At 34.9% G+C, this 72,089-nt stretch overlaps 1 protein-coding gene across 1 annotated transcript; it reads right to left on the bottom strand.

Annotated features, from left to right (window-relative positions):
- Positions 1-45,213: 45,213 nt before the first annotated feature.
- On the bottom strand, positions 45,214-49,979 carry LOC142543235 (TPR repeat-containing thioredoxin TTL1-like). Its single transcript, XM_075650363.1, has 7 exons — positions 48,723-49,979; positions 47,875-48,070; positions 47,584-47,768; positions 46,826-47,159; positions 46,501-46,705; positions 46,323-46,429; positions 45,214-45,883 (listed from the first exon to the last, which is right to left on the bottom strand). The coding sequence occupies exons 1-7, from the start codon at positions 49,628-49,630 to the stop codon at positions 45,731-45,733; spliced, it is 2,088 nt and encodes a 695-aa protein (XP_075506478.1). The 5' UTR covers positions 49,631-49,979; the 3' UTR covers positions 45,214-45,730.
- Between the last annotated feature and the right edge of the window lie 22,110 nt (positions 49,980-72,089).

Here is a 72,089-nt window from a genome sequence, read left to right as displayed (position 1 = left end):
CAGTCAGCTTTTGTCGGTGGAACGTCCTTTAACTGATGACGTGTATAGCTGAAAGATCAGCTGAGTTGATAAGCTCACAACTGTTTGTAGTAAGTGATCAGTTCCAACTGATCAGTCAGATATCTGCATAGTTCAGTTGCTAGTTCAATTGCCTTTGAAAACTTGCGTATTATTCTTCAGTTACTGGCAACCGATAGTTTCCGTATATTAGATCAATTTTTTATCAGTCTTTTTGATCAGTTAGTTTAATCTATTAAACGCTCAGTTTGTCAAGCATCCGAAATTCCGTTTCCAAAAATTTTCCCCTTTTTGGTATTTGACAAAACTTAGAAAGTATGAACTGAAACTGATCAACTGAACTCATTGTAGATAAAATAACTCTTCAATGTACAGATTTGTACAAAGAATAAAAGAACAAAGAATCTTCTAACTGAATAAAATAATCTTCAAAAATCTGCCCAAAAAAAATCTTCAATTTCTTTTTTATCAACTTTGAAGATTGCTCTGACTGATTTTTTCCTTCTTCTTCCCCCTTTTTGTCAAACCCATCAACCTTCTTGGATAGCATATGGACTTCACATGAGAGGTTTGAAACTGCATTCAACATGATTCTTTTAGCAAATCCATTCGTTTAGATACAATGTTTTCCAAAAAATCAAGACATCTTGTAACCAAGGCCTGAGTTTGGAAATGGGTTTCAGCTGACGCTCTGTCTTTGCGAAGTTCTTACATTTGGAAAAATAAAGAAGATACGTCCTTTTGGATTTGCTGAAGTCTTCCCATAGTATTCTCCTTTATAGAGTCGAACTTCATCGTTTGCAGATACTGGGTTGACTTGATGCCAAAAATGGAAGTCATGACACCAACAAGGTTGGTCTAAATAGCCTGAATTTGTTCAAACATAGATTCAGTTTCTATTGATATACCATGTGATAAGTGCAACTTGTGCACTTAAATTACCCTTATAATTCGTATAGATTATTAGTTTTCTTGAGCGGAATTATGCTTTTTTTGTTGTTTTTGGTGTGATTTCAGGAATCTAGGTAAGGCGTATTACATGGGCGTGAAAAGGAAAGAAAATGGCGCTTGGAAGAAAAAGGTGAGCTTGGAAGGCACAGAGACCCGCGCATATGCGCGAGTCAGGGGCGCGCGCGCGAAACACAGCAAAACACAAAGGCAAAACAGAAGGGCTCGCGCACATGCATGATGTATGACGTGCATATGCGCGAGAATCGACAACCAGAAACAAAACAGCAGAGAGACCCGTGCACATGCGCGAGTCTTGGCGCGCATATGCGCGCAGTGCAGATGCTAGATTATTAGGTTTCATCATGGGCCTTATAAAAAAAGGAAGAAAATAAAAGAAGGGGAATCAATTGGAGGAGCCGACATCAGCGAGAGAGGAACAGAAAGTAAGAGCAAGCAGAGGACGGAATGCAATGAACGGAGAAAGAAGACGCTTAATCTGGACATGGAGACGCACTTTCATCTCTCTTCAACACGTTTTTAATTTGGTTCTTTACTTTTACGTTTTTAATGATTACAAACAGGTTTTGTTGTGATCCAGATTCGAGCATGAACTTAATTTATTTCTTAGAGATCGATGTAGTCTTGGTCGAACCTATGTACTCACTTTTATTTCAGTTTAAGGAAGTTACAGCTCTGATACCACCTGTTGTGGAGACCCGGACGCTAACTCATTTTCTTCAATCATCATTAGGATTAAATGGATCAATTAAATAGGCTAGGTCAAATTTTTTATTTTTTTAATCGAGCACCTCATAAACAAGTATCTCAAATACTACAACAAGTTATGCTCCATAAGATGGGCTAGCAAGCATATCTGAGGTCAAATCTTCTGATGTTGAGGAGATGCAAACTCTGTTGTCGGCTGATGGTCAGAAAATCAAAGTTTCCGATCCAAAGAAGGAACTAAATTCGAAAATCCAACTGCTGGCTGTTATATTGGCCAAAGGGCTTCTAGAAAAGTTAGGATCCTTTGCTGCACTTACTTTGGATAAATTCCAAGTCATGACTGCCATCATGACTTGCAAAAAGGATGAACTGGAAGGGGATCTTCACCCTACTGAAAAATATATTTCAGTCATCTAAACAGTCCAAGAGGTTTGTCGTTCAACTCAGCTATCTGCTAAAGGTCAAGGGCTTAGTGGGTGACTCATCTGAGAGATCATCAAAATTCAAGGTTTTCAATGCCAAGAATATTTACACACCAAATCTCAAGCTGTACATCTCACCTGAAAAATTGGTCCAAGTGAAAAAGGAGATTGGGATGCAAGGGGCTCAAAAATCATTTAAGAAAGCCAGAATGTAAATTCAAAAAAAGGCGATCAAACGCAAACTGATCTTAAGTGAAACTGACTCTGAGAAGACCCCGTCTCCCAAGATATCCAAGAAGCCCAGGACTCAAAAAACAAAACTAGTGATGGTTGTGGGCACCATCCCATTTGAGAGACTTATTCAATCTGGAGCGGAACAGCCGATCAAGGCTACTCCACTAAGAGCGATATCAGTTAAAACGAAAACTGATGATCAGTTGCCTCTAGCTGTTGCTCTCAAGAAAACTATCCCCGAATCTGGTGTTAAGAATAAATCTGTTTGAATAAAGGCTCCACTCAACACTATCTCCGGGTCAACCTCTCTGCTAGCTGCAAGACCTAAGGGGGGTAGTGATCCGAGAACAAGTTGATGCAACCAAGTCAGGACTGAGCATTTCTCATGTTCTGACTGATTGAAAGGGCAAAGAAAAGATGACTGAAGATCCCAGACCAACCAACACCATTCAAACTCACATTGACCTCATATGGAAGGAGGTCAATGAATTCTCTGAGGGTAAACTTAAAACTTATGATGAATGGGTGAAATTTAGAACTGTTGTGTTTGCCAGGCAGTTGCAGAAGAAATCAGTTTTAAAGAAGTTTATTGCCTTGGAAACAATTGTTCTAAAAATGTCAAAGCTGCTACAGTAGTTCAAGCACTGGAAAGAAAGAAATATTTCTTTGATCTGGTACGGGCGAAGAAGCTAAATCAAATGATTGGTCAGCTACGCCAGAATTATGATCTCACCTGCCCAACTGCTCTTAATGAAAAAGTAGTTCATGACCAACTAGACATGGATTTTTTATGTATGCAGATGACGATCAAGAATTGGGAAATGGATCATAAACTAATCATTCCAGAAAATTCCCAAGAACTTTCATCAGATGAGCTGACTGATCAATCAGCTCAACCAGAAAAGCCATCCAAAGACCCAATTACTTACTCTGCTGAACATATAACTGATCATTCTTCAAAGGATGCACACCAGTCAACTTATGTTCCTCAGTCCTCAACTGCTGGATCTAAACTCTACACGGATGCTGTAATGCCCGAGATTTTTCATTCTATTAATCTGAGATTATTGATTATGAATTGATGTGATTATAGCCGGGCCATTCCGAGGCCAGATTGGGCAAAGCATATGAATTGTACAAGTTTTGGACAGAACTATTGGCGCCCGAGCGGCAGAAAGTGACCGCCCGAGCGCCAATGTTCAACCAAATATGCTTCGGACAGAAGATGTGGCGCCCGGGCGGTAGTTTTTGACCGCCCGAGCGCCAATGATTAATCGTGAGGCGGAATCTCCCGCGCTCGGGTTGTAAGTTTTAACCGCCCGAGCGCCGAGCAAGCGCCTGGGCGGAAATTTATGACCGCCCGAGCGCCAACCAGAATTGAAGAAAAATGTGACACATTGCTTTAACTATGCAAGAGGATATATATATACTTCCTTCCTGCAGAATTAAAGGGAAATAAAGAGGAAACGAAGAAAGGGGAAAAGAGAAGTTCACAGAAAATACTTACGCCTTTATATTTCGATCCGTCCGCTAGATTTTCAATCCGACTTCAGTACTGGACGTAAGTTTCATTGATTTCTGTTATGTTCTGAAATTATGATATTGAAGGAATCATATATGATTCATATATGATGGTTCTTGATATGTTAGACATAGTATAATCGAAATCGGATTGAAGAACAGATTCCGTATGAAATTGTTATGATTTTCAGAGTTGAATTGATTGAGATTGATATCAGATTTGTATTGTATCAATTATGAGTTGTGGGAATTGATGTCTGTTGAATTGTATTGCTGGGTATATTGAGATTGTACAGTTATGCTGTTGAAACAGAATTTGATTCAGTTCTGATTATATCTAGTATTGATCTGAGTTGAATATTGATATGATACTTTCGATATTGTCATGGCCAGATTAAGTATTGACAGATTTGAGTCCGAGACTTCGACAGAGTCAGATTGAAAGAAAGAAAGGTATAAATCAATGTTTATTCGGGATTGCACAACTCGAGTTAGATTTGACTTGAGTTTCCCAAAATCACATACTGAATGATTATTGCATTAATATTTGCAATTCTTGATATTGATATGCTTAGTCTATTGATCTATAGGAAAGCATTAGTTACATTTGGGCAGATCCGCCTAGTCTTTGGCAGAATCGCCATGGCAGAACCGCCAACTCACTGGACTTTTGGATATATATCGATATACTGAGGAGAAGACCGACTCCTATTGCAGATCTTCGATATAGACAGCCAAAGTCTGGGACTAAGAATGTACCACCATCTAGCTGGTGTAAATTAGATGGGAGAACGTTGTGTTCTTATTCAGATCTGGATCCCTAGATTAGAAATGAGTCGAGTCTGAGATGATGAGTCTAGAGTTTGAGTTACAGTTTTATATCGATTCATGTCTTTCAGATTTGATACATGTTATTGATATCTGTTTCATGCTTTTATATATGTTTTATATGATTGCCTGTTTACATTATTTATACTGGGATTTATTTCTCACCGGAGTTATCCGGCTGTTGTCTTGTTTGTATGCGTGCATGACAACAGGTAGGACAGGATCAGGGTCACGAAGAGAATGAGAGATTCAAGATTAGCGTGGAGATCCGGACTTAGAGTAGAGTGATTTTCAGTACCTGATGTAGTGGCTGAACTCTAGTTGCGATAAACATATGTTGTACATGATCTGTACTTTATGTTGATATTTATATCAGAGTGATTACTTTACGTTTCCGCATTTGTATTAAAAAAATAATTGACCCAGATTAATTAAATGATCCTAATAATGATTAAGAAGATGGATTAGGTTCGGGTCCCCACAGATGCTGAATTGTCATTGGCAAATATTGATGAAGTCATCAAATCAGTTGCCTCTGATATTCAACAAAATTCTACCGAAACAGTTGAAGAGTTGTTCACAACTGAAGAACCAGTTTTTGAAGCCCAATCTCAACCAACTGAAGAGCCAGTTCAGTTGACTTCCACAACTGAACAGGCAATTTTTATGTGAATTGATGAAGCAGCTCAGTCATCCGCCATGACTGAACATATTTTATTTGAAGAAGTGCCAGCTGAACAGCCTTCCCTTATTTCAATTTTTCAGACAACTAAAGCATCAGCTGAGCAACCAGTCCAAGAAACAACTGCTATCACAACTGATATTCCACCTGCAGCACCTTCGGACTCTGTTGCTGATCCAACTTCTTCTCCACAGCCTCAACAAGCAGCTTCACCAGAAGATATTTTAGAAATGGTCAATCCTACAACTGAAACAACTGACGAGGCACTGGTAATCTTCGATGAAGAGAATAGAGAGCAGGAACTAGAAACCTCTGGAGCCATGTCTCCTGGCATCTCAATAGCAAATGAATCCTTGTTCGAAGAAATTCAGGCGATTCAGACCAACCTCGTCGGTATAGTATCTTCCATTTCAGATATCAAATCAACCCAATTCTTGCACACTATGAGTTTTGATTCTATAAAAGACAATACCATGGGAAAATTGCAGCAAATTCAAAAGGATGTCACTTCTTTATTCCTTCAAATGGACAACTTCGGAAAGACAATGTGTCAGCTGAAGCTCATTTCCAGACTCAAGCTTTGGTCACAAGACGCCTTGACTTTCTAGAAAGCTCTATGTCCAAAAGAATGGATTTACTGCAAGAAATACTATTGAATACGGTGTCCAATCTCAACTCAGATGTGCGGATCTTATCGAAAAAGGTTGATGAGTTTGACAAAAAAGGGGAAGAATAGGGAGGAAAGGATCAACCAGAGAAATCTTCGAAGACTGTCAAGAAGAAATAGAATATTATATTATTCATATTAGTTGAAGATTATTTTATTCCTTTATTCTTTGTACGAATCAGTACAATGAGTTCAGTTGATCAGCATCAGTTCTCAATTTCCAAGTTTTGTCAAACACCAAAAAGAGGGAAATTTTTGGAAACTGAATTTCGATGTTTGACAAACTGAGCATCTAACTGATCTAAAAAGAATGATAACTGATCTAAAACATGTTGCCCAAACTGAAGAAAAACAAACAGACTTTCAAAGGCAACTGAACCGGCAACTGAACTACGCAGACAACTGATTGATCAGTTGGAACGGATCAGTTACTACAAACAGTTGTGAGCTTCTCAACTACATACTATCAGCTGATCCCTTAACTTTACACGTCATCATTTAAGACATTCAACCGACAAAAGCTGACTGCAACAAGTAGTGGGATCGCCGTATTACAGAAAAGCTGCAGTGTACGAATGTCAGAAGAATGTTAAGGTGGCATGCAATGGATAGAAAAGTTCAAATTTTATTTAATATTACCATTGCAGGGAAGCCTATAAATAGCAGAGAAGAGAAACTGAAGAATAACACCGAACTACTGAATCGTTGAACCTCTGAATTTTTGAACACTCGAAATCTATTCAGTTACTCTGCTGAAATTTTTGTAAACATAAAAGCTCACGCTTATTGCATACATCCATAGCTACTAGGCTATAATTCGAGCTTTCAACACAAACTGTATTACTCAATCTAGAAGAGATCAGTTGTGTTAGATTTATTCAGTTCTATTGAGTTCTGAAAAAGAGTTTGTAACTAAGAGTTTCAGTTTGGCATTTTTAAATTCAAAACTGAAGTGGGTCTGTACAAGTGTTTATATCGATCAAAGTCTTTTAGTGTATATCCTATCCTTGAGATAGAAAGGGTGACGTAGGAGTTTTTGAAATCTACGAACATCCATAAAATCCTGTGTTTATCATTTCAGTTTTTATTCTATCTATCGGTCAGTTTATTTCCGCAAAGCTATTTTGTTAACTGATTGATATCGACTTACAAGATTCTCGAGTATCAAGTTTATCACTAAACTGACTCATCAGTCGAAAAGATTTTGAAAATTGTGAGTGTTTATTCAACCTCCCTTTCTAAACACTCTTTCACCCTTAATCGATCCTATCATTTACTATCCAGTACGAGGAAATAGCCAACTTGGATAACATCAACAAATTGAGGTTGCGGTTATTCCCAAATTCTCTCAAAGGGACCGCATTTTCTTGGTATGCCTCACTCCCCAGAAATTCAGTTATGAATTAAACAGAGATTAAAAGACAATTTAACATTCAATTCTATAGAACAGAACCAGAATTATGTATTGCTGATTTATACAGTATCACTCAAAGGAAAGAGGAATCTGTAGAGTCATTTATCGGCTGGTTCAAAAAAATCAAGAATAGGTGCAAGGTGTTCCTACCTGAGACCAAGTTCGTGAAAATGGCACAAAAAAGACTGTATTTTGAATTAAAGAAGAAATTCCAAGGGATGGAGTTCAGGGATTTCTTTGAGTTGGCTGCCAAAGTTGCTTAATACCAAGAACTATTGCGGCAGGAGTCGTACAAAAAGAGAACTGCTATGGGTCTTATTATCAAGAGGTGGAGTATGTTGTATTGGCAGAAATTCGATCGGATGGTTCATGTAGGGTTCATCTGCTAAAAAAGAAGCTGACAAGACCAAAAAAGAAGAGTCGCTCCAAACCCCAAGGATATGCAGTACACATTTGATGTATCAAATACCGATGAAGTTTTTGATTTTCTGGTAAAAGAAAAATTCATCACTTTTCCACCGGATCACATAATGCCACCCAAAGAAGATCTAAAGGGTTGAGAATATTGTAAGTACCACAATTCATATAATCATGCCACTAAGTTTTGTTGGGCTTTCAAAAATATTTTGCTGGACAAAATTAACAAGGGAGTCTTAAAGTTTCTTCGCAAACAATAGTCCATGGTAGTGGATGATAATCCATTTCCTTCAGCAGCTTCTATCAATGTGAACGTGACATATTTGAGAGATCTTCTCGTTGAGAAAAAAATCTAAACCATTGCAGTGATAGATAGAGTGATTTAGAAATGATGGATCCCAATGGGCCAAATGTTTGAAGCTACTAGAAAATATAGTGTTGATCGATTAAGATCAGTTTGGCAGCGATTCCCCCAGAAACGTTGGTGGATCCGCGGCCTCCAGGCTGAGGAACCAACATTTCCTCCAGAACCAGTGCCCGAGAATCAATGGTTGAGATCTGAGTCATCTCACCATCAATGCCAAAGATACTCGGACAGGAGAAACACATATGGAGTTGAATCGCGAAGGATGAAAATTAGGAAAAAATCAGTTGATCATGATAGAGAGTGGCGTGTGAGTGAAGCTTCAAAAAGAAAAATGGTTGAGGGCAGGAGAGCAAAGACCAGGTACGTCCTTCCTGTCAAAAACAAGTTTATTGGGTCCTGGAGAGTGGCCCAACACAAAAAATTCCCCAGACCACTCACTAGGACTCAAAAAAGAAATTTATTAAGAGAAAGAGTTACTGCAAAAAAAGAGGAGTCCAATAAGTAGAAAAATGAACTCACACTTGATATTCCAGTCGTTGAGGATCATGTAGGGAGTAGCTCCAAGTTTGGAAAGTTGCTACGGAGGATAAAGTGAGTGATGTTGATGTTAATTTATTAAGTGAAGATGAAGTAAAAGAAATTAAAACTCTTGATTTTTGTGTAGGTAAGTTTCTTATATCAGTGGATTACGCATCAAGAGTTTAAATATTGCCAGAAAATTTCGAACTTGGGAAGGAGGAGTTTGGGGAATCAATACATAGAGAAACAATGAAAGACGACTGTGATCACAGTAAACTCCCTGATGATGGTTCAAGTGTATTAATCAAAGAAAAACACCTAATTATGCCCAAAAAGTAAGAACCTATGGGGTGGACCTCGAGGCTACCTGAAAAGCGTAGTAGAAGATGATGGTACTGGAGAGTTAAGCATGTGTGGCTAGGGGTGTCAAAATACGACACGACCCGTCAACCCGACATGACCCAACATGAAAAAAATCAGGTTCGAATTGGGGTTTTTTGGGTTCGGGTTGGGTTGATTCGGGTTAGTGCCATGTTATGCGGGTTTCGGGTCAGGTCGGGTCGCGGGTTGACCCGCGAACTTTTTTTTTTGAAAATATTACCTATATTTTTATATATTGTATACTTGAACAAAATTTATTGTATATTTATATGATAAATTTTCATCATTTAATATTTATTTTGTATATATTTTTTTTTAACAATTTTTTATTTGATTTAGTAAATATACTTTTAATTTTCTACGATTAAATTTTCAAATTTATATCGAAAATTTTGTTATTATGAGTTTAAATTAAAATATTATTATTATTTTTTATTTTTTTGAATTTTTTTCATTAATTTTTTTAAAAAAATAAAAAATAAATAATAAAATTCGGGTTAGGCGGGTTAGACGGGTTGAGTCGGGTTATACGGGTTCGTGTTCGGGTTGGGGGTTTTCGGGTTACTTCGGGTTCGGGTTGGGTTCGGGTTGAAAAAAATAAAAAATATTTCGTGGGTTGAACCGAAACTCGACCCAACCCACCCGATTGACATCCCTATGTGTGGCCAATCCAAAAAGAATATATGAGAAGGACAAGTAAAAAGAAATAAAGATGTTATTTGAAATTATCTACGTTGAGTAGGTTTGCAGCCACTTTTTTTCCATGATTTTCTCGTTTTTGCACAGGGAATTATGCAAAAATTTGTGTAAAGTAGGTCAGATGGCTACTTTTACTAATAAAGTTTGTTCATAATGTACAGCCCAAAATCAGTACATGTAAACCTTGCATTTATTTAAAAGTTAAAATTATATATTTAATTTTTAAAATGATTTTTAACCATGCATGATTTACGATTCACATTATTTTAAATTGTTACATGTTTATTGTGATGCACGTTAAAATATTTTCTTGAGTTTTATGTTTTAGGCGAATATTCGATGCGGGATCGAAAAAAGAGACCGGTGACGATTTAGGCGATTCTTGAAATGTGGTATTTTATTTCAAGTCAAAAAAAATTGTTATTTTAAGTGATTTTTTGGAATTTTAAGCATTTTAAAGTCTAATTTAATTTATTAGATGATTTTGAGATTTTAAGATTTTCAAATATCAATTTGAAAATTTGAAGATTTTAATCTTGAAACTTGGTACTCAATTATTTTATTTAATCTTTGAGTAGTATTGAATAATTAGAGTAGTATTATTTTTATTATTAATTATTTAATTAAGCACTTTTAGCCCCTAATTAGTTAATTAATTAAGCAAATTTTCACCTAACCTACACCACACACTCACGCACACACAACACACACATACAAGTTCAGAAATGTTTTTGAGATAGCTAGGGTTCTAAATTCTCAGCAGCAGCCACCCCTCTCCCTTGAAAATTTCTGGAGAATTGTGTTCTTTTTTTCGAGCAAGAAATCGTGCAGCATCATCCCCCGGTCATCTCCCATATTCTATCGCGTCAGTATTCGTCATCTTCGAGCGTTTAGACGCAAAGACATGTATATCCTTTTATTTCTGCGTCAATCTTGTCGTAGTAAGTATTTTGATGCGCATGGTGCATAAAATTTCGTTTGTGTTATGTAAAGTTTGAGTGAAATGGTTACAACGATTTTGGATCAAAATTTTAGATCTCAAAACAAAATCTGCTGTCATTTCAAGTACTGTGAAATTTCGGTCGACTTTCTGGGAAAATGTCCAACATGTAAAACGTAGTACGCATTGATACCTTCGATTTCACAGTAAATTCGTAATTTTTAGACAAAAAACGAGTGAGTTATAATAATTTTCATGTGACTGTTCAAATTGTGGCGTTTTGGGAAATATTCTTCATGTTCTTGAGTTTATTGGGTTGCAGGCTTCTTTGGGAATCGCCGAGTGGTCATTTCTGCATTAAGACATGTCACGTGTTGTGATCTGACATCGTTCGGTATTTTGTTTCGAGTCGGTATGGGTTTGGTTACATTAGAAGTCATAGGGAAGCCAATGGGTAGAAGATGACATTTTAGGGGTTTGGTTCGCGCATGGTTAGCGCCGCAGCGCTACATTTGGAGCACTGCAGCGCTACTCCTCAGCGCCTAGGCACTGGTTCAGAGGCTTTTGATCTTCAAGTTTAGGTGCTATTGTGTTGGAAACTGAATTTCGGAAGTTTGACAAACTGAGCGTTTAATAGATTAAACTAACTGATCAAGAAGACTGCTAGAAATTGATCTAAAATACGCAAACTATCGGTTGCCAGTAACTGAAGATTAGTACGCATACGTTCAAAGGAAACTTAACTAGAAAACTGAACTACGCAGACAACAGACTGATCAGTTGGAACTGATCAATTACTACAATCAGTTGTGAGCTTATCAGCTACACTCTATCAGCTGATCCTTCAACTGTACACGTAATCAGTTAAGGAAAATGACGTTCAATTAACAACAATACAAAAGATGACTGCAACAAGTAATGGATCGCCGCGTTTCAGAAAAGTTGTAGTGTACGCTTGTCAGAAGAATGTTGACGTGGCAAACAACGGATAGAAAGTTTCAAATCATATTTAATATTACCGTTGGAGGCAAATCCTATAAATAGCAAAGAAGAGCAGCTGAGAAAGTCTCTCAACATCTCCACGAATTAACCCGATTGATATACTTTCAACTGAGCTATTACTCTGCTGAACTCTTTGCAAACTTCAAAGCTCACACTTATTGTATACATTCATAGCAATCAAGGCTATATTTTGAGCTTACAAGCACAAACTGTTGTTATTATAATACTTGATCTTGAAGAGATAAGTTGTGCTAAGTTATTTCAGTCCAGTTGAGTACTGTAAACTATTTCGTAACTAAGAATTTCAGTTTGGCATTGTTAAGTTCAAAACTGAAGTGTGTTTGTACAACTCTTGTATCGATCAAAGTCTTTTAGTGAATATCCCTATCCTTGTGATAAAAGGGGTGACGTAGGAGTGTTTGAAATCTCTGAACATCCATAAAATCTTGTGTCTTCTTATTTCAATTTTATTCTATCTATCAGTCAGTTTATTTCCGCACTTTTATTGTTAACTGATTTATATCGATTTACAAGATTCTCGAGTATCAGTTTATCACTAAATTGACTCATAAATGGAGAAAAGGTTGATAAAAATTGTCGGTGTTTACTCAACCCCCCTCTTCTAAACACTCTTCCACCTTTACTCGATCATATCAAGTGGTATCAGAGCGGTTGAATCTTGTTCCTGAATATTCCAATATACAAACTGATAACCATGTCTTCATTCAACAAAATTCTAATGTTCTCTAGAGAAGATTTTGATGATTGGAAAATCAGAATGCAGGCTCATCTAGCTGCAAAAGACAATGACATGTGATACGTTATTACAGACGAACCCATGAAAATATTTAAGGCAAACAATGCTGTTGCCATAACTGATGGAGCACCACATCGCATTGAAAAACCCCGAGATGAATGGACAGCTGAAGACAAGAGAAAAGCCAACTTGGACAACGTGGCTAAAGACATTTTATACAAGTCGCTGGATAAAGTCACTTTCAACAAAATAAAAATGTGTAAAACTACTAAGGAAATATGGGAGAAACTGATTCAGCTCTGCGAAGGCAATGAGCAAACCCAGGAGAATAAGCTATCTGTTGCTGTTCAAAATGGAACGTCCACTACTCGTTTTGCTTAAAAAATACTAATTTTTTTAAACCACTTACTATTGAATCGACCGAATATACACATGCACATAAAAATATTTTGACATCATTTTAAAATAAAACCAATCAACTAATATTTGAAAAATCAAAGGAATAGTTCAAATCGTAAAATCATCAAACGTTTTACCAAACCTAAAAATAACCTTTTCAAATATTGCCAAAACTATCATCCTCTCAAAAACCACTCAAAAAGACTAAATAAAAGTCGTAGAATCTTTTATCATAAACATAAATGCGGAAAGCTAGAAGCTCTGGTCCTCGGGTTATGTGCACCTTCAGTCCAGTCAAGTCAACCATCAAGATCTCCAATATCATTATTATCATAATCACCTACATCGATTACAGCTAGTAAGTCAAAAGAATCAACACAACATATTCTTGATAAAAAATAATACGTATAAAATCAAATGCAACTGTGAAAATACATTTACGTAAAATAATATTTTCATGATCATGCATAAACTTTAAACATAAACATTTTCATAAACCTTTTCATATTGTCATAAAACATATCCATATCATTCATCATTTTATCATAAACATTTCCATTTTCATCATAAGCATATACGTTTTCCTTTTATTGAATTTGGATCGTTAATTGTGACTTTTGTATCATCATAAGGTCGATGGATCCATCTATCATGTAACCACCGTAGTGGGCGGCGGGGATATCAGCGACACTCACACCCGTCAACTGAGCCTTGGCCTATCATCATAATATGAAAAAACGATCGTCGTGTCCCCTCTGGGGTCTTCTCCCATAGACGGGCTCCTATGGGGCCTTCTCCCATGAATGGGCTCCCTCTAGGGCCTTTCTCGTAAATGGGCTCCCTATAGGGCCTTTTTCCTCACGATATCCCCATTCGTATCATCATAATAGTCACAATTACTTCACCTCTTCCAATGTTTCACATTTTCATCACTTTATAAAAATCATGTTTAAACGTTTTTCTTTTAAACCACGCATTCAACATGTCTTTTAACGTTATCGTTTCATCATAAAAATTACATAAACATTTTAAATAATAAATCATAACATATTAAATCCTAAAATCCATAAACATTTAAAATCAACATTTTAACATATTAAATCATAACATTTTGACATATTAAATCATAAACATTTAAAATAAACGTTTTAACATATTAAAATCCATAAACATTTAAAATAAACATTTTAACATATAAAAATCCTTAAAAATTTAAAATAATCATATTAGCATATAAAACAGCCTTCAAGAGACTGTCATGACGTTTACTAATTTCGAGTGTAAAATTACCGTTTTGCCCCTAGACGTAAAATTTCACTTTTTTAACATTTTCTTAATTCCTATTGACTCTAACATGTCCCAAATAATTATTAATCTTAAATTAAATTTCCCATAATTTTATCCCGCTTAAAACTAAGCGTTTTAATTAAATCTTTAACTAACGTTCCGTATAAATCCCGGATAAATCCAAAGCTCATTATTTTGACCCCAAATTTTAAACTTAACATTTTTATTATTTATTCTACCTTGTGAGCCATGAACCACACCCGTGGACCCATGGTTCCAGTTTTTCTCTTATTAAATACGAAATATGACCCTTCACCGAACAACCCGAGCAATCTCCCAATTTACTCGAGCCATGATCAAGCCACCTCGAGCCAAAATCGAGCCAATCCACCTAGGCAACCTACTGACTAGCCCTGACCCTTGGACCTAGCCCTTAACTCGCTCAAACTCGCCAGAAACCAAACCCAAACCTGCGCATGGCTTGAACTCGTGTCTATAGACTCCAAGCCAACCTAGGACACTTCCAGCCGAGCCCACCTGACCCTAACCATCCCTGGACCACGCCCAGACCCAATCCAAACCAGCCCAGCCCCTGAACCCGAGCAGCGAGCCATCTGTTGGAGCAAACAGTTGCTGCGCCCCTCCATGGTTTCCCCACGTTTTCTCCAGCCAGGAGCCAACCCAGTCGCTCCAGCCCCTGACCCAGCCCTTGTGCAGCCTCTTAGGACCCTAGCCACTTGACCTAGCCCAACCAAAGCCCTCTGGCCGAGCCCCTCAACCCTTTGCGCGCTGCTGCACACAAGCGCATTGCACCGGTTGTGGTGTTCTAGGACTCTTATAAACCGTATAAAACATGTCACTATTAAGACCTAATAATGGCAGCACTGTTAACAACTATATAAATATGTTTTTGAATCAAATATCAAGAGTTACACACATGCATATGCATATTTACCAAAATTGTCAGTTGTGTGATTCATTCAAAACATGATCAAATAAATACTACGGTGTGATAGATGTTTGAAGGAAAGAATATGGCGTACCTTTGTGTTTTTAACGCACGATTATACATTGACGATTTGAAGAACAGCGACGAGGGGACATTGGCTTGAAAAGCTATGAAGATTTCGATGCTTCCCTTGATTGAATTATGTGTGTGCCGTGTACTTTGCTTGTGAAGAAAGAGTTTGAATGGTGTGGGGGAGTGGGGTGTGTAACACAATGGGGTTTTGGGGTATTTTTTGCATTTTAATACAAATTAAAACACTAACAGTAACTTAGGCCCATTAGCAAAGTTAATTAGGCCCAATTAGTCCATTTGTGCTTAATTAAAATATTTTGTTTAATAAATTAGTGAATTTATTAACCGGTTTGCCAAAACGTTCATTTTTTTGTTGAAAATCTAACACCGATAAAATTTACGTCCCGGCGTATAAAATCACATCAAAACTCATTATTTTCAAAAATAACAAAAAGCGTCATCATATTTTAAATAATCAAAAACAATTATTTAATAAAAACGTTTTCCATTTTTCAGCATTAGGTCTCCGTTCCTCGATCGCAACTTGAATAACTTTTGAAAATACATTTTAATAAAACCATGCAGAAAAATATATTTTAAACATGTCATCATGCACAACATAATTAATTTATGTAATTAAAACTATTAATTGAAATACAAAAGTAATTTAATAACTTGTATGCATGTGGTTCTCGTGGATCTTTCAATTTTCAGGGCGTTACACAGAAATTCGACAATATCAAGATGAAGATTGGAGAATCCATGCACGAATCCAATGAAAGAATCAGTGGCATAGTAAACAAACTGAATGCACTCGGAAAGGTTTATTGAAATAAAGAGGTGACACTGAAAGTAGTCAAAGGTCTTCCCATGGAGTAGGATGTTAAGACCATGGTAATGCAAGAATCAAAGGACCTGAACAAGGTCGAACTTCATGATTTATTTGCTGATTTAAAAGCCTACGAGTTTGAGTTGCAAACCAGAAGGGGAATCTTCTACACCAGCTGCTACACTTGTCTTAACTACTGTCAAACTGGAACCAACTGGTTCAGTTGACAAATCTGCTGATCAGCTAAGTAATGAAGCTATGTCATTATTTGTCAAAAAGTTTGGAAGATTTATGAGAAGAAATCAAGGAAACTTTCAAAGACAATATTAGAGAAATAACTTCAAGGAAGAACCTAATGCTTGCTACAACTGTGGCAAAACTGGTCATTTTATTGATAACTGTCCCAAACCAAAGAAGGACAGTCGAGGCTCAAACTAAAAGGGAAAGAAATCTTACTAGCATAAGAGAAGAACTAAGGATGACGAGAAATCATACAGAAAGAAGCATGAGGTGCTTCTAGCAGAGGAAATCAAGTTCAAATGAACAGAAACTGACAGTGATGATTCAGAATCTGAGAGCTTGAGCTGCTCTAGTGATGATGATTAGGAGGTCAAGTGTCTAATGGCTGATGACACAGAACTGGAGTCAACCAGTCAACAATTATTCAACTTTAGTTCCACTGACTTCACACGAGATGAATTTATTAAGAGTAGGTGCCTGACAAGCCAACTTGTGGCTAGGGTTTTTATTGACTCTAATGTAAAACAATCTTTATTTTAATAATATTTTACGATTTTATTCGATTATGACATTATACTTTATCTGTATACCCATGCAAGCTGCATAGATAAAGTCCTTGAATATACAATAGGCACCATGAGGTCTGCGTCGCAACGTAAGATCATGGAACTCATTAGGAAGTGTACCGTATATTCTAAACAGGTTTCTAGTAGATTCAGCCACCTAAAACAAAGATAAAGGTCGCTCGAGCTTGAGACTAACATTTGTGGTGTAAATTCCATGTTTCATTGGCAAGGGCATTGATATGTCCATTCACGCAGATGGGGGATCATAAGATGATGCACTGAACAACCCTCCCTCGGACTGTCCAAGTGGTTCTCACTTATCGAGTGGAATAGTCCGCAGTTATGGTTGTACACCATTAGTCCTTTGACTCGAGACAATGTAGAGGCTATACATACTAGCATGAACTTTGATCCGTTTACCGACTCCATCGAGGGTCATCAGGTGGCGAGGTTGGATGTAGTTTCGAAATACGTTGGAGCAAATGCATTGTAGTCGGGGATTCACCGTTCGCCTACAGGTGAATATATCCTATGAGATCTGATGAGTTAATAGTGCAAGGAGTCTCTGGCCAGAGCAAGAAATGTGCTTTAGGAAAATGTGTTTTCCTAGTTTCGCATGCCATGTCACTATTAGTACTCAAAGATAAATCGCATCGTTATCGAATTCATATGCAACTCTCGATATACCAATGGTTGCAGATTCGATCGGAATATATGTGTTGAAGGGACCGTACTGTACGCTAACCATGACTAAAGGTTCTTGCAGGCACTATCAGTGATACCTAGGGGATCATGGGGCGATTCTACAAGACGCTCTTACCATGGTCCGATGGGTCCAATCAGAAATGATTTCTGACATTCTTGATCAAGGAGTTGATGAAAAGAATGTGGTTAATTAGGGTAAACCAGAAAAAAGAATAATTGTTATTTTGAATCACATGGAAATGTGAACCCACGGCTAGCTGTATCCCTAAACCATTGAGGGTCACACAAGTATCGGATTCTGTGTCCCCGTTGAGATAGTCAAATTTCAAGGAGTTGGAATTTAGCGACTATAGTTTGATAGAGATAAAAAATGAAGCTTATAAAGGAGTTTTTGAGGTGATTCCATAGGATGGAAGAAGTGGAAGTTAGCATGATTGCTAAATAAGGAAGGAGAGTGGAACTGCCTGTTTTGTGAAGGAGTTCACTAAAACTGGCAGCTGCCATATATGATAAGTTCCAAATTTGGTAAATGAAAATTTTGATCTTCGAAATTTTCGATTTTCATTATATGAACAAGACTTGTATCCTTGATACATCGGCGCTATCGGATCGTTGATCGGGGTTATAATGAGTTCGAAATCGTTTATTTATTGAATTTGGAATTTACTAATTAAATGGTGGTGCTAGTAGTGGTGACTACTAACATGTACAAATTTTCATAAATAGCTAGAGGAGTCTAGAATTAAATTAACCAATGAGTTAGTTTATAAATTAAATAATGGTTATTTAATTTAATATACATATACATGTATATATTTGTATATGATATTATTATATCATGTATTATTAAAGGTTAATATATACATTATATATTAATTATTTGGGAGTTTAAATATAATGAAATTATTAGAGTCCTTATGGGAGAAGGACTCCTAATTAGATTAGGAGTCTCACTCTATAAATACACCATTAGGGCTCATTGTTGGATGATGAAATTTTTGCACACAAAAGAAAAATTCCCTTCCTTCCTTGATGAAAGAAACCCACGGCCACCACAAAATTTTCTTCAGAAAAGTTGATTTTCTTAATTATGGATTGAGAATCCATAATAATTGATTAAGAATCAATTAATGAAAAAAGAAAAATCATCCCTTTCTTTTCATAAAAAGCTCTCGGCCATGAAATAAATTGGTTGGAAATTTTTGGCCAAGTGATTTTTCCTTCCATCACCGCACTGCCGACGCTACACCGTCAACGGATTTTGGAAATTCGGAGTGCGCAATCTCAACGCGTAAACCGCTTGAGATTTCTAGTGCAATCCAAGCGAGGAACAAAGTTTTAGATCGTGGACCTAATTAGGCGATCAATATTGAAGAGCCGTTCGTAGGAATATACAAGAAGGGCTATCTCCGCCTAAACATCGGAATAGTTTGGAGTCGAGGTTAAGAACGCAAAGGTATAATTCTAAACACCCTATGAATTTATTAAACACACGACGCCCAAGAACAAAATTTTTAAACTTCCGCTGTGTCTTGAGTGCGAGAATACGATGTCTCAACAGTTGCCATATCTTTTGAGAAAGCCAGAGCAAAGCAAACTGATCCCAAGATGATAAAACTGAAACTGATGAATCAATTGATCTGTTGAGTCTTAAACGGGAGAATGTTGAGATAAATTTTGAAAGAATCAAGAATCAATTAATGAGTCACCAGTTAATGCTTGAAAATTCTAAGCAAACTGAGTCTATTAATGCATGGAATAAATCATCTGTTGCACTAGCTGAAATACAAGATAATCAAAAATCAGTTACTGATAAAACTGGTTTAGGGTTTAGCAACCAAGATGAAACTTTCACCAGTGATACTCAGCCAAAACTGAACATGGACAAAGGAAAATATATTCACTTTGAAAAATCAGTTGTGGTACAAGAACAACCTGAGCCAAGTAAACCAGTTGTATAGCATATTGAAAATAAGAACAAGGCTAGGAAGTATGATATTGGCTATAGCCCAAAAATTTCAACTGACCCACAAAGTCAGTTTCCAAAAAGGTTCAGCAATAAATAACTGAACTATTCAAATGGCTACTCCAATTACTATAACAGTAAGCCAGTCAGAAAAGATATCGGCTGAACAACCAGTTGAACAAGGATAAAGCTCATATTGCTGCATCTGCAAACTACACATCAAGCACACACAAGCCGAGAAAAACTATTTGGAACACAGCAACTGGAAAGTCAGTTAGACTGTTCCAAATCTGGGTTCCTAAAGGACTAATCAGTTTAGGACCAAATAGATGTGGGTACGAAGATTATATATTGTGTGTGATTGCAGGTGATAGGTACAAACAAACAATCAACCTGGTATCTGGATAGTGGATGCTCGCGTCATATGACAAGGGATGCAAGTTCGCTATCCCAAATGATCAAATACACTGGTCCAAACATCAGTTTTGAAGACAACTCCAAAGGTAAAACTGTGAGTAAGGGTAAGCTTATCCATGGTAATTTTACTATGCAAATATGTTTTACTAGTTGAGAATTTGAAGTATAACTTGATTAGCATCAGCCAGTTCTGCGACAATAAATTCTCAATTCAGTTCGACAAACACACTTGCTCAGTTAGAGACTCAATTGATGAGGTCATCCTAATTGGCAATCGTTGTGGAATACCTACGAATTCAGTTGGACTGATCAACCTTATGCACCAGTTTGTTTTATAGCTTCTAAATCTTCTAAAAACTGGTTGTGGCATAAGAGGTTGAACCACCTAAACTTTAAGTCTATTGCTCGTTTGAGTAACCATGATCTTGTAACTAGTTTTCCCAAAATAGGTTTTTCAAAAGATAAAATTTGTTCAGCATGTCAGTTTTGTAAGCAAATAAGATCTTCATTTAAAAACAAGGGTTGTAAATCATCTTCCCGATGCTTAGAACTGCTACATATGGATCTTTTTGGTCTTATACCAGTCATGAGCTTAGAGGGAATCAAATACACCTTAGTAGTCATGGATGATTTTTCAAGATTTACTTGGGTTATATTTCTTAAATCCAAAGAACAAACTGCTGCACAACTGATTAAGCTTTTCAAAAGACTATTAAATGAAAAATCAGTTGAGATTGATCAAATAAGGTCTGATCGAGGGACTGAATTCATCAATCAAAATCTTTCACAATTTTGAAAATACTGGGATTAAGCATGAGCTCTCAGCAGCAAGAACTCCTCGGCAAAATGGTGTATCTGAGAGAAGAAATCGGACCCTTAAAGAAGCTGCTAGAACAATGCTTGCTGATTCTGGTATTTCTCAAAGGTTTTGGGCAGAAGCAGTAAACCCTGCATGTTACACTCAGAACATATCAATGATTAATAAGAATCATTTGAAAACACCGTATGAGATCTGGCATGAACACAAAAGTGTGGTCTCTTATTTCAAAATATTTGGCTGCAGATGTTTTATTCTTGAGAATGACAAAAATCATTTAAAAGATTTTGATGCTAAATCTACAGAGGGAATATTTCTTAGGTATTCATCAGTTAGTAAAGCTTACAAAGTTTTTAACAAATGAACTTTAAATGTAGAAGAGTCTATTCATATTGTAATTGATGAATCTGTGCTAACTGATAAGCCAAGTGATTCAGTTGAGCTAGTTGATCGCTTTTCATATATTATTTTGGAGGATGATAATGAAGAAAAGAATCACATCAATCAAAATATCCTTCAAGCACCACAACCAGAACTGCTGGATCAATCACTTGAACAAGAAATTATTAATGATAATCATTTGGTGGAGCAAAATGACAATACTCAGTTACCAACTGATACAGCAACAACTGAAACTGAAGAAAATATTCAGTTGCCAACCGAAGCAGTTGCTGAGATGGATGCCACAAATACTGAATACAAATGGAAGAAATCACATCCATCAGAATTGGTAATAAGTAATCCATCTGATTCGGTAAGAACTTGGAATCAAATGTTTAATTTATTTGTTCATTCAGCTTTCGTTTTCCAACTGGAACCTAAGAAAACTGATGAAGAACTTGCTGATCCTAACCGGATAAATGCCATGCAAGAAGAGATAAATAAGTTTACCATAACAATTTATGGAACTTAGTTCCAAGACAAGTTTCTAAAACCATTATAGGTACAAAGTGGGTATACAGAAACAAATTGAATGAAGATGGTTCAGTTGTGCGCAACAAAGCGAGGCTTGTAGCACAAGGAGATAGGCAAGAAGAAGGAATAGATTATGATGAAACTTATGCACCAGTTGCAAGACTAGAAGCAATCAGAATGTTCCTTGCCTATGCCTCATTCAAGAACTTTAAAGTCTATCAGATAGACGTGAAGAGTGCATTTCTAAACAGCCAGTTGCAGAAAGAAGTTTATGTTGAACAACCACCAGGTTTTGTTAATCACTCTCTTTCTGATCATTTTTATCATTTGAACAAAGCCTTATATGGTCATAAACAAGCTCCAGGAGCTTGGTATGAAACTCTTTCAAAATTCCTAACTGATCATGATTTTACTGTTGGATCAGTTGATAAGATTATGTTCAAATTTTCAAAGAATGATCAGATTTTACTTGTGCAAATATATATTGATAATATCCTTTTTGGGTCAACTAACCTCAAATTATGTGAGAAATTCGCCAAGTTAATACAAGAAAAATTCGAGATGAGTATGATGGGTGAACTGACATTTTTCCTCGGTCTGCAAGTAAAGCAACTAGAAACTGGTACTTTTATTAGTCAGAACAAATATACGAAGGTGTTGCTTAAGAAATTTGGCATGGAAATATGTTCAGCTGCAAATACTCTCATGAGTTCATCAATCAAACTAGACAATGATAAAGGGAAAATATCAATTGAGATGACACTTTACAGAGGCTTAATAGGTTCATTATTGTACCTAACTGCTAGTCGTCCTGATATTGTATTTGCTGTTTGTATATTTGCTAGATTTCAGGAAGATCCTAAGCAATTGCATTTTTCAGCTGCCAAACGCATTTTAAAATATCTTAAAGGCACACAAATTGTGGGCTTATGGTATGCTAAGGATTCTTCTTTCAATTTAGTTGGATATTCAGATACAGATTATGCAGGATGTAAGCTAGATCGTAAAAGCACCAGTGGATCATGTCAATTTTTAGGAGATAGACTGATTTCATGGTTCAGCAAGAAGCAAACATTCATAGCAACTTCCACAACTGAAGCAGAATATCTTGCTGTTGGAAGCTGCTGTGCACAACTGATCTGGATTCAGCAACAACTGAAGGACTATGGAGTCATTGCAAAAGAATCACCAATATTTTGTGTGAATACAAGCACGATTGAAATTACCTACAATACAGTTCTTCACTCTAGGACCAATCATATCGATGTCAGGCATCACTTCATCAGAGATCATGCTCTGAAAAAAGCAATAAGGCTGGAATACATACCAACTGAACAACAAGCAGCTGACATATTCACCAAACCATTACCAGAGACTAAGTTTTCTCACTTTCGCAATATTCTTGGTTTAATTGATCTGTCTTAATTATATCAATGATAATGTTGTTATGTCAGTTGTTGTTAATTTTATTCAGTTAGTCAAATATCAATTAATAACTTTTCAGTTAGCCATTGTCAGTTAGTTAACTATTTGACAACTGATATCAGCTCATATGTAGATAAGGAAAAAGCAATGAATCGAAACAACAATTTTATTGATAAAATCTTATCCAGATTACACGATTCAGTTCCCTTTCAGTGGCAAGAGGATATCCAACTAGATAATTCATGTCAGTTAACTCTTCTGAAGCTTTCTGAAGAAGAAATCTTTTCCCTTCCACTCCTTCATAAGCATCAGCTGGAGAAGACCTTCATCAATAGCAAGATCTGAAGTATGGATGACTTCAAGACGCCTCTTATACTTTCTTGTTGTTGCTCTCTTCTTATCAGTAGCAACTAATCAATCACGCTGAATGGTCTGGAGCTCGTGTATCTTGGTCCAAGTGGACATGACCTTTAAAAGACGAGTTCTTCGATAGATTCCTTCAAACTCTCCAAAAGACGAAGTGTTAACGCAGAAAGAGGAAAGTTGTAATTGCTTGAATTATCCATCGGTGTTTAATTGTTATTATCTAATGACTTTGCTCTTATTTATAGACAGACTGATATTGAAGAAATAGAAGAAGACGAAGATACACTAGTCAACTGCAAACCCTTCAACTTATTCAGACTAAGCTTCTCTTACACTTTATTTTATTAATATGCATTTATTGAGGGGGAATATCGAATATAAACAGTTAACTGAGAAGACAATAGTTAGTTGGTCTTCAACTGAAATGATTCAGCTTCTAACTAATCACTCAGTTGCTGACCTAACTGATCTTCTTCAATAAGTGAACTAATAAATCGGTAAATATTCCATAATAAGTGATGTGACTGATAATTACACATTTAATTGATGTCTTTCAATTAATAGTATTTTAACACGTGGCCTTGCGTAGCCCATTTAAATTCTACATACGCTTTCATCACACGTACACACGATTTTATTCAATTTATCTTGGACTGACACATGTCCAAAGATTTGAATAGTCACATACATATGTACTTATCCCCGCCTCATTTCAGTTTTCTTTCTTTACACGCATTTCAATCTACAGAGCAAATCAATACACATAACTTTATTTACGCGCATTTTAGATCTCTCAGCAATGGCAAACCAAATTCCGGCATACATGTTGAACACAATGGAAGTTGATTTTTATTCAGTCGTGTCTGTCCAGGATGAGATATCAAGAGTGTGTTTCTAAAACTGGAGGTTGCTGGACTGAAGACATTTTTGGGACTTTCTTCCCAAGAAATTTATCCAAAAGAGATTCAAGATCTCTATGCAAATAGATTTATCTCTGCTGACGGAAACATCACTACAACCGTCAACAATCAGTTGCTGATAATCGACAAAGACTCCTTTAGCAACATCTTTCAGCTACCTATTGATGGACTGAAAAACATTTCTGAGGTCAAAACTTCTGATGTTGAGGAGATGCAAACTCTCCTATCTGCTGATGGGCGGAAAATCAAGGTTTCTGATCCCAAGAAGGAACTGAAGCCAGAAATCCAGTGCTGGCTTACATCGTGGCCAAAGGGTTACTAGCCAAAGTAGGGTCTTTTGCTGCTCTTACATTGGAGAAATTTCAATTCATGACTGCTATCATGGTTGGAAAAAGACTGCATTGGAAAGGAATCATCTTCAACCTTCTCAAAAACATGTTTCATTCATCGAAATAGTTGAAGGGATTTACGGTGCCGCTCAGCTATTTGCTAAAAAGCAAGGGGTTGGTAGATGACTCCTCTGAGAGGTCATCCAAGTTCAAAATTTTCAATTCCAAGAGTGTTAAGCTGCCAAAGCTCAAGATGGACATCTCTCCGGAACAGTTCATTAAGGTGAAAAAGGAGATTGGGATGCATGAGGCTCCCAAACCAGTGACGAAAGCCAAGAAGACAGTTCAGAAGACAATCTAACGCAAACTAATTGTCAGTGAAACTTATTTTGAGAAGACTCCCTCTCCTAAAATCTCCAAGAAGCCCAGAACTCTGAAGACAAAACCAGCAATTGTTGTGAGCACCATCCCAACTGATAGGCTGATACTATCTGGAGCTTAACAGCCGATCAAGGCTACTCCTTTGCGGGCAATATTAGTTAAATCTTTAACTGAAGAGAAGTTACCTCTAACTGCTGCTCTACTCAAGAAAACTATCACCGAATCTGGTGATAAGAAGAAACCTGCTGGAGTTAAAGCCCCACTAATTACTATCTCTGGCCCAACTTCTTTAGCATTTTCCAGACCCAAAGGTGTAGTGATTAGAGAAATGATTGATGCAACTAGATCAGGATTGAATATTCCTCATGTTCTGACTGACTCAAAGGGCAAGGAAAAGATGACAGAAGAGCCCAGACCCACAAACACAATTCAAACCCATATTGACCTGATTTGGAAAGAGGTCAATGAATTTTCTGAGACTAAGCTTAAAGCTTATGATGAATGGGTCAGATTTAGGACTGAAGTGTTTGCCAAACAACTACAGAAGAAATCAATTTTGAAGAAATTTATTGTCCTGAAAACTATAGTCCTAAAAATGGTCAAAGCAGCTTCAGTGGTTCAAGCGATGCAGAGGAAGAAGTACTTCTTTGATCAAGTACGTGCAAAGAAGTTAAGACAAATGGTTGTTCAGCTACGCCAAAATTATGATCATACCAGTCCAATGCCTTCTATGATAAACCAGTTCATGATCAGCTGAACTCGGATCTTATATCACTACAGATGAAGATTAAACATTGGGAAATTGATCAAGAACTGACTATTCCAGTAGATTCCCACAATCTCTCATTAGAAGAGGAAGCTGAACAATCAGTTCAACCGCAAAAGCCATCCAAGGAACAAGTTGCTGAATCTTCTGAACAAGTAATTGCTCCTTCTTCAAAGGATGTGCAACCGTCACCTTCTGCTCCTTGATAAAGATAAAAAATTGTATATTAATTAAATGTTTTATAATATAAATTTATAGTTTTTGTTTTATTAAATGTTTAAATATTATATTTTTTATAATAAATTGTGTAAAATATAAGTTGTTGTGTAATTATAAGTTTTTACTAATTTTTATAGGTTCGATAAAACAAGAATAACCTTGACGTTGCAAATGAGATTAAGATGATTCTTTGACTTATAGAAAGTTGATGTTAATATCTACAATATTGGTGTCAAGCATGAGATAAAAATCTTCTCACAAGTGGGATCAAATTAAGTAACAAATAAAGTTATCAAAGAAGTGGCAGTTTCACCATGCTGTAGCATTTTGACCATATCTCTCAAATTACTTGGTCAAATGGTTAAAAATAAATATCACAATTCAAACAACTCAATTATCTACATGTTTTGTTTTATGTGGATAAGAAAATTCGAATGAGAAGATTTTCAAAAGTGATGTGTATTAAAATATAATTTCTTGGAACACCAATGATGACTTTTGTGTAAAAAAAATATTTTATCTGTGGTTGTCTCCCCAAATTTGGCTATAAATAGGGGTGCATTGTAATGTATTAGGATATCCCTCATTTTATAAACAAACCTTTGAGTTCATAATATTTCTCTATTTGTTTTTGTTTTATTTCTTCTTTTAAATATAATTAGCATATTAATTTTATATTCAAAGTTTTACACTTTGAATAATGAGTAGCTAACTTCCCAAAGTTGAGATGAAAAGGTGAAACTCTTGGCATGATAATAAGGTTATTAAAAGGTAAGAATCTCTATTTTATATTATTTAATCATTATTTATTGTTTATGTTCTATTTATTTCTTTAAGCATTATTATACCCTACTTATAAGTGGAAGTTTTGATTTATTGTTACTTTATGTTACACTAAATTCTTGGAATCATTTAAATGTTAGTTTAGTTTTAGCAACCATTTAAAGTGGATGTCTTGATTTATTATATATGAATATATCATAATATTAATTTCTTGGTACCATTTAAATGTTTGTTTGGTTTTACCAACCATTAAAAGTGGATGCCTTGATTTATTATATATGAATATATCATAATATTAATATATGAATATATCATAATATTAATTTCTTGGTACCATTTAGATGTTAGTTTTGTTTTACCAACCATTTAAAGTGGGAACCTTGATTTAGTATTTACAAATATATATATATATATATATATATATATATATATATATATATATATGGCACAATAAATACTTGACAATATTTATAAGTTTTGGTATATATACTTATAAGATAATAATATATAACATAATATAAATATAATTATTTAATATATTGGAACCATTTTATTAAGTGGATTTCAATAATTTTCATTAATGTTAACTTTATTAAAATACCAAGAGTGAATCCTTTAATCTCAACTACTTAAATTAAATTTTGAACAATTAAAAATTACCAATTAAAGATTCAAACAATTAAACAACAAAAACAAAAACAAAAACAAATAGATATTGTAGTGAACTTGTAATTACCTTAGCTTCCTTGTGGATACGATATTCGGACTCACTGAATTATACTACTTGTGGACAACCTGCTCTTGGGAGTGCAACAATCAAAGTCGCAACAAGTTTTTGGTGCTGTTGCCGGGGAAGTATAATTTAATTTCAAGTCTATTTTATTTTGTTTATAGTTTGTTTTTCTTTGAATTTTTATTGCTTTTGTGTGTTTTTCTTTTGCATTTGCATGAGCATTTGGTCACGTACACTTAGTGATCGACTCATTCGAAATAACCCTTTATTTTTACAAAACATGGCGGAAGAACCCATCCAAGAAAATGAAGATGAAATTCAATATCAACATGATCATTATAGACGAAGAACACTTAGAGATCACATGAATCCTACACGTACTAGTGCACCTTCATGTCTAGTTTTTCCCCCTGATGCATCTCATTTCAATTTTAAGCCTGATATTATCCAACTTTTACCCAAATTTCATGGCTTAGATTCTGAAAATCCATACATACATTTACGAGAATTTGAAGAAGTGTGCAACACATATAATGATCTAAATTGTAGCATGAACACAATTCGACTTAAGCTTTTTCCTTTTTTTAAAAAAAATAAAGCTAAAACTTGGCTACAAAATCTTAGATCGGGATCCATTCGAACTTGGGATGAATTTCAACAACAATTTTTGAAAAAGTTTTTTCCATCTCATAGAAAAAATTCTTTCTAAAGGCAAATAATCACTTTAACTCAAAAACAAGGAGAAACTTTTTATCAGTGTTGTGATAGATACAAAGAATTGCTTAATCTTTGTCCACATCACGGTTCTTAAATTTGGAGAGTTGTTTCTCAATTTTATGAAGGCTTAACACCTAAAGATAGGCAAATGGTTGAATTTATGTATAATGGAACATTTGAAGATAAAGATCCAAACGAGACAATTGAGTATCTCGATTCATTAGCTGAAAATGCTCAAAATTGGGACACTATAGGTACAATCGAACCATCAAACAAGATTCAATCTCCCACATCTGGTGGAGGTATGTACACCTTCAAAGATGAACATGATCTCCAAGCTACATTTACCTCTTTTGCAAGAAAAATTGAGGCACTTGAATTGAAAAAGAATGGTCAATTAAAATCTGTTCAAGAAATTGCGTGTCACATCTGTGATACAAGTGATCATTCTACAAAAGATTGTCCCACTTTGCCCTCTTTTAAAGAATGTCTCCATGAACAAGTCAATGTTTTGAACAATTTCAAAAGTCCAAATTTTGAACCATTTTCTCAAAATTACAATCCAGGTTGGCGAAATCATCCAAATTTTAGTTGAAAGAATGATAATGCTGCACAATTTCCACAAACACATTTTCAAAATCAACAAAATTTTCAAAATTATGCACCTTATGTTCCTCCACCTAAAAGGAACTTGGAAGATATATTGAATTCTTTCATTGCAAAGCAAGAGTCTATAAATACTCAAATTGCTCAAACCATGACAGATTTGAAAGATACTCTTGCTAAATTTGCATATGCACTTAATGTTAATGAAAAAGGTCAATTTTCTTCACAACCACAGCCTAATCCCAATGATCATCATTCACAAATTGGAACTTCTAGAACTCAACCAATGGATTGGGTAAAATTTGTTATTACCCTTCCAAGTGGTAAGGTTGTGGAAAAATCCATTCTTGAACCTTGTGAAGATGATGATAAATCAGCTCCAAAGGGTAAGGAAGTGGAACCCATAACTAGCGAAGAGGAGGATCAACAGACAATGTCACCACCATTCCCTCATGCATTGAAAAATACAAAAAAATCAAATTTGAATTCTGATATATATGATATTTTTAAACAAGTAAAAGTTAATATTCTTTTATTAGATGCTATAAAGCAGGTACCATCATATGCCAAATTTTTGAAAGACTTGTGCACTCTGAAAAGAAAATTGAATGTGAAAAAGAAAGCATTTTTAGGCGAACAAGTAAGTGCAAATCATTCAAAATAATAATACTTTGAAATACAAAGACCCTAGTTGTCCTACTATTTCATGTATTATTGGAGAACGAAAGATTAAAAAAGCCTTGTTTGATCTTGGAGCTAGTGTGAATTTACTTTCATATTCAGTTTATCAAGAACTCAATCTAGGCGAGTTAAAACCTACTTCGGTAACACTTTTGCTTGCCGATAGATCTGTTAAAGTGCCAAGAGGTATGGTAGAAGACGTGTTGGTCCAAGTTGATAACTTTGTATATCCTGTCGATTTCATTGTTTTAGATACACAACCTATCGAAGCTTGTAATGTAATTCCTATAATTTTGGGTCGTCCATTTTTATCAAATTCTAATGCTCTTATAAATTGCAGGAATGGAATAATGAAGTTGTCATTTGGTAACATGACCTTGGAGCTTAATGTTTTTAATCTTTGTAAGCAACCACATGACAAAGAAGATGAAAGTGAAGATGAAAATCTTTTTGAAACTCTTGTGGAAGAAAACATTCAAGAAGGGAGTACTCGTGACAAATTAGATATTTTTTCAATTGAAACTGTTAAAGAAAATATTGAAATTGATCTTGATGATTTTATCAGGTATCACTCGTTACCAGGATCAGAGAAATAATTTGAGGCAAAATATGAGAACAAAGACGAACCACCCATATTGGAGTTAAAACCCTTGCCAGAAGAATTGAAGTATGCATTACTTGGAGAAGATGAAACATATCCGGTGGTAATTTCTTCTAAACTAGCAAGTGATCAAGAAGGTAAATTAGTTCATATGCTTAAAAGACATAAAAATGCAATTGGTTGGACACTAAAAGATCTCAAGGGCATTAATCCACTAATTTGCACTCACAAAATTCACTTAGAAGAAAATGCAAAAACATCTCAACAACCACAAAGGAGATTAAATCCACACATGAAAGATGTTGTGAAAACTGAAGTTCTTAAACTACTTAATGTTGAGATTATCTACCCTATTTCTGATAGTAAGTGGGTAAGCCCAACACAACTAGTTCCAAAAAAACCTGGCATCACAGCGATAAAAAATGAAAGAGGTGAATTGTTAACAAGTCGAGTCCCATATAGTTGGCAGATGTGTATTGATTATAGAAAATTAAATGACGCCACTAGAAAAGATCATTTTTCATTACCATTTTTGGATCAAATTTTAGAAAGAGTAGCAGGTCATCCCTACTACTGTTTTCTTGATGGATATTCAGGTTATTATCGAATTCTCATTGCACTTGAAGATCATGATAAAACTACATTCACATATCCTTTTGGAACATTTGCATTTAGAAGGATGTCATTTGGATTATGCAATGCCCCAACAACATTTCAAAGATGTATGCTAAGCATTTTTAGCAACGTGGTTGAAAATTGTTTGGAGATTATCATAAATGATTTAACTATTTTTGGGAATACATTTGATAATTGTCTTGAAAATTTGGAAAAACTTTTAAAAAGATGCGAGAAAAAATGTCTTATTTTAAATTGGGAAAAATATCATTACATGATTACTTCTGGGATTGTTTTGCACGGCCCCTACTTGCTGTTTTTTTTCTATGCTACGGTTACAGGCTTCTTCTACTCTTGTTTGCAGTGTTTTGGGGTGATTAGGACTCTTTAAACTTGTGTAAAACATGACCCTAACATCTCTTAATCATGGCATCCCCTTAGATACATGAAATTCATGGTTTTTGGATCAAAATTCATGTTTTAAAAATCATATAATATGAAACGTCTGCTATTCGTTTTCTTAAATCGTGCTAGAAATTTTTTTTTTCACCCCTTAATCTCCATAATTAAAAATATACATATATATAAATACTTTAAAATAACTTGTCACCATTTTAAAAATAAATATCCAACTGCCATTTAAAAATCCAAAGGAAAATATTTTAAAGCATAAAATCGTCAAACGTTTTACTAACCTAAAAACATTATTTGAAAAGTATAGCTCATATTATAACCTCTCAAAAATCTCTCATAACATAAATAAAAGACGTAAAAACATCTTTAACATTACTTAAAATCATAAATCATAAACTAGTGCGGAAACTAGCGTCGGTCCTCGGGTCATGTGCACCTTCAGTCCAGCAAAGTCAACCATCAAGATCTCCATTATCATATTCATAATCAATATCACCTGCATCACTCACACCTAGTGAGTCTAAAGACTCAACACGTCATATTCTTGATAACGAGTAATACGTAATACAGTTAACATATAACAGTGAAAAATATTTGTACTTAAAATATCATTTTCTTCATAATACATAAACTTTAAACTTAAACTTTTCAAAAACATAAAAATACCACATAAACATATTCAGAAACATTTTCGTAACCCTTTTCATATTATCCTCAACATATTCATATACCTCAACATTTTCTTTTTCCTCATTTCATAACATAAATCCTTATATCATGATCATAAACATTTTTTCTTTTCCTTTTTCATTTTCCTTTGTTGAATTCCGATCGTTAATTGTGACTTTCCTCAATCCTCAAAAGTCGATGGATCCATCTACATGAAACCACAGTACTGGGCGACGGGGACATCAGCGACATAAGATCGTCAACTAAGCCTTGGCCTATCCTCAATCATATCCTCATACCCTCATTAGTCGATGGATCCATCTACATGAAATCATAGTACTGGGCGGCAGGGACATCAGCGACATAAGATCGTCAACTGAGCATTCCTCAATCCTGTTATCCTCAATAGTCACAATTACTTCACTTCTTTCAACGTTTTTCATTTTCATCACTTTATAAAAATCATTCATTTAATAACATTTTCCTCTTAAAAACAAGCATGCACCATTTCTTTTAATGTTATCGTTCCCTCATAAAAATCCATAAACATTTTAAAAAAAACCTTTCAACGTATAAAAATCCATAAATCTTTTAACTATACATTTCAACATCATAAAAATTTAAAATATGAATTTAAATCATAAACATTTAAAATAAATATTTTAACATACTAAATCATACCCTTATAAAATAACATTTTGACATAATAAATCGTAAACATTTAAAATATCAATTTGACATAATAAATCATAAACACTTAAAATGCATGTCATAAAAATTCATAAACATTTCAAATGATCATATTATCATGTAAAACAACATTCAGGGCACTTCCATGACGTTTACAAATTTCTAGGTGTAAAATGATCGTTTTGTCCCTAGACGTAAATTCCTCGACTTTGACTTTTTCTTAATTTCATTGACTCTAAAATATCCTAAATAATCATTTAAGCTTACATGAATTTTCTCATATTTTTATTTAGCTTAAATCGATGTCTTTTAAATTAATCTTTAAATATGACGTATTACTGCGTTTTAATCCCGAATTAAACCAAACCTTAATATAAAAATTCCCAAATTAAAAACTTAGGCTTTTAATAATTATTTGAGTTTAAATATAATTTTACATAATACTATAAAGCCTAAAACTAGGCGTTTCAATTAACTCGTTAATTAGCGTTTCGTGCGGCGATTAAATCCCGAATAAATCCAAAACTCGTTATTTCGATCCCAAATTTTAAACATAGCATTTTTAAGATTTATTCTACCCTTCCAAGTCATGATCCACACCCGTGGACACATGGTTTCATTTTTAGCCTTTTAATTTTCGAAATAGACACCTTATCGAACCGCCCGAGCCATCTCCTAATTTACTCGAGCCACGCCCGAGCCACCTTGAGCCAAAACCTAGCCAACCCATCTAGGCACCCTCCTGACCAGGCCCAGCCCAAACAACATGATCCTAACCCGCTCTAAAAGCCTGCTGAACTACAGACCAGATTGCATGTGCATGTGCGTGAGTGCTTTCTAGCTTATCTAGGACTCCTAGTTGCATTAGGAATCTACCAGCCCTTAACCAACGACCACCCATGACCCTAACCTCCCTTGGACAACGTCCAGACCATGCCCAGACCATCCCAAAGCCTGGAACCCAGCAGCGAAGCTTCTGAATCAAAGGAACAACCTGCGCGTCTTCCATGCCCACTCACGGCTCCATCTTTTTTTTCCTCACGCCTGCAGTGACCCAGCCGCACAGCCCTTGGCCCAGCCCTTAAGCACCCTCCTAGGACCCTAAAGAGTCGACCTAGCCCAGCCCAGAACCCCCAAGCCAAGCCCCTTCTTCCATGCGCAACAGCACCCCTGCGCTGCCTCATTGATGCTCTCGGGTGGAGTCCTTCTTGGCAAGGACTCCTCCCAGCCCCTGGTCTCGAGTCCTAGCATGGCTTGGACTCTTTCCTTGACCCAACCACGTCCCTAGCCAGGTCCTGGTCCCAACCAACCCCAAGCCTAGCCTTCCATCCCATAAAACCGAGCCCTACAGCACATGATAGTAAATTGATTCCAAAATTGATCCATTCGTTCCAGCTTGATTCTGTTAACGTGTGCAGCCTTTTGGGGTGTTTTAGGACCCCTTAAACTTGTGTAAAACATGACCCTAACACATCCTAATCATGGCAGCCCCTTAGGTAGATGGAATTCATGGTTTTTGGATCAAAATACATGTTTTAAAAATCACTCATTATGCATATCCGAAAATCTTCAAAGTTGCAACTTGTTTTCAAATTCAAACATAAATACATAATATGGTGTGATGATGAGTAACAGGAGAATATGGTGTGCCTTTGCATTTTAAACGCACGAAAAACCTTTGACGATTGCGAAGAACGGAGCAAGAACCGTGGCTTGAAATCTCCTTGAAGCTTCCACCGAATTTTTGGCTCAAAAGTTTGTGTGTGTACTTGAAGTGTTTGGGGGAGTGGAAATTCTGATTGGAGGCGTGAGCTTGTGGCGGTGTGGGGAGGGTTTGAATATTATATAGTTTATTTAAACTAATCAAGTATTGGTCCATTAAGACGTTAATTAGGCCCATTAGTACTTACTTAAAATATTGATAATAATTTAATTTAAATAAATTTGTGAATTTATTAGCCAGATTGTCAAAACGTTCGTATTTTTGTTGAAAATCCAACACCGATAAAAATTACGTCCCGGCGTATAAAATCACCTCAAAAACCCTTATTTTCAAAAATAATAAAAATCATCATCCTTAATTTAAATAATTAAAAACAATTAACCAATAAAAACATTTTTCTATTTTTCAGTCTTCGGTCTCCGTTCCTCGATCGCAACTCGAATAACCTTTAAAAAATACAATTTAATGCAACCATGTAGAAAAATATATTTTAAACACATCAATATGCATAACATAATTAATCCATGCAATTAAAATACAAGGAGAATTTAATAATTGCATGCATGTGGTTCGCGTTGACCTTTAAATTTTCGGAGCGTTACAATCTTCCCCCCTTAAATTGAATTTCGTCCTCGAAATTCGCTTATCCTTGATAACCCAAAGTTTAGGCTTAGTTCTAGTATCCCAAAAATCCACGCTTCCGCTGCGCTACTCTGATAAAATTTAACTAGAATGTCCTTACGTCTCCTTGATCCCAATTAAATTTTCCTTCTGAATCCTTATTTGCAACTCGCAACTTAAAAAGACCCATAATGACTTAGTGATGTTACTAATATAACCTTGAATCACAACCTTTCTTACAATTCCCAATATTAAAAGATGGATAACCAAACTTATCGTATATTACTTTCCTTAATTTATACTCAAAATGTTCGTCAATTTATCATATTTCAATCTTAAAATCTCAAATGCATCCGCTAACGCTTAGGTTTTCAAGCCTAATATCGATTCATCCTTAAAAACTCTTGACTAACATTCCTTATAACATTATAACCCAAGATATCTCAAGGTTCCAAATATTCTTAAAAGTCTAAATCCTCAAAATTCTTATCATTTAAACCATTTAATCATCGCTTATTGCTAAACTAATCCTCAAATTCCTTAATAACTGCAAAATCGCTTCTTAATTTTCTCAAAAATTATCTTAATTGGTCCTTAATTTCGAAAATCTTACGATTAACTCATAAGTTCTTGGCATTCTTAATTTCCTTCTACTAGGCTTCCCATAACATAATTTCGATAAATTTAAACTTATTTACCCAAAAATCAATTCTTATAACCAATCTTACCTTTCATCAAATTTAAGATCCCAATTTATACATTTCTATACTCCCAAATATCATTGTAGTCTTCGAATCATTATTCCTTACGTCTAATTCCCAAAAATTAATTCAACTAATAACCATGAATCATAAATATTTTCTTAGAAAATCTACGTGTCCCAAAAGCATTCATAATATTCACGATTAACTTACGGTCCAAAAAGTAGAAAGTCAATACTAAAACCCAAAATTCAACATAGTCCAATTCCACCATGAAGCCAACATGCGTTGAAATCAAATAATTTCTTATTTCATATCGTATCACGTATAAAAATTCTAAAGTATATAAATCATATATCCTCATAAAGCAATTAAACATGTGACGTTAACATATAATTCATATAATTATGTTGGTAACAACAAATAGATCATATAAAGCATGTAAATTTACAAGTTGAGGCTTGACGACTGATCTTTCTGGTGCTGATGGTGGCACAATCCTTTACAGGACCTTTGCTCTGATACCAACTGAAACGTCTGCTATTCGTTTTCTTAAATCGTGCTAGAAATATTTTTTTTCTCTCCTTAATCTCCATAATTAAAAATATACATATATATAAATACTTTAAAATATCTTGTCACCATTTTAAAAATAAACATTCAGCTGCCATTTAAAAATCCAAAGGAAAATATTTTAAAGCATAAAATCGTCAAACGTTTTACTAACCTAAAAACATTATTTGAAAAGTATAGCTCATACTATAACCTCTCAAAAATCTCTCATAACATAAATAAAAGACGTAAAATATCTTTAACATTACTTAAAATCATAAACTAGTGCGGAAACTAGCGTCGGTCCTCGGGTCATGTGCACCTTCAATCCAGCAAATTCAACCATCAAGGACCTGCATTATCATATTCATAATCAATATCATCTGCATCAATCACACCTAGTGAGTCTAAAGACTCAACACGTCATATTCTTGATAACGAGTAAGGATGGCAACTTTCCCCACGGGTTTGGGGTCCCGCGGGGAAAGCCCGAAACGGAGATGGGGATTCCCAATTTTTTCGGGTTTGGGTTCGGTTTCGGGGATTTAAAAAAATCCTCGATGTAATTTGGAGCGGGTATGAGATTATTATCCCCATCCCCGAAATCCCCGAACCCGTCCCAAAAATAATATCAATAATAAAATAATAGTATTATTAATATTAATAATATAATAATATTGTTATTTTTTAAAATATTAATAATCTTATTATTATTAATATTGATATTGATATTAATATTAATATTATCTATAATAATAATATATAATAATAAATTTTGGTTTGAGAAAATCTTCGAATTTGTAATCGTCTTCCCATATTATTATTTTTGAAACGATGATGGGGACAGGGATGGGAAGTTGATCCCCGAAGTTTCGGATTTGGGGATTCCCCGAACCCGAAAAAGCGGGGATTGGGACGGGTATGGGGGTGGGGATGGAATTCGGGGATGGGAATGAGGATGTCAAACCCGCCCCCGCCCCGGCCCATTGCCAACTCTAATAATGAGTAAAACGTAATACAGTTAACATATAACAGTGAAAAATACTTGTACTTAAAATATCATTTTCTTCATAATGCATAAACTTTAAACTTAAACATTTTCAAAAATATAAACATATCACATAAACATATTCATAAATATTTTCGTAACCCTTTTCATATTATCCTCAACATATTCATAAACATTTTCGTAACCCTTTTCATATTATCCTCAACATATTCATATACCTCAACATTTTCTTTTTCCTCATTTCATAACATAAATCCTTAAATCATGATCATAAATATTTTTTCTTTTTCTTTTTCTTTTTCCTTTGTTGAAGTCCGATCGTTAATTGTGACTTTCCTCAATCCTCAAAAGTCGATGGATCCATCTACATGAAACCACAGTACTGGGCGACGGGGACATCAGCGACATAAGATCGTCAACTAAGCCTTGGCCTATCCTCAATCATATCCTCATACCCTCATTAGTCGATGGATCCATCTACATGAAATCATAGTACTGGGCGGCAGGGACATCAGCGACATAAGATCGTCAACTGAGCATTCCTCAATCCTGTTATCCTCAATAGTCACAATTACTTCACTTCTTTCAACGTTTTTCATTTTCATCACTTTATAAAAATCATTCATTTAATAACATTTTCCTCTTAAAACAAGCATGCAACATTTCTTTTAACGTTATCGTTCCCTCATAAAAATCCATAAACATTTTAAAAGAAACCTTTCAACATATAAAAATCCATAAATCTTTTAACAATACATTTCAACATCATAAACATTTAATATGAATTTAAATCATAAACATTTAAAATAAATATTTTAACATACTAAATCATACCCTTATAAAATAACATTTTGACATAATAAATCGTAAACATTTAAAATATCAATTTGACATAATAAATCATAAACACTTAAAATGCATGTCATAAAAATTCATAAACATTTGAAATGATCATATTATCATGTAAAACAACATTCAGGGCACTTCCATGACGTTTACAAAATTCTAGGTGTAAAATGATCGTTTTGTCCCTAGACGTAAATTCCTCGACTTTGACTTTTTCTTAATTTCATTGACTCTAAAATATCCCAAATAATCATTTAAGCTTACATGAATTTTCTCATATTTTTATTTAGCTTAAATCGATATCTTTTAAATTAATCTTTAAATACGACGTATTACTGAGTTTTAATCCCGAATTAAACCAAACCTTAATATAAAAATTCCCAAATTAAAAACTTAGGCTTTTAATAATTAATTGAGTTTAAATATAATTTTCCATAATTTTATAAAGCTTAAAACTAGGCGTTTCAATTAACACGTTAATTAACGTTTCGTGCGGCGATTAAATCCCGAATAAATCCAAAACTCGTTATTTCGATCCCAAATTTTAAACATAGAATTTTAAAGATTTATTCTACCCTTCCAAGTCATGATCCACACCCGTGGACCCATGGATTCATTTTTAGCCTTTTAATTTTCGAAATAGACACCTTATCGAACCGCCCGAGCCATCTCCTAATTTACTCGAGCCACGCCCGAGCCACCTTGAGCCAAAACCTAGCCAACCCATCTAGGCACCCTCTTGACCAAGCGCAGCCCAAAGACATGATCCTAACCCGCTCTAAAAGCCTGCTGAACTACAGACCAGATTGCATGTGCATGTGCGTGAGTGCTTTCTAGCTTATCTAGGACTCCTAGTTGCATTAGGACTCTACCAGCCCTTAACCACCGACCACCCATGACCCTAACCTCCCTTGGACAACGTCCAGACCATGCCCAGACCATCCCAAAGCCTGGAACCCAGCAGCGAAGCTTCTGAATCCAAGGAACAACCTGCGCGTCTTCCATGCCCACTCACGGCTCCATCTTTTTTTTTTCTCACGCCTGCAGCGACCCAGCCGCACAGCCCTTGGCCCAGCCCTTAAGCACCCTCATAGGACCCTAAAGATTCGACCTAGCCCAGCCCAGAACCACCAGGCCAAGCCCCTTCTTCCCTGCGCAACAGCACCCCTGCGCTGCCTCATTGATGCTCTCGGGTGGAGTCCTTCTTGGCAAGGACTCCTCCCAGCCCCTGGTCTCGAGTCCTAGCATGGCTAGGACTCTTCCCTTGACCCAACCACGTCCCTAGCCAGGCCCTGGTCCCAACCAACCCCAAGCCTAGCCTTCTATCTCATAAAACCGAGCCCTACAGCACATGACAGTAAATTGATTCCAAAATTGATCCATTCGTTCCAGCTTGATTCTGTTAACGTGTGCAGCCTTTTGGGGTGTTTTAGGACCCCTTAAACTTGTGTAAAACATGACCCTAACACATCCTAATCATGGCAGCCCCTTAGGTAGATGAAATTCATGGTTTTTGGATCAAAATACATGTTTTAAAAATCACTCAATATGCATATCCTAAAATCTTCAAAATTGCAACTTGTTTTCATGCAAATTCAAACATAAATACATAATATGGTGTGATGATGAGTAAAAGGAGAATATGGCGTGCCTTTGCATTTTAAACGCGCGAAAAACCTTTGACATTTGCGAAGAACGGAGCAAGAACCGTGGCTTGAAATCTCCTTGAAGCTTCCACCGAATTTTTGGCTCAAAAGTTTGTGTGTGTACTTGAAGTGTTTGGGGGAGTGGAAATTCTGATTGGAGGCGTGAGCTTGTGGCGGTGTGGGGAGGGTTTGAATATTATATAGTTTATTTAAACTAATCAAGTCTTGGCCCATTAAGAGGTTAATTAGGCCCATTAGTACTTACTTAAAATATTGAAAATAATTTAATTTAAATAAATTTGTGAATTTATTAGCCGGGTTGTCAAAACGTTCGTATTTTTGCTGAAAATCCAACACTGATAAAAATTACATCCCGGCGTATAAAATCACCTCAAAAACCTTTATTTTCAAAAATAATAAAAAGCATCATCCTTAATTTAAATAATTAAAAACAATTAACCAATAAAAACATTTTTCTATTTTTCAGCCTTCGGTCTCGGTTCCTCGATCGCAACTCGAATAACCTTTAAAAAATACAATTTAATGCAACCATGTAGAAAAATATATTTTAAACACATCAATATGCATAACATAATTAATCCATGCAATTAAAACATTTAATTAAAATACAAGGGAATTTAATAATTGCATGCATGTGGTTTGCGTGGACCTTTAAATTTTCGGGGCGTTACATAATATGCATATACGAAAATAATAAGGTGTGTGCCTTGTTTTTCATGCAAAACAATTTTAAATAATTACTATGGTGTGAAAGATGAAAAAAGGAAGAAATATGGCGTGCCTTTACGTATTAAACGCACGATTAAACGTTGACGACGGCGAAGAACGGGGCAAGACCTTGGCTGAATTCTCCTTAAGCTTTCTCGATATTTTCTTCTTCAAATTGTGGAGGTGAGTACCGTGTGTTTGAAGGGTATTGGGGTGCCAAATTCCGAAAAGTGGCGAGGGTATTGTGAAGAGTTTAGGGTGTGTTTTACATATTATATTCTAATCAATTCACTAATCAAGGCTTTAGGCCTATTAAGCATAAGTTTAGGCCCATTAGTGCTTAATTAGAATTTTAAAAATAGTTTTGTTTAATAAAGTTTGAATTTATTAGCCGAGTTGCTAAAACGTTCGTATTTTTGTTGAAAATCCAACACCGATAAAAATTACGTCCAGACGTATAAAATCACCTCAAAAACCATTTACTTTCAAAAATAAGAAAAAGTATCACCCTTATTTTAAATAATTAAAAAAATTATTTAATAAAAACATTTTCTATTTTTCAGCCATCGGTCTCCGTTCTTCGATCGCAACTCGAATAACCTTTAAAAATACATTTTAATGCAACCATGTAGAAAAAAATATATTTTAAACATGTAAATATGTACAACATAATTAATTTATGTAATTAAAACAATTAATTAAAATGCAAAGGAATTAATAATTGTATGCATGTGGTTCACGTGGACCTTTAAATTTTCGGGGCGTTACAACTAGGTCAGGACTGAGCATTTCTCATGTTATAACTGACTCAAAGGGCAAGGAAACGATGAATGAAGAGCCCAGACTAACAAAAACCATTCAAACCCACATTGACCTCATCTGGAAGGAGGTCAATGAATTTTCTGAGGCTAAGCTCAAAACTTATGATGAATGGGTAAACTTTAGAACCGTCGTGTTTGCCAGGAAATTGTAAAAGAAATCAGTTTTGAAGAAATTTATTGCCCTGAAAACCATTGTTCTAAAATTGGTCAAAGCAGCTTCAGTGGCTCAGGCGTTGCAGAGGACGAAATATTTCTTTGATCAAGTATCGGCGAAGAAACTAAAACAGATGATTGTTTAACTATGCCAAAACTATGATCCCACCAGCCCAACTGCCTTTAATGACAAATCATTTCATGACCAGCTGGACATGGATCTTTTAACTCTGCAGATGGAGATTAAGAATTGGGAACTAGATCAAGAACTGATCATTTCAGAAGATTCCCAAGATCTTTCATCAGACGAGCAAGCTGAACAATCAGTTCAATCAGAAAATCCATCCTAGGAACCAGTTGCTGAAACTGCTGAGCAAGTAACTGCTCCTTCTTCAAAGGATGCGCAACCGTCAACTGCTGCTCCTCATTCCTCAACTGCAGGATCTGAACTCTACACTGATGCTGAATTGTCATTGGCAAACATTGATGAAGTCATTAAATCAGTTGCCTCTGATATTCAACATACTACAGAAGCAGTTGAAGAATTATTCGCAACTGACGAGCCAGCTTCACAAGCTTCTTTTCAACCAACTGAAGAGCCAGTTCAGTTGACTGCCACCACTGAACATGCAGTTTTTACAAGAACTGAAGAAGCAGTTCAATCATCCTCCATGACTGAACAAACATTATTTGAAGAACTGTCACATGTACAGCCTACAATAATTTCAGTTGTTCAAACAACTGAAGAATCAGCTGAGCAACCAGCTCAAGTATCAGTTACTATTTCAACTGATCAACCACATGAAGAACCTTCAGATTCTACTGTTGTTCCGACTTCTTCTTCTCCACAGCCTCAACAGGAAGCTATACCAGAGGATATCTCAGAAATGATCAATCCTGTAACTGAAACAACTAACGGGGCCTGGTGATCTTCAATCAAGAGAACAGGGAGCAGGAACCAAAAACCTCTGGAGCCATGTCTCCTGGTATTTCAATAGCAACTGAATCTTTGTTTGAAGAAATTCAGGCTATTCAGACCAATCTCGTCGGAGTAATGACTTCCATGAGGTTCGACTCTATAAAGGACAATACCATGGGAAAACTGCAGCAAATACAGAAGGACGTAACTTCATTATTCTTTCAAATGGAAGAACTTCGAAAAGACAGAGTGTCAGCTGAAGCTCATTTCAAAACTCAAGCCTTGGTTACAAGACGTCTTGATTTTCTGGAAAGCACTGTCTCCAAAAGAATGGATTTACTGCAAGATATCCTGATGAATGCAGTTTCGAACCTCTCCTCGGATGTGCGGATCTTATCTGAAAAGGTTGATGAGTTTGACAAAAAGGGGGAAGAACAAGAACAAGGAAAAATTCAGCCAGAGAAATCTTCAAAGATGATCAAGAAGAAATAGAAGACTTTTTGACAGATTTTTGAAGATTATTTTATTTACTTAGAATATTCTTTATTCTTTTATTCTTTGTACGAATCTGTACATAGAAAGAGTTTTTTTTATCTACAATGAGTTCAGATGATCAGTTTCAGTTCTTACTTTCCAAGTTTTGTCAAACACCTAAAAGTGAAAAATTGTTGGAAACTAAATTTCGGATGTTTGACAAACTGAGCATCTAAACTGATATAAAAGAATGATAACTGGTCTAAAATATGCAAACTATCGTTTGTCATTAACTGAAGGATAATACGCAGATTTTCGAAGGCAACTGAATCAGCAATTGAACTACGCAGACAACTGACTGATCAGTTGGAATTGATCAATTACTACAAACAGGTGTGAGCTTATCAACTACATTCAATCAGCTGATCCCTCAGCTGTACACGTCATAATTTAAGACATTCAACCGACAAAAGCTGACTGCAACAAGTAGTGGGATCGTCTCATTTCAGAAAAGTTACAGTGTACTACTGTCAGAAGAATGTTGACGTGGCATACAACGGATAGAAAGGTTCAAATTGTATTTAATATTACCGTTGGAGGGAAGCCTATAAATAGCATAGAAGAGCAACTAAAGAAAGATTCTAGTATTCTTGATCTCTCGTAATTCTTGCATACTTGAACTCTTGAAGTCTTTGAACTATATCGATTCAGTTACTCTGCTGAAATCTTTACAAACATAAAAGATCACGCTTATTGTATACATTCATAGCTTTCAGGCTATACTTCGAGCTTTCAACACAAATTGTATTACTCGATCTTGAAGAGATCAGTTGTGTTAGATTAATTCAGTTCTATTAAGTACTATAAACAAGTTTGTAACTAAGAGTTTCAGTTTGGCATTGTTAAGTCCAAAACTGAAATGGGTCTGTACAACCGTTTGTATCGATCAAAGTCTTTTAGTGTATATCATATCCTTGAGATAGAAGGGGTGACGTAGGAGTGTTTGAAATCTCCGAACATCCATAAAATCTTTTGTCTTCTTATTTCAGTTTATATTCTATCTATCAGTCAGTTTGTTTCCGCACAATATTTTTTAACTGATTGATATTGACTTATGAGATTTTAGAGTATCAGTTTATCACTAAACCGACTCCTCAGTCGAAAAGGTATTGAAAATCGTAAGTGTTATTCAAATGCCTCTTTTTCTACACATTTTCTCACCTTTAACCGATCATATCAACTTATTATTATTAATTGTTGGAATAAAATTTATATAAAAAATTGTAACAATTTTTTAGACTTGCCTATTTTTCATTTAATGAATTATATTTATAATTAATTGTGTATTAAATGGATTGTGTTTTACAATAATTGTTGTATTAAAAAAATTGTTATTAAATTATGTGGAGTTGCAATATTTTCATTTTTTATTTATTTTTTTATTAATTATGTATTAAACGGATGATTAAATTTACATCTGTGCAATTATATTTAATATGAATGTAGTTGGTTAATTTTCAAATAATTTATAATTTATTTATGTTTGGTATTTAATTCACTATCAAAATTATTTAATATAAATTATATAAAACCAAACTATTTTATAAATCACTCAAACTAAATTATTTATTACTTAAATATAATCAAAAAGATAATTTTAATTAAAAAAAAGTAGTTTCACCATAAATTTTTAAGTTAATTCATATTTTATTTAATAAGTCATTTGTTGTATTTACTAATTTAATTAAATTTATTTGAATTAATTATTTTATTAAACTATAAAATTAATTATTGTTTTTACGTTAATTTAAGCTTAAGATTTTTTTATATTTAATAAATACAAATAAATAATTTATGGAATAAGATAATTGTTGTAAATATAATAATATTACATATTTTAATAATATTTCTTTTAAAAGTCTTATATTTAGTACATAAATTGTATTATATTAAAATTAAAGCGACATTAATTTAAACATATGAGTTGAAAAATACTTAACAAAGAAACATAAACTCGAAAGATTATTTTTTTGTAACAAAAACTATCACGATATTAATTAATAATTTTATGAGTGAGAGTCATTTAAATTTCGATAAAAAAAAAAAAAGAAATTTAAATAAATTTTGCATTAACTTTAGATAATGTTGTATATACCGTAACATAATTTTTCAATATTAAACAATATATAGTATTACGAATCATGACAATTTGATGGTGGCATCAAAATTTTTACTCTAAAGCCCTCATGGAATATACCCACTCCCTTTGCAACATAATGGGAGAACAAATAATTATGAACGACCCTAAAAAATTTATGAACAAATATAATTTCTTTGCAGTCAGTCCACTTTACTACAATGACTGAATAAAAACGAGAAAAAATGGAATATCAACGATAAAAAGAAAAGAAAAAGATGAATTATATGAAATTGTTGAGACACAAAACATAAGAATCCATGACAAAATACTCATATCCATCTTTCACTAACCCAATGCATACCACCAGACATCCACCTCCATCAATGAACCTCCAATGTATTGAATGAAGTATATATATATATATACATGCACATATTGTATTCTATATGTCGATTAGCCAGCAAATCTCCGTCTCTACGGACCAAAGAAAAATCTTTACATACCTCTTTCTATTCGTTCCTTGAAAGATGATGCGCTGGGAGAGACAGTCGCCGCGGTCCAGTGGAAACTCATATGAAGCAAGGTTCAAAACGAAGTAAAAGGGTAGATGAGCGCGAGGGAAGAATGAATCATGAATGAATTAATTGGTGAAGAACAACAGCAAAAGAGCTAGCCTATGTTGGTCTGTTTATGGTGTTGGAGCTCGAAAAATTGTTACAAGGAACTTCATATACAAAGGTGGGCGATTTTGCAGTCATTTGGTGTATCCATGATCTAAGTACTGTAATGTCTTATCGATGACTCCAAAACCTCGGTACTAGGACATACCATTTCCTTGACTCGATTGCCGTTTCTGTATATCTTGAATGTTGGTACTGTTCTAACATTTTCGGCATGAGAAATGGTAGGGCTTTCTTCAATATCCACCTTTAAATAAAATATAAATTGATTTTATAGAAACTGATGAGACAATGTAAGAGGTATAAAATTAATAAATTTAACAATCAATTCAAAAGCACGAATCTACCACACTTCCATAATTCTTATCTGGTATTGAAACTGCTAATCAAGATCATTTCAATCTAACCTAATACATAGTTTGTAACGACGTAACTCAAATTTATAAAATTTTAAGACTGTCTCTTTATATTGATCGAAAAAAATAAATGCTGGTAGCGATGCAAATCATTTAAAACTTAAATGACCCAACTGATGTATACAGATCATTGTGTAGCATGCAAAATTACATGAGCATATACACGACAACAAGGACAATTATCGGTTTCCCACAAAAAAATCAGTTGGATGAACTACATATTTCAAAATAAAACCAAAAAAGAGAGAAAAAAAGAGAAAGGTCGCCAACCTTGAGAAAATTGACGGATGGAAACTGGCTGCATAATGTATCCAAGAATGGAGTTATCTGCTTGCATTGCAGATTTGAACGAACTTCGAAATGAACCACAGATGTACCTGAGAATTTTTTGCATACGATGATCATCAACTCATTGCGATTATATGAAAATACGAATCAACACACTTACATGGTGAAGAAATTGCAGCTCGGAACTGCTCTAGACCCGAAACTTGCTCTACTTCCCCACCAAATTTCATGTTATGAACCTCTTCTCCCTGTGATATCTTCAATGCAACTTGTGCATGAAATAGAGATTCAGCAACCTCCTTGTCATCCGGGAGTTCCTTTCTCAACACCTCGTAATCTCTTACAGCTTCCTTCCAATTTCCCAACTATAATAATAATGCCAATTAAACATAAATCGTCTATCTCAAACAATCATGGATCTGTAAGTGGCACGCATTTGGTGCAATGTTAAAAATTAAGAAAGCTTTTTGAGGTGAAATTTTTACCTTTCCATTTGAAGCGGCCTTTCGAAGTAAAGCTTTGACATAATGAGGCTGGAAACGGAGGGCTTTGTTACAATCGTCCACCGACTTTTCCCACTGCCCAAGCTTAAACCAACAGGCTGCTCTGTTGCAGTAAAGAACTGCATTTGACGGATCAAGCCTGAGTCCTTCCCCATAAGCTGAACTGGCTTCAGTAAACCTTTCCGATTTGAATAGATCGTTTCCACGAGCTCGAGCTCTGCCCACCAATCTTATATTTTTAAGTAGAAGCGAAATTTCAATATTACGAGGGTCAATCTCTCCAGCTTTTTCAATGGTTGTAAGTGCGACATCAAACCTGCAAAGATTCATCATTCATCTCATATTCAAGACCCTTAACTTCCTTTTTCTTGCATCTGATGGAACCTGATTTGTTTGGCCTCTCACGCTCAACTCAACTCCTCTTCACTCAAAATTTGTAATTTTTCCCTATTTCTTATTAAAAAACATCCCTCGTCTTTAATAGGTAAAATTTTTCTATCTAATTACTATCTCCTATCTGCAATCAACAATTCAAAAGGCAATAACTACAAAATTACATAATTTTCCACTAGTTTCTGCAGCTAGTTATTATTTTAATTTACTTTTTCACTCAACCATCACATGACATTAATTTATTACATATGCAACCACATTTTAAAAATACTCAAACCCACATTTTCTTAGAACTTTTGAGTTGAGTTGAGAGCCCGACCAAACATCACCGACATTTCTAAACTCACCTTCCCTTGGCCAACTCTATTTGTGCATTAACAAAATAAAGGTATGCCTCAAAAACAATCCCAAAAATCTTCGACTGTAATTGGGGACTGATGGAGGGTTCAAATGAAGGGATATTTGGCATGGCCGTGATTGCGTCTTCTAGTTTGTGGAGCTTCAAGAAAACTTCTGCCCTACAGGCAAAAAGCTGTAAATTCAAATTCAACCAGTTCAGAATCTGAAAATCCACAGTTGCTTAAAAATTACTGGATGAACAGTTATAAGAAACCAAGAAGGGTGGAAAGAAAAAGGACCTGAGGTGACGCATCAACTCCAGAAGCTATGACAGCATCAGCTTCTCTCAATGTGCTTATCCAATCACCAACTTTTCGGGAATCTGCGCACTTGCTTAGATGCTTCTCCACCGACTGCAACATCTGCATTTCGATGGGATCTAGCTGATTTCCTGGAAAAGAAATGTGCTTCTTGGCGTTCTCAACCTGTCCTAAACTGTTAACAACATAGGAATTAGACTCATCATGGAGTAATTGGGTTAAAGTAAAAATGAAAATGAGACAAATCCTATTTACTAACGTGATATTTCCGCCAATACCATTCAATAAGAATGAAAAAAATGCCACCATGTATGTTATACTTGATGTTTCACTAGATAGAATCCTCCTTGACCGAATAACAACAACAAGAAAAAAGAATCCCATATTAGCATGGACTGTCTATTCCCATTATTTGAGTTTCAAAACAACCAAACCAAATAAATCAAAAAGGGCCTCCGTCCTGTAAACGCAATTGAAATCACAAACAAAAAGGAACCCCACAGAAAGCAGTGAAAAATATCATCAAGAACGGATGTTAAACAAAATGTAATGAGAGAGAGCTTATGCCTTATGATCATGACATTAGCAAAAAACTAGACGAAACAGTAAAAAACAGATAACGAAATCCAACATGAACCAGTCCTGGCAGAAATAAACAAAAACCATTTATGACACAGAATGACAAAAAAATTAATTCAGCAATTCGGGTAGGCATCACAGAATTCCAAACACACAACCGTTACAACTAATGGAACAGCAAAAGCTTCCAAATCCCAATACATAGAAAATAATCTCATTAAAGATTCAAACTTTAAACGCATTCTCACCGAAGCAGCAAAGATCCTATGCGTTGGTGCGCCCTTGCGTATCCCGGATCCAACTTAATGGCATGTTCACATTCCGTCACCGCCTCAGGCAACCGGCGCAGCCCTATCAAAGCAGCAGCTCGATTGCAATGATATGCAGCATTGCCTGGTAATATTGAAATGGCCTTTTCATAAAGAGTCAAAGCCTCTTCAAAGTGACCTTTCTTGTAACTATCATTTCCCATTCTTTTTAAATCCTCCGGATCAATACTACTACATGCTCCCATTTTCCTCTCCGTTTCTCCGCCAACCATTACCCCTCTAGAGTAATTAGCAGCACCGGTATCGGCAGGTTTAGTTGCGCCATGGCCCCGCATTATACTTCCATGTCCGTAATTCCCCGAACCAGACCCCAAAGTATCAGACTTGGTAGCTCGGCTCGCCATGCCGGTTCTTACGATCCGGCCGGAGGGGCAAATGTTCCCCGTTGGAAGCACGTTCGGGGATGGCGAGCAGACGGACCCCACCCCGCCGAAAGTCAGCTGGTGAGACCCAAAAGAATCGGAACGGGAATGCCCCGGCTTGAATGAGCGGGCCGCCGTTGGGGAACTCTCCGCCGAAAGCTCCCCCGAGTGGCTGTTGGGATTCGAATCTGACTTCCTGGGGACATTCGGGTTAAACCCAGACGCGCTCCGGCCCGAAACCGATCCAGATGAACTGGAACTGCTACTCGTGGTCGTGGTAATGGCAGCGGCCGAGCCGGTTCGAGGCCGCAGCGGCGAAACCGGAGAACCCAGATCGAGTTCCCTGAAGTCCGGCTTATTAACGCTAACACGTTCACCTCCGTCATCATAAGCCAATGTATTCCTCAACCGATCCGACAGAGAATCCAATCCTTGCTCCGACATAGATTTCCCCGGACGCGACATTTTCACCAGCACCCCCTCAATCCCAGTCTACAGAACAAATGCCAAGTACTAATAGAACAAGATACAGAGCTACAACCCAAAAAACAAAAGAAAGAAAGAAGAAAAAGAGATGGGGGATCTCGTGAATCCAAAAGGAAGAGGCAAAGAATGAATGTGAATGCAGAGAAGAAAGAGAGACGCAGATTAATGGAGGGGAGAGAGAGAGATTTGGAAGTTTGACTTACAGAGAAAGATAAGAGAAGAGAGGAGAAGAGAGGAGAAAATACACACACTCCTCTCTCTCTCTCTCTCTGTTTTGATTTACACTTACTGCTTCACGCGTCAGCTAAGCTTCTTCCATTTCTCTTACCCCAAAAACATGGCGTATTGCCTTCAACCAAAGGGTAAAACAGACATGGTCTAGTTCTTTTCTTCTCTCTCTCTAATTATTTATTCTCCATTTCTTTTCTTTAGTAATAAAATTAATTTTATGATATCATAATTCTTGGTGCCAATGATGGATAATTATGTCATAATTTTTGTCCGACGGGTCATTTTTCGATCACGTTAGTACCTTTATTTTCAAGGGAAAAAAATTTATTTTATGATACTATTTTATGATTCAATTTAAATATATGAAATTTTTTTATCTAATATATGAAAATTATTAATTTTTATGTCTAAATATTTTTTATATTGTAAAAATACCATTTTTATTAATTATGTTTTGTAAAGATATAGTATAATATAAGTTGATTTGCGTTAAACATATTATTTTATGTCAAAAAGTATATTATCTAATATACGTTAATTTTAATAATAAATATTATTATTATATCAAAAGTTATTAATTTTCACTATAAACATGAGTCGAATAAACGCATATAGAAGATCACTCATGTAATAGGTATTCGATATAAATCCAATTAGCACTTCAAAATTACATATATATATATATATATATATATATATATTAATTTTTGGATATTTCAACCCTTTTGAAATTTGTTTAACATGACGTATATATCCCGTAGTAGCTTTTGATAAATACATCCCCTTTGTTAAGCTTTTGACACTTGCAACCTTTTTTAAATTTGTTTAACGCCATGTGGCAATACGGGGAGTGTTTTAACACAAATTTACGTTGGTTTTAATATCACATAGGTGTTCCAATGCATTATTTTAAGGGTAATTTGAAGAAAAATATATTTGTCATTGATTTATTTAAAATTCAGTATCCATCGGTTTTTTTGTGTTTTAATATCTGAAAAAAGTCTAACTTATTTTTTACTCCATGTTTCATACATTTTCATCTTTTTACCCTTTTTAATTAATAAAAATTGTATAAATCCCTATTTTTGTTGTTCATCTTCTCTTTTCACTCCTCCTTCTCGATGCATTTGGATGACATATATATTTAATTTAAATAGTTTTTATTTAAAAAAAAACAAATTTGCAACTAAGCATTAAACTTTTTGAAGTACTTAGTTTTACTTACGAAACAACTAATTCAATTTTAAAATACTTGATTTAGTAAATGAGATACTCGGAATGAGTATTAAAATATAGGATATTCGAATATGCAACGCAAGTTCACCAAATACTTGTATTTCCATCAAAGATCCATTTGGATGACATGTTCATTCATTTAATTATTTTTTTATTGTTAAAAAAAATAAATTCGCAACTAAGCATTTAACTTTTTCAAGTACTTAGTTTTATTTGCGAAATACTTAATTTCAATTTTAAAAATACTTGATTTGATAAATGAGATACTCAGAATGGGTATTAAAATACTGGATACTCGAATATACAACGTAAGTTCAATAAATGTTCGCATTTCCATCTAAGATACATTTGGATGACATGTTCATTTCATTTAATTAGTTTCTTTATTTTTAAAAAACCAAAAGAAAATCGCAACTAAGCATGGAACATTTTGAAGTATTTATTTTTATTTGCGAAATACCTAATTTCAATGTTAAAATACTTGATTTGGTAATTGAGATACTCATAAAAGTTAATAAAATACTGGATATTCTAGTAGGCAATGTAAGTTCACCAAGTGCTCGCATTTCCATCCAATATATATTTGGATGACATTTATATTTCATTTAAATATTTTTTTTATTTTTAAAAGAAAAAAATTAGCAACTAAGCATTGAACTTTTTGAAATACTTAGTTTTACTTGCGAAATATCTAATTTCAATTTTAAAATACTTGATTTGGTAAATGAAATACTCAGAATGAGTATTAAAATACTAGATATTCGAATATGCAACGAAAGTTCACCAAGTGCTCGCATTTCCATCCAAGATACATTTGTATGACATGTTCATTTCATTTAATTATTTTTTTTATCAAAAAAACAAATTCCCAACTAAGAATTGAACTTTTTCAAGTACTTAATTTTACTTGCGAAATAACTAATTTCAGTTTTAAAATACTTGATTTGGTAAATGAGATACTCAGAATGGGTATTAAAATACCGGATATTTGAATATGAAACGTAAGTTCACCAAGTATTGGTCTTTTCTTGGAAGATGCATTTGGATGACATATTCTTTTCATGTGCTATCTTTTTTGTAAAAAAAATATCAGTTTCCCAACTAAGCATGAAACTTTTAAAGTACTTAGTTTATTGATAAGTACCTAATTTCAGTTTTCAAAATACTTGATTTCATAAATGTGATACTCAGAATGGGTAATAAAATACTAGATATTCAAATATGCATTATGATGCAATTTCTATGTAATTCAAATTTTAACAAATACATTGTTCATCACTCCTCATGAAATAAAAATAAAAATTTATTTCGGTATACAAAGAAACAACTTACTTTTATTCCGGGACAAGTATTCTACTATATTTTTTTTAAAAGAAAGTGCTTATTTTGATTTATAAACAACTTACTTTTACTCCATGATCAGTAATGAATTGTGTTCATTTCTTTAAATGACATGAATAAGTATCATAATGAATTTTAGTTAGAAAAACCAACCATGACTGAATTTATGTTTCATATTTGAATATCCAGTATTCTATCACATATTATGAGTATCTCATTTTCTAAATCAAGTATTTTAAAATTAAAATTGGGTATTTCGCAAGTAAAAATAAGTACTTCAAAATGTTACGTGCTTAGTGATCGAGCAAAACTTGCACTGTAAAATCCTTAATAAAAATTAATAATATTCAAGCTCGAAATAATCGCAAGTGCACGATGTCAAGTAATAATATATTGTATAAGAGTACGAATATCATTCCTCTAGGGACTGTATTTCTCAATTATTATTCTCATTTATTCAATCTTTAGCAGCGATAGTTCACATGATTTTTTACTACTACGATCATTAAATAAAAACTCAATGAAATGGTTCAAGGATTAAATGATGAAATAAATAAGCTAGAAGGATTGATTAAAATTCAATGAGAAATGAATTTGTTGGGAATCTCAGTTCACCTACCCTTCGCTAATCTACTTAATTTGTTCGACAATGATCTATACTTTTCGACGGGATTTCTTATCCAATTGAACACGTCATCTCAAGCTATGCCAAACTAATTCAACTCAGTGAAATAAATAAATTAATTTAATTATTTATTAAGGATGAATTGCATGTCGTTTTATGAAATCCTCAAGCTTTCGACCTACTGGACTATGACTATCGGCGTGTATCCTATTTCATATTTCTATGTAAATTGTAAATCCACGGATTATGCTAATCGTTCCTATCACAGGCTATTTTCTCGAAGAACGTTGTCCAGAAATCTTCAAATCTTCACTCCAAGCCTTTTTTCTCTTTCAAAGCTTTGTGGCTGCTGAAAAGTCCTTGAACATGTCATCCAATGCACCTTGGATGGAAATGCGAGCACTTGGTGAATTTACGTTGCATATTCGAATATCCAGTATTTTAATATCCATTCTGTGTATCTCATTTACCAAATCAAATATTTTAAAAATGAAATTAGGTATTTCACAAGTAAAACTAAGTACTTGAAAAATTTCAATACTTAGTTACGAATTTGTTTTTCTAACAATAAAAAATAATTAAATAAAATGAACATGTCATCCAAATGCATCTTGGATGGAAATACGAGCATTTTGAACATACGTTTTCATATTCGAATATTCAGTATTTTAATATTCATTATGAGTATCTCATTTACCAAATCAAGTATTTTAAAACTGAAATTAGATATTTCGCAATTAAAACTAAGCACTTGAAGAAGTTCAATGCTTAGTTGTGAATTTGTTTTTTAAAAATATTTTAATGAAATGAATATATCATCCAAATGCATCTTGGATGGAAATGTGAGCATTTGGTGAACTTACGTTGCATATTCGAATATCCAGTATTTTAATACTCATTCTGAGTATCTCATTTACCAAATTAAGTATTTTAAAACTGAAATTAGATATTTCGCAATTAAAACTAAGAACTTGAAAAAGTTCAATGCTTAGTTCTGAATTTGTTTTTTTTAAATAATTAAATTAAATGAACATGTAATCCAAATGCATCTTGTATGGAAATGCGAGCACTTCATGAACTTACGTTGCATATCCAGTATTTTAATATACATTCTGAGTATCTCATTTACCAAATCAATTACTTTAAAACTGAAATTAGGTATCTCATAATTAAAACTAAGTGCTTGAAAAAGTTCAATGTTTAGTTGCGAATTTGTTTATTTTTAAATAAAAAAATAATTAAATGAAATGAACATATCATCCAAATTCATCTTAGATGGAAATGAGAGCATTTGGTGAACTTACGTTGCATATTCGAATTTTCAGTATTATAATACACAATATGAGTATCTCATTTACCAAATCAAATATTTTAAAATGAAATTAGGTATTTCGCAAGTAAAACTAAGTACTTGAAAAAGTTCATTGCTTAGTTGCGAATTTGTTTTTTCTAACAATAAAAAAATAACTAAATGAAATGAACATGTCATCCAAATGGATCTTGGATAGAAATACGAGCACTTGACGAACTTGCGTTGCATATTCGAATATCTAGTATTTTAATACTCATTTTCAGTATTTCATTTACTAAATCAAGTATTTTAAAATTGAAATTAAGAATTTTTCACAAGTAAAACTAAGTACTTCAAAAAGTTCAATGCTTAGTTGCAATTTTTTTTTTAAAATAGGATTTTTTTAAAATTAAATTTACATGTCATCCAAATACACCGAGAAAGAAGAGTGGAAAGAGAAGATGACCAACAAAAATATGGATTTATACAATTTTTTATTAATTAAAAAGGGTAAACATGTAAAAATGCATGAAACATGCAGTAAAAAATAAGTTGGACTTTTGTCATGTATTAAAACACAAAAAAAAACTGATGTGTGCTGAATCTTAAATAAATCAATGACAGATGTATTTTCTTCAAACTTCCCTTATTTTAAACCAATGTTTTTAAATTAGAACTGACCGATCGATTTAACTGGTTCGATTGAAAATCGATCATTGATTTGATCCCAACCCATTTTATAAATTGTTTTAACAGTCAAATCAATAAAAATTGGTAATCAATCGTGAACCGATTAAAAAATCATTCCGATTGATTCAACATTTTTTTAAAAAAATTTATAATTTATTTTTTAATATATATTTTTTAAAAAATATTTCCTATATTTTAAACTTTATTTTTAGTTATATATAATTACAAAAATAACTAGAGTAATTGATATGGATGAGCAAAATAATAACCATTATCTATATGATTATAAAATAATTATCTCTCTTTACTACAACAATTAATGTAATAATATTAAAAATTGTAATTTTGAACTAAATTATCTAAAAATCATAATTATGCATCGCACGTGATTGTTGCGTGTCATCGTCAAGTCTGGTAACTTAATTGTCATCCAACGGATTTGTGAAATAGAACAAAAATTTTGGGTCCTTACATATAGTGGAGTTTATATTCATACACGTGTATGTATACATCCATGTATCTATATAAATATATATATATATATATATATATTCTTATAAGACAATATCACCTGTTTATTTTCATAATATGAGTTGACTCAGTTTATATTTGGAGTCAAAAGTAATATTTTGATATAAAAAATAATATTTTTATTATTCGAGTCGAATAAAATATTTGTCATATAAAATTGACACGTGAAACAATCTCACGTAAAGTTTTTATCATATATATTTAAAAAATCAAATTATTTTATAAACTTTTTAAAATTAAATAATAGATATAATTATATTACTACGACAAAATTTCGATATTAAAATGAAAAAATATGTCAACAATTTTAACGACGGATTTGATTTAACCTCGACACAAAATTGTTGGTCGCTAAACTATAATCTATCTCTAAAATTTGTGATGAAAAATTAAAGCCACGACTTATATTAAAAATAGACAAGTCTACTGTAAAATATATATATTGATTGACTAGTATTTAATAATTTATTTGAGGGAATATTCAATTCATTTATTGATTTCCAATTGTTCAAATTCAAAAGATACAATTTCATTCGAATATATTTCAGGCATGACTAGATTTGAAGCCATTCATGATTCATCGCATCTTCTGTGGGTTTACTCATATTTATTATTTAACAAAAACTCTAATATTTAAATATCATTTACTTGGGAAAAAAGTGTTTTAAGGATGTGTTTTTATCCATTAATCTATATTATAAAATATATTATTTCTCCATTTATATAATTTATGATATATCATTTACTTGAAAAATAAGAAAATCAGTGCAACAAGTAATCAATACTAATGGCAAAAAGACACCACAATTGGTCAATCCACATTTTCAGAAACCTTTAAAAGAGGTAGAGTACTTTGAAAGTTTTTAAAATTTACTTCTACCTTTTGAAAACCAATCCAATTTTGTCAATAAAGCGTCTTGAAATAACTTGGGTTCAAAGATAGATTAGGTACGAATTTAATTCATATATCTTTATTGTATTTAATTTTGTTATATATATTATACTTTAACTGTGACGAATAATTATTACATGCTATATTGATCAAAATATTGTATTTTTGTTGGTGTAGCGATTTTAAAAATTTGAGAATATATTAGGGTGATAATTTTCTATGCCATGAGAGCAATCAAACACGATAATTATGTTGTCGTATAGCTTAAAAAATTAGAGTTGCACAATTACCACATGTTATAGTTTTTTATAAAACGACGAGTTTTCGGTCCTATAATTGATATCAGAACCTTTCAATAAGTGCAATTACAGGGATATGAATTGTTCGAGACGGGACGCTTGAACTGTAAAATATTAGAGTTGTACTGTTACCATTATCTATAATTTTTGGTAAAACAACAAACATTCAATCCTTAAAAAAACACAATTACCTTCCATTATAAAATTATGTAAAGCTGCAAATATTTGATCTTACAATTGCATTTTGTCAAAATTGTGGAATAGTGTTTAGCTTAATAATTTATTAGTTGGATTTGTCAATATTAGGACCTTCACTCAGTCACATTTAGTTGTTTTAAAAAAATAATAACAACAATGTTTTGAACAGAAACATTGTACATGGTCGATAGGTATGAATATAATTTTTTTGATTTATTGGGGGTAATTATTTCAAAATTCGAATTCGTATATAATTTATAAAAAAAGTGAAAATTTTTAAAAGGGCAAAACTTACATTTTTGGTAAAAGTCAGAAATTTGTATTCGTGAATTGAGGGACAAAGTTTTGAATGATATTTTGGGAAATTTAATTTGAAGTGCTCCCAACACATACATTTAATTGAAAATTGAAAATTTTATTTGAAGAGAATTATTTTCCGAAGTCAACATACATTTAAGTGGGAAATAAATAAATTATTTTACTTTTTTCAATCATAAATGAAAAGGGTACTACTTTCGGTTGATAATTTAATCTCGAGTGTTGCTTTCTCAAATGCTTCAAGTAAATCATCGTCCATATTTTCGTAGTCTGTTAAGTATTTTATTATTAAATGCTAATAAATGTATAAACAAATGTGCAATAAAGTTTGTAAGGTTTGGAAAATTATATCGTGTTATGCAACTTCAATAATTTTTCATGTCACGTCGTATTTTTTGACGTCAAGTGAAAGAAAATAAAATTAAAAAAAAAAATACAAATTAACGAACTAAGTTCGTACATTGACAAAAAAAATGACTAAAAATAGAAAACGAGAAAGTTGCAAGACCAAAAATATATATTTTTTCTCGAATGGTCCTTGTCTAATTTCCACAATATTATTTAAGTTTGATATTTACTTTCAAACGTGGTACCAATGGGTCTATTAAGATATATAATGTAAGAACTACACTTCAAATTGTATGTATCCTATGTATCGTTACGGTGCCAGCAATGATGCAAATAATGATAAGTGATGTGGACCACTCTATAATTTGAGAAAATAAATGAGCCAGGCCTATACCGAACCAGCTGTGAAACCAAGCCCAACTTTAGTAATTGCCAGTTACCATTTTCATGCTTCTTCTAACATAATTAATTAGTACACCTGATATGGTCCGATCATAAGGGTACACAATATTAATTATTACTTTGTTACATTATTTACATTTGCTACACACACACACACACACACACACACACACACACACACATATATATATAGTGTAACATTTGGTATATATATATATATATATATATATTCACATCTAGCGGTTGCCTGAAAACACGAACGAACAAGTCAGAGGTTGCCAAGAATTTTCCGACCAAGTTCTTCCTACCCTTGGAGTTAGGGACTATATTGAAGGGAAAATATGAAAAAAAAAAAAATGAAACTAAGTATGTTAAGCTCAATGTATATTCGTTATCCAAAGGAATATTTAGCTAACCCTTTATCTCAAATAGTTTGGTTTTGAACCAAATGTACAATATCTGATTAAATTCAAATACATAACGTTTTGTTCAATTAAATGCCAACAAATGTAAAGTAAACCAACATTTAGCCCTAAATAAAGTGCAGCCAACACACATACATTCAGACTCCATATATATTTTAAAACTTTGACATTAATTATGCTCAAATTATTGCTCATCGATTGCATTTCAACATTGTGGAGACAAGATGAAGTGCCTGTCATGTGCTTCCATTTCCTCCAATCAAGAAAAATGAAATTTATATCGGATGATCACATGCTTATTGCTACTCCAATTTAATGTTAAATAGTGATATGTTTTCTATAATAATAATAATAATAATAATAATAATAATAATAATATATTATTATTATTATTATTATTATTACCAGTACTATTGTTACTATATAATTATCCAAAATTTATGCATATGAATTTAATAAATTTAAAAACCCAATAATTATATAAATTGATCATCCCTCCATGCGCCATAAACATTAAGTAAATACAAAAACTTTTGCGAGAACGTCTCATCGGCCAACTTTATGATGCATATCTCCGACTCGACTGATTGATGAAAATATTATTTTTATATCCAAAGTATTTTTTCCACGGTAAAAGTATCGGTTTTTGTAAGTTCTATAATTAAGAAATATTGTGTAATATACATTGATTTGAGTGAAAAATATTAATTTTTTATGTCAAAAGTATATTGTATAATAATGTGCTGAATTGAGTGAAAAGTATAGTTTTTTTATGTCAAAAGTATTACTTTTCACTACAGGTACGAATCGGATCGACCCGTCTCACGAACATAGATATGTTAGACCATTGTATAAGACACCTTCTCCTAGGGGTGGTACGGTACAGTATACCGTACCGAACTACGGTACCGTATACCGTACCGAAAATATCGGTATGGAAAAATTCCATACCGATACCGATACCGGAAATTCGGTATGAAAAAATTTCATACCGGTACCGTACCGACACTGAAAATTTTGTCGGTATATCGAAAAAATCTGTTAGACTTAACTTTATTGCGGTGATAATTATTAAAACCAGTAGGAATAATATCAACCAGAAGATTATGCAAAACAATAGCTTTTGAGTTGCTCTATCAGAAGCAGTATTTTAGTTAAACGGCTTAGCAGAACTTAGTTCTACTGGATCAGCACTCAACGACTTAGCAGAACATAGTTCTACTGGATCAACACTTAACGACTTTCTACTCGATTGTTTCCATCTTAATTGTTACCGTTATCTTATCTAGTACCAAGCATTTATTGCACCATTAAATGCTATACTAAGTTATTTAATACGCTTTACAGATTTTAGTATAAAACAGGACTGATTGTTCTGTAGCTCTTATACAGGAACCTATTTCGGTAATAAAGCTGATTGTATCAGAGGACATGAGACAATCTCTGATTATAGACGTGGACTCAAGTTATCTATATATATGGATCAAAATCATTTAGATAACAACGCTGATCATTCTTATCCATCCAACAATACATTGAGCTACCGCGAAATTTTCATTATCTTCAATAGCTCAAACTTGCAGAAAAGCAGTACATGCATCATATTTTACATCTGATCTTTGGAGATCATTTTGTACTGCTGTTTTTTCATCTCTTCAAGCAAAACTTTATAATATTATTGTAGAAGAGTTTGTAAACTGAAAAGAGTCTTTTCCAGAACATTGCTATATTAAACTATTGTATTGAGTTGCTAAGAGTTTCAGTAGGCAATAGATAAGTCTTGCTGAAGTGGGTGTGTACAAGTGTGTACTACAAAACCAAAGTCTTTTAATGATATCTTCTGGAAACAGAAGAAGGGGAGACGTAGAAGATTTTATCTTCGAACTTCCAGAAACAACTACTGTGTCACTACCTACTGCTATTACTGTTTCTCACCTTACTCCATCAGATTGTTTCCGCACTTTCAATTGTGATCTGCTGGACGTACTATTGAACAAGAACAACTACAATCTCTAACAGGATTTTAGCACCCTTTGCATAAACTATCATCAAAGGAGAATAGTTTATTCATCCCCCTCTAAACTCTACATCGATCCCCAACAAGTGGTATTAGAGCAGGTTTCTCTTGTTCTGAATATTTACAACAGTTATGACACACTTTAGCAAGGTTCCCATGTTCTCAAAAGAAGATTTTGATGATTGAAAGATTCGTATGCAAGCTCACCTTGCAGCTCAGGATGATGACATGTGGTATGTCATCACAGACGGACCATTAAAGATCTTAAAGCCAAATACAGCTATTGCTGTTACTGAGGGGGCACCTCAAATGGTTGAAAAACCACGAAACGAGTGGACTGGCGAAGATAAGAAGAAAGCTAATCTTGACAATGTTGCAAAGGATATTCTGTATAAGACTCTTGATAAAAACACCTTAAGCAAAATCAAGATGTGTTCCACCGCAAAAGAGATCTGGGAAAAGCTCATTCAGATATGTGAAGGAAATGAGCAGATAAAGGAAAACAAATTGTCTGTAGCAATGCAGAAATTTGAAAATCTAATAATGAAAGCTGGAGAAACTCTAAATGAGTTTGATGAACTTTTCAGCAGCTTGGTCAATGAGCTGACGGCTCTGGGAAAAGAGCATGGCAACAGAGAAATAGCACTCAAAGTAATGAGAGCGTTACCTAGAGAATGGGACGTGAAAACAATGGCTATGAGAGCCTCTAAAGATTTAAACAAGTTGGAATTACATGACTTGTTCGTTGGCTTAAAAGCCTATGAGTTTGAGCTAGAAGTGAGAAGCGGAGAAGAGTCTTCAACAAGTCTGCCAACCAAGGCCCTTGCTGCTACTATTGCTACTACCTCTGCTGCTGCTGCTGCAGTCATTCCACAAGCAGCATCTACCACCTCTATTGAAAGTACTTCTGAAAAGACTGCTGAGTAGATCAGCAGTGATGCTATGTCCTTGTTTGTAAAGAAGTTCTCTAGGTTCATGAAAAAGAATCATCGAGCTTACCAAGGTCCAAATCGAAACTTCAAAAAGGATTCATTTTCTGGAGATATGGCATGCTTTAATTGTGGAAAAGTCGGGCATTTTATTGCTGACTGCCCAAAGCCCAAGAAGGATGATCAGAAGAAGAAAGAATACAGAAGGAATGACAAGAAGTTCAGAAGAGAACGCAAAGCGATGATTGCTGAGGAAAGCAAATCAAAATGGGCGGACTCCAGTACTGATTCATCTGACTCTGAAAGTCATTCCAGCGAAAGTGATGCAGAAGAGATCAAATGTCTTATGGCAGATGTTGAACCAAACTCGATATCTGAAGAGGAACAGATGAAGAAAGCTAAAGTAAGCAGCTCCACATGGTATCTGAACATTGGATGTTCCAGACACATGACTGGAAAGAAAAATCTACTATCAGAAATAATGAGTTGTACTGGACCAAAGATAACATTTGGGGACAACTCAAAAGGTAAAACCGTGGGTAAGGGTAAGATTATCCATGGTAACATAACTATCAATGACGTACTACTGGTTGAGAATCTTTGTTACAATCTGATTAGCATAAGTCAACTGTGTGATAATGGGTATTCTGTAGCTTTTCAGAAGCACATATGTACAGTTAAAGATTCTGCTGAGTCCACCGTATTAATTGGAAAGAGAGAAGACAACACCTACAGAGTTTCTTGGAACTTAGATCATGTTAATGCTCCTACATGTTTAGTTGCCTCTCTTACTGATATGCATTGGCTCTGGCACAAGAGATTGAATCATCTGAATTTCAAGTCAATCAATAATCTCAAAAAGCAGAACTTAGTTGATGGTTTGCATGATATTAAATTTGTTAAGAATCATGTTTGTTCTGCATGTCAGCTTGGAAAACAGGTCAGATCCAGCTTCAAGAACAAAGAGTAAATCAACGTCAAGATGTTTGGAATTACTGCATATGGACTTATTTGGTCCAATCCCTATCATGAGCTTAGGGGGAATGAAATACACCCTTGTTGTTATTGATGATTTCTCTAAATTTACTTGGGTAATATTTCTTGCTGGAAAGGATCAAATCAGTAACCTCCTGATCAAGCTTCTGAAAAAGATTCAAAATGAAAAATCTTTTTCTATTGTTAAAATCAGAAGTGATCGAGGTACTGAGCTCACTAACAAAATACTTGAGTTGTATTTAGATGAGCAGAGAATTCATCATGAATATTTAGCTGCCAGAACGCCTCAACAAAACGGAGTAGCTGAGAGGAGAAACAGAACTCTTAAAGAAGCTGCTAGAACAATGCTAGCAGATGCATATATCTCTCAGCGCTTCTGGGCAGAAGCAATCAACACTGCATGCTATACGCAAAACAGAACAATGATCAACAAAAGGCATAATCAGACTCCTTATGAAATATGGAAAGGGAGTAAGCCTAATATATCTTATTTTCATGTATTTGGTTGCAAGTGCTTTGAGCTCAATAATGGTAAAAACTATTTAACTGCATTTGATTCAAGATCAGATACTGGAATATTTCTTGGTTACTCTGCTGTGAGCAAAGCTTTCAGAATCTTCAACAATAGAACTTTCAATGTTGAAGAATCGGTTCATGTTGTCTTTGCTGAAGATAGCAATACTCCTGAAATATCTAATCTGTCAAATTTAAGTAACAGGATAGACAGAATTCATCTGGAACCAGATAGTTAAGAAGATACAGAACCAAGATTTAAAGATGTTCAAAATCCAGAACCAGACATTCCAATAGTGGAACCCGAAGTACAGACATTAGACTTACCAGTACCAGCAGAAGACATTCAAGAACCTGCTACTGGTTCAGTAGAAATCAATCCAAATATATCAAATCAGGAAGAAATCCCTTCAAACCTTTTTATTTGGAGAAAATCTCATCCTCCCTCTTTGGTTATTGGAAATCCAGCAGCACCTTTGAGAACCAGAAGGAAAATGATTAATGAATATATGCATGCTGATTTCATTTCTCATGATGAACCAAATAAAATTGAAGAAGCCCTTCTGGATCCTTGTTGGATTGAAGCTATGCAAGAAGAGCTGAATCAATTCAAAAGAAACGAAGTTTGGTTTCTAGTACCTAGACCATCTCACCAATCTGTCATTGGAACCAGGTGGGTATTCAGAAACAAACTAAATGAAGAAGGCACAGTGATCAGAAATAAAGCAAGACTGGTGGCTCAAGGTTTTAAACAAGAAGAAGGAATCGAATATGATGAAACCTACGCACTAGTAGCTAGGCTCGAAGCTATCAGAATATTCTTAGCCTTTGCTGCTTTCAAAAATTTTAAAGTTTATCAAATGGATGTGAAGAGTGCTTTCCTAAATGGTCTACTACAAGAAGAAGTTTACGTCGAACAACCTCCAGGTTTTATTGATCATTTTTCACCTCATCATATATTCAAATTACACAAAGCCTTGTATATTCTAAAACATGCACCTAGAGCGTGGTATGACACTCTTTCACAATTTTTTGTCGATCATGATTTTACAATTGGGACAGTAGACAAAACTTTGTTTACTTCAGTCAAGAATAAACAGATTCTATTTGTACAAATCTATGTTGATGACATTATTTTTGGGTCAACTAACCTCAAATTATGTGCGAAGTTTGCTAAATTAATGCAGGATCAATTCGAGATGAGCATGATGGAAGAGTTAACATTCTTTCTAGGATTACAAATTAAACAACTTGATACTGGAATTTTCATAAATCAAGCTAAGTATATTAAGGAGCTTCTGAAAAAGTTTGGTATGGAAACATGCTCTGCTGCTTCTACTCCAATGAGCTCATCTACCAAGCTTGATAAAGATGAAAGTTGAATTCCAGTAGAGGTAACTCAGTATCGTGGTCTTATTGACTCACTGTTATATCTTACTGCCAGTAGACCTGATATATTATTTGTTGTTTGCATTTGTGCAAGATTTCAATCTAACCCTAAGCAATCTCATTATATTGCTGCTAAACGCATTCTGAAGTACTTAAAGGGAACTCAAAATGTCGGCTTATGGTATCCCATTGATTCATCTTTCAATCTTATTGGATATTCAGATGCTGATTATGCAGGTTGCAAACTAGACAAAAAAAGCACAAGTGGTTCTTGTCAATTCCTTGGTGATAGGCTGATCTCCTGGTTTAGTAAAAAGTAGACTTCCATAGCTACATCTACTGCAGAAGCAGAATACCTTGCTGCTGGAAGCTGCTGCTCTCAAATACTATGGATGCAACAACAACTTAAAGACTATGGAATTCAGGCCTCTGAATCACTTATCTTTTGTGACAATACCAGTGCCATTGCAATCACGCAAAATCCAGTACTTCATTCCAGAACGAAGCACATAGACATCAGACATCATTTTATAAGAGATCATGTGCAGAAGAAGGACATTCGTCTGGAATATGTTTCTACTGATTTACAAGCATCAGATATCTTCATTAAACCTCTGCCTGAGAATAAGTTTTCTTATTTTCGAAATATACTGGGTTTAATTGAATTAACTTGATTTCATGATTTCATCTGGTTTATTTTATCAACTTTGTGATAACTCTGCAGAAGGACATGCGTACTACTGCAAGCATCGGAATTACTTGAATCTGATATTTTAAAATCCTGTTAGCCTGTCGCTTGTTGTTGTTTTATTTATACACAGGTTACAATTAATGGTGAAGAAGTTGAATAATCTCAAGTCAGCCGAAGCATCTACTGATTTACCAGACTGAGTTTTTCTTACTCAAACTATTTCATCATTCATTCAATGAAAGCAGTAGATAAACAGAATATGACAAAATAAGATTCTTTTTCATTCATAAAACCAGAAGCATTACATTGAGTTTATCTTCTACATTTGTTGAAAATCAGTAGCTTGAAGTACTTTTCTTGTTGCAAAGTACTTCAGCAGGAAAAGATGCTCTTCTTCGAAAAGATTCCAACAAGCTTGGGTCTTGTAAGACTCTGGCAAGCTTGGGTCTTGTCAGCACTAATGTATTGGAAAATGATGTCTTCAAACATCTGCTTACGAGAGGCTGGAAGTGGTCTTTGGAATTTCTCTGCTGATTCTGACTCTGGAGAAGACTCCGAGAGATCACTTGCACCTATCATATGTATTGGTTTGATAAAAAGATTGAATGATTTAGTTTGTGAACATGCAGTCACTTATATAGAGTCACGGGAAGCTGAAGAGACGGCGATCTGATTACTCGAATACCAAGATTCATCCCTCTTATCCTCAGATTTTCAGACTGACATTTTTACCCTGTCAGAAGCAGAAAGTATGTTTTGTCTTTTCGATAAAACAACGAGTCTACTGGTTTTATCAAAGTGCTCACATATTCCAGTACTTTTAAACTTCCAGCAGGTGTTATCATAAAACAACAAACCTCCTTCTGATTTTTTTAGTAACCGCTTGGACAGCCCGCTCTTTTCACTAAATTTCAAAATTTTAAATCATTGGTCAATCTGAAACGTTCTAAAATTTTCAAATACGCAACCGTAGACATATTGACACGTGTTTTTGTGTTTACATTGACGGCTGTACATTCTCTTGAATATTAACTGTTCTTGATTTTACTTGTCACTTTTTACGTTTCCAGATTCTTACTCTCTAACTACTGCTTTCTCTCGAATTCACTCTCTCACAATCTACTTCGAAGCTACTTTCTTTACAGGAAACGAAATGGCTGGAGCTTACATCCTGAATGCTTACCAAGTTAACTTCACATCTGTCCTTACTATCAAGGATGAAAATCTCCTAAAGACGTTTCAAACCATTGAAAAATCAGGACTCACAAAATTCTTAGAAGAACCTGCTGTAATATATAAAATTGTTCTTCTGGAATTTTATGCCAAGGCAACTGTGGAAGAAGGAAAAATTGTATATTCTCAGGGAGATGCATCTATCTCCATTGAGGCCGCACTTTTTGGATCGACCTTCTTCCTTCCTTACTCAGGTACCTCTGCACTTTCTGATATTTCTAAACAAGAGATGTCAGCTGCTCTCTGCACTTTCTCAGCTTCTGGAGAGGAAGTGTCTCCATCTTGCTTCAAGAAACTTCTGAAGATAGAATATCAGGTGCTTGCTGACATCGTCGCAAAGGCACTGTTGGTCAAGGCCGGTACGTTTGATAAGCTGACCAAAGAAAAAGTTCAAGTGATGGTTGCTATCACTTTAGGGATTAAGATGGATTGGAGTCGTTTCTTGTTTCGAATAATGAAAGAAATGATTACCAGGAAGAGTTCTGGTTTTGCTGTTCAAATTAGCCAGATGTTGAAGGATGCTGGTTTTCCGTTCACCACTGAACATGATGCTTCTTATGTCACTATGACAGACGCTGACAACGTGCTTGCTCTTCGATCGAAGCCAACTGTGGCTGAATTTGTTTCGATGAAAAAGGAAGAAGGAGATGCTCAAGCTGAGGCTATGGCACCTCAAAAGAAAATTAAGAGAAAAAGAGTGGTCATCACCACTGGTTCTGATAAAACCGTTTCTAAGGAGTCTGCCGCTCCTGTTTCAGAATCCATACCTTCTGGCATCAGCAAGACGAAGAAGCCTCGCACTGTTCTCCGCATCAAGAAAACAGTTGATACTGCTGACGTGGACATTGTCCCATTGCGACAAGTGTTTCTTAAAGCCACTTCATCTGTACCAGAAGTTGTCGATCGACCAGCTACAACTTCTACTGCTACGGCATCAACCACTGCATCAGCATTTAGACCCACTTCTGGGGTTGTTATTTGAGAACCTGCTTCAGGATCTTCTGCTTTCCGACCGGTACTGCCTACTTCCTCCTCTGATAAGGGCAAAGGGAAGCTAATTGAAGAACCAAAATCTCATGGAGCCAAGTCATTCGTCCTAACTGGTATTGAACTCCACTTGACAAAGATCGAAGACTTTGCTAGAGAATACATAAATTTCTTTGATGAATGGCATAAAGTTCGAGTTTTTCATCCGTTCTCCTACTTCAAAACGAAAGGAGCCTATCAAAAAATGATGGTAGCCGAGAAGAGAGTGTTTGAACTGGCAAAGACAGAGAATGTAATTGATGCCTTGCGTCGACGAAGTTACGTCCTTGAGCAACTGAAATGTCAAAAGCTGACATCAGTTTTGAAAACCCTCGAATCAAATTTTGATCCAATGATTCCCACTGCTGCTCAAGACAAACAGGTTATCGACACTCTGACTGCAAAATTGAGACAGATGAATGAGCTAATTCTCGCTCAATAACAGGCTTGTGGAAAGCCAACTCAGTATCTTGTAGGCTTTGTTCCTGAATTTTCTCAGAATCAGACAGTTGAGGATCGGACCCCAGCTTCACCAGAAGCTCAAGTTCCCAGTACTCCTGCAACGACGAAGCAGCCTACTCCATCTTTATCTTTGCTATAAGTTCATAGCTGGCCTCAGTGGAAGAAGTCATTCAATCAATTGTTCCTACATCCTCTACTGTACCACCAGCAAATCAAGATGGTGATTTTGTTCAGCCATATTCTCCTCAAGCAGATCAAACCATGGCAGAATCATATGCTGCTCCTTCCTCATTATTGCCTAATCTAGAGAACTTCTCTGCTGAATACAAAGCAGAAATGGAAGCTCTTCTGCTTCAGCAATCTGAACCTGCTTCCACCAAACAGCCACTGGAAATTTCTGAAGAGATTCAACTTGATGTTAACACAGTTCTTGTTTCTACAGCTGCTGAAGGAACTGATCTCTCTACTGCTAAGGACACTACTGCAACACCACATCTTCCTACTGATCCAGAAGTAAGCATTGCTGAACCTGGCCCCTCTGTCGATCCCACAGATGTTATCACTTCCTCTGCTCAACCAATAGTTCAACCTTCTATTGCATTAGCATTATTCACACTTGAACAAGCTGCTCATGATGATCGCCTTGCTGAAATAAGGCAACGAATGCTCAATAGGACTCCGTCACCAGAACTAGAACCATTCAATATCGAGAATGAGATAGATATTCTACAGAGGAATCTCAACAATCTCTCCGATATAGTTCGGAGACTATCTCATGAACATACCGCAGAAGTAAGTGGTTCTCAGTTCTTTCGAGACCGTATATCAAAGGAAATCTTCAACACGGCAGAATCTGTGAGCAGAATGCATGCTGAGACCATCGTGTTCAGACAGTCCATTTCTACTGGTTACAGTACTCTCGTGCTCGGACAGAATGATATTTCTCAACACCTCACTGATCATGATGCACTTATTCGTTCATTCTTCACCACCATACAATCTATGGATGCCAAGATTGAGTCTCAATCTCAATCTCTCACTACTCTTCATGAACGAGTTTCTACTCAGGCTCCATATCTTGAAATATTGACGAATGGAATTCAGAACTTGTCTGGATGCATGGATGATTTAATTGCTCGGGTCATTGTTAATGATGCCAAAAAGGGGGAAAAAGAACAAAGAGGAAGAGTTCAAGCAGAACAAGAAGAACAGGGAGAACCATCTAACAGGAACCAAGATTCTCAGGATGAGGATACTCTATTTCGAGATATTGGAACAGATGACTGAATTTTTCTACTGTTTTTCAAACTCTGTTTAAGATGCTTATTTACTTATTAAACCATCTGGTTTTAGTTACTATCTGTCGTATTATTTATGGCTACTAACCTTGTGGGGAACCAGACGCTAATTCATTCCTTAATCGTCTTTAGGAATAATTTAAATAATTATAATAAAGAGGGTCTAATTTTTTTTCTAAAATACACAGCGGAAACGTAATGTAATTCAATTCAAATTACATATTAAACATCAACATATAAATCTTGTATTACCTACAAGAATTCAACTAGGTTCAACTATATATCAGTGCTGAATCCTAAGTTGCTTCGAAGCCCGGATCTCCACGCTATCTAGTCCAGCCTCGTTCTCTTCTTGACCCTGATCCTATCCCACCTGTTGCCATGCACACATACAAACAAGACAACAGCCGGATAACTCCGGTGAGAATTACATTCTCAGTATAAATCATGTATACATGCAATCATAAAAACAATATAAAAGCATATAACAGATATGTCTAACATGTATTCAAATCAGAATATAAATCCATATCAAGAATAAATCCTATTCTAAACATGTACCATCATCAGGAACATAATCAACATGAATCAATATAACTGTCAATTAGACTCATGACTTCAAATTTAAGACTAGACTCAATCCTAGTCTAGGGATCCCGGTTTCCAGAAGTTAGCATTCCCATATCGACCAACAGTAATAGAAAAGACTCCAGTTCTACCCACGTCGATAGGGTATCGATCACCAGTAATAGAAGAAATACCAATTCTATCCACATCGATATGGTATCGATCACCAGTAATAGAAGAAGCTCGTATTCTATCCACATCGGTATAGTATCGATCACCAGTAATAGAAAGAACTCCGATTCTATCCACATCGATATAATATCGACCATCAGTAATAGAAGAAGTTATGATTCTATCCATATCAATACGGTACCGATCACCAGTAATAGAAGAAGCTCCGATTCTATCCACATCGATATAATATCGATCATCAGAATAGAAGAAGTTATAATTCTATCCACATCGATAGCCAAACATCCGGTGACAGACTTTGGCACAATCGCCAATACACTATCTTGTGACATCGTGCAATGTGCCCGTGGCGATCCCACCACTATCAGGCACTTCTGTCACAAGATTACTCGTCTAATACCTGCTGTCTATAAATCCAGAGAACAAGTACATCAATCAAATCAATACAATAAGGTAAAGTATGTGATTTGGGGAAACTCGAGCCAAACCTCACTCGAGTTGTGCAATCCCAACTCAACATTAATTTATACCTTTATCTTCTCGGTCCGACGAAGACGAAGTATTGAAGTCAACTCTGTCCATACCCAATCTGATAATGACAATCGAATAGATACAATATCAGTATATAACTCAGTTCAAAACCTGTTCTGATTAATACTCAAATCAAAACATAATCTGATCAGTGCCAATCGACATAGGATTCCACAATACCATTTCAACCAATACCGAGTCTGATCAATATCAATTAACTGATGTTTCGACGGCATAACAATACAGTCTCGATAACCCCGTCAGTCCCAACATCACAGATATAATACCAGAACTCATACTCACTATCGATATAACTCATAATTTCAACGATAATATACACCTGATATCGATTCTCAATCAAATCGACTCCAAAATTCATAACAATTCCATAATCAGTCCGTTTCTTAATCTGACTTCGATTCTATGATGTCTAACATGTCAAGAACATCACATATGAATTCCATTCAATTCTGGCAATATCATAATTTCAAGACATATCAAAACGTAGTAAAACTTACGTCCAGTTGTAGCCTACGTCGTTAGAAACTCGGTACTGAAGTCGGATTACAATTCAGACGGACAGATCTTTCACAAAAGGCGTAAGGATTTTTGGCAAACTTCCTCGACCCTTTTCTCGTTTCTTCTTGCCAAATTTTGAATAGAATGGAACGTTTATATGTATATATATATATATACACACGTCGCTCATACAAACCAAGTGGCAATCTCAAGTTTTGCATGCCACGCGCATATGCGCACCCAAAATCCGCGCATATGCGCCGGAAGCACTGTCCGGCTCCTGGACTACTCGCGCATATGCGCGCACTGACATCGCGCATATGCGCGAGACCTACTGTCTCCGCATATATCCTGCACATCGCCTCGCGCATATGCGCGACTCATCTCCGCGCATATGCGCGAGACTCTCTGGAGTTACTGGCATAGGCTTCGCAACTACTGGCGCATATGCGCGCCTCAATCCGGCGCATATGCGCCAAAGCTTCTGTTCCAAAACGTTGGCTTCTGGACTGCTCGCGCATATGCGCGACATCACTAGGCGCATATGCGCGAGACACCATTTCTCGGCGCGTGTGTCTCGGCATCTCTCGCGCATATGCGCGCCTCACCTCGGGGCATATGCGCGAGGTTCTCTGGACAAAGTATACTATAGCTCGCGCATAGGCGCGCAATCACTCCGCGCATATGCACGGGATCTTCTGCCCAACTCGCGCACAGCTCGCGCATTACGTCGCGCATGTGCGCGAGTGGCACCCCCTCGCACCTGATTCGTGTCTTTTCTCGTCTGTCCCGGTCTGATCTGTTCCGTCTTTAATCACCTCAATTAATCAAGAAATCATCCCAGATTAATCTCAGATTACGGTAAATATACCCATATCATTTCCGATTACGGTAATCAAATTCTCGGGCCTTACATTTCTCCCCCTCTAAGATATGATTTCGTCCTCGAAATCACAGGCAATCAAATCAGATAAAGAAGGAATGTATAATAGAGGTTACTTCAGAAAATTCATTCTATCAAACCATTATGATAAAATTACTTGCAAATAATGGCTATACAACATCCGTATATACCAATCAACAGCTCATACCCAATCAATATCATCAACTGTTATCAAATGCAATCTCAGATATCACCGTAATATCGTTCCCATTCAGCGGAAATCTGCAGTACTCACTGTACAATGTCTTGTCTGTGGCTATCTCAATACTCGTTTGATAGCTATCATTATACAATAATTCATAAAG

The sequence above is a fragment of the Primulina tabacum genome, chromosome 4 (genome assembly GCF_025594145.1).
Source record: "Primulina tabacum isolate GXHZ01 chromosome 4, ASM2559414v2, whole genome shotgun sequence".
Taxonomy (NCBI): domain Eukaryota; kingdom Viridiplantae; phylum Streptophyta; class Magnoliopsida; order Lamiales; family Gesneriaceae; genus Primulina; species Primulina tabacum.
Note: the sequence above shows the minus strand (reverse complement) of the source record. Positions and strands in the feature narration are given on the sequence as shown.

Excerpts from the sequence above, each read along its gene's own strand:
- LOC142543235 (XM_075650363.1), bottom strand. The coding sequence starts at position 49,630 with ATGTCGCGTCCGGGGAAATCTATGTCGGAGCAAGGATTGGATTCTCTG. Across the intron at positions 48,071-48,722 it reads ATAGGATCTTTGCTGCTTCG|TTTAGGACAGGTTGAGAACG; the intron begins GTGAGAATGCGT and ends TGTTGTTAACAG. Across the intron at positions 46,430-46,500 it reads AGCTGCAATTTCTTCACCAT|GTACATCTGTGGTTCATTTC; the intron begins GTAAGTGTGTTG and ends AAAAATTCTCAG.